General features: G+C 42.1%; 1 protein-coding gene and 2 long non-coding RNA genes across 4 annotated transcripts; all 3 read right to left on the reverse strand.

Moving 5' to 3' along the window:
• Positions 1-17,443: 17,443 nt before the first annotated feature.
• On the reverse strand, positions 17,444-23,069 carry LOC124283630 (ankyrin-3-like). Its single transcript, XM_046719623.1, has 4 exons — positions 22,310-23,069; positions 21,060-21,220; positions 20,207-20,444; positions 17,444-19,202 (listed from the first exon to the last, which is right to left on the reverse strand). Exons 1-4 carry the CDS (start codon positions 22,831-22,833, stop codon positions 17,444-17,446), a joined length of 2,682 nt encoding a protein of 893 aa, XP_046575579.1. The 5' UTR covers positions 22,834-23,069.
• Positions 23,070-23,583: 514 nt separating this feature from the next.
• On the reverse strand, positions 23,584-28,049 carry LOC124283672. The gene is made up of 3 exons (XR_006900379.1): positions 27,988-28,049; positions 27,106-27,157; positions 23,584-23,677 (listed from the first exon to the last, which is right to left on the reverse strand). It is a non-coding gene; the product is annotated as an uncharacterized LOC124283672 (long non-coding RNA).
• A 3,101-nt stretch (positions 28,050-31,150) lies between these two features.
• On the reverse strand, positions 31,151-60,398 carry LOC124283676. Of its 2 annotated transcripts, XR_006900382.1 has the most exons (4): positions 60,336-60,398; positions 60,071-60,146; positions 33,601-33,684; positions 31,151-31,680 (listed from the first exon to the last, which is right to left on the reverse strand). It is a non-coding gene; the product is annotated as an uncharacterized LOC124283676 (long non-coding RNA). The 2 variants fall into 2 exon arrangements; XR_006900381.1 differs by lacking the exon at positions 60,336-60,398 and having other exon boundaries at positions 60,071-60,309.
• Positions 60,399-62,411: the final 2,013 nt, after the last annotated feature.

Genomic DNA, 62,411 nt, shown 5'->3' on the forward strand with positions numbered 1-62,411 from the left:
TTATGGCCGTGGAAGCCACTTTTTAGATATTATTGTGTATTCACAGCTCCAGGGCATGAAAACTACTTTCTAAATAACATTGTGCATTCATACCTTCAGGCAATGGAAGCTACTTTTTAAATATTCAAAGCTTTAGGTCGTGGGAACCACTGTTTAAATATCATTGTATATTAGTATTCGTGTATTTGTATCTTGCTTAGTTTGTTTTGCAGTGTCATCTTAGGTACGCTGTGCCTCATGATCAATGCAGTGAATCAAATAACTATATTCTACCATACTCTTTCAAAAACCAAAACTAAACTACATCATGTAGAGACACGAAAAGCTTCTCGGTAAATGCGGGCGGTGGGGTAGCCTAGTGGTTAAAGCGTTGGCTCGTCGCGCCAAAGACCCGGGTTCAATTCCCCACATGGGCACAATGTGTTAAGCCCATTTCTGGTGTCCCCTGCCGTGATATTGCTGGAATATTGCTAAAAGCGGCGTAAAACTAAACTCAGTCAGTCAGTCTCGGTTAATGGATTGTGAACAACTTGCCTTTGACTTGGACTGTTACATGCTATATGTTGGGTTGTGTTAAACACCAAATCAACCAACCCATCAAAACATTTAAGAGAGAATTATGTCTGCTTGTTTGTTTTTCTTTGTTTGTTGTTTAAAGCCACATTCAGGAATATATCGGCGGTCTGTAAATAATCGAGACTGGACCAAGCAATCAAATGATGAACAGCAAAAGCATCGATCTATGCAATTAGGATACGATGACATGTGGACAGTATTTACAAATAGGGACAGCCTGCGGTTGCAACGGAGTTAGGTAACTGTCAGATGAATCTTTTCAGAAGTACTTGTCCATTGAGCATATTACAAAGTCTGAATATACACCAAAGAAAATTACGTCAAATGAACATTAAGATGGCATGTTTATTATGACACACAATAAAGTAACACAAATATGATAAAACACGTAACAGTTACTTGACAATGAGTACTAATGCATATTATGATCAAAACGCTAGTATTGGGGAATCAACGCGCCATAGGCAGAGGTACAACTATAGTCTGTTTGCAGTGAAAACGTACCGATGAATTTCACTTTAAACAAAAAAGTAAATCAAATAAAGTGAAATTAAGACTGCGAATCCTCATAATTTTGCCATGCCAACTGAACATTTAAATCTCAGAATTTTATTCATTGTAGGACAAAAGTTGTTTTACAAACTATCATACTTTCAAATCGTTGTTATTGGTTTGTATTACAAGGGGGCAAGAGCAGTAGTTGGAACAGTGATACAAATGCACGTGCGGTTCGTGATAAGCGTTAACTTAGACCAACTCTACATGTACTGGTGTTTCATTTAATGTGCATACACCCTTGTAATACAAACCAATAATAGCGATTTGAAACTATGATCGTTTGTTAAACAACTTTTATCCTAAGTTGAATAAAATTCTGAGATTTAAATGTTCAGTTGGCAAGGTAAAATTTTGAGGATTCGCAATCTTAATTTCATCTTATTCGATTTACTTTTTTGTTTAAATTGACATTCATCGGTACGTTTTCAATGCAAACAGACTATAGCAACCCACACAACAACACAAGACCTGTGTAAATATACGTGAGTTTATTAGTCAGCCACAGAGTGGTTCGTGACTGAATGTAGTTCGTATTTTATACCTATTCTAGCCGTCACAGATAATCACATTTACTGATGAAAGTATATTGATCTATCTAATCTACCTGTGAAAAAACGTACTGACATGGATGGTTACTTGAAGATATGTCCTGGTATCATTTTCTAGTGCCATATGTCCTGGTGACAGTTTCTAGTGCCATTTGTCCTTGTGTCATCTTCTAGTGTCATATGTCCAGGTGTCATTTACTAGTGTCATATGTCCTGTTGTCATTTTCTAGTGTCATATGTCCAGGTATCATCTTCTAGTTTCATATGTCCTGGTGTCATTTTCTAGTGTCATATGTCCAGGTATCAGTTTCTAGTGTCATCTATCCTGGTGTCATTTTCTAGTGTCATATGTCCAGGTGTCATTTTCTAGTGTCATATGTCCTGGTGTCATTTTCTAGTGTCATATGTCCTGGTGTCATTTTCTACTGTCATGTGTCCTGGTTTCATTTTCTACTGTCATATGTCCTGGTGTCATTTTCTAGTGCCACATATCCTGGTGTCATTTTCTAGTGTCATATGTCCTGGTGTCATTTTCTAGTGTCACGTGTCCTGGATTTTATTTTCAAGTGCCATATAGTCCTGGTGTCATTTTCTAGTGTCACGTGTCATAGTGTCATTTTCTAGTGTCATATGTCCTGGTGTCATTTTCTAGTGTCGTGTGTCCTGGTGTCATTTTCTTTTGTCATATGTCCTGGTATCATCTTCTAGTGTCATATGTCCTGGTGTCATTAACTAGTGCCATATGTCCTGGTATCATCTTCTAGTGTCATATGTCCTGGTATCATTTTCGAGTGTCATATATCCTGGTGTCTTCTTCTAGTGTCATATGTCCTGGTAACATCTTCTAGTTTCATATGTCCTGTTGTCACTTTCTAGTGTCATATGTCCAGGTATCAGATTCTAGTGTCATATATCCTGGTGTCATTTTCTAGTGTCATATGTCCTGTTGTCATTATTTAGTGTCATATGTCCTGGTGTCATTTTCTAGTGTCATATGTCCTGGTGTCATTTTCTACATTTTCTCCTGGTGTCATTTTCTAGTGTCATATGTCCTGGTGTCATTTTCTAGTGTCATATGTCCTGGTGTCATTTTCTAGTGTCATATGTCCAGGTGTCATTTTCTAGTGTCATATGTCCTGGTGTCATTTTCTAGTGTCATATGTCCAGGTGTCATTTTCTAGTGTCATATGTCCAGGTGTCATTTTCTAGTGTCATATGTCCTGGTCATTTCTAGTGTCATATGTCCTGGTATCATTTCTAGTGTCATATGTCCTGGTGTCATTTTCTAGTGTCATATGTCCTGGTGTCATTTTCTAGTGTCATATGTCCTGGTGTCATTTTCTAGTGTCATATGTCCTGGTGTCATTTTCTAGTGTCATATGTCCTGGTGTCATTTTCTAGTGTCATATGTCCTGGTGTCATTTTCTAGTGTCATATGTCCTGGTGTCATTTTCTAGTGTCATATGTCCTGGTGTCATTTTCTAGTGTCATATGTCCTGGTGTCATTTTCTGTGTCATATGTCCTGGTGTCATTTTCTAGTGTCATATGTCCTGGTGTCATTTTCTAGTGTCATATGTCCAGTCCAGGTGTCATTTTCTAGTGTCATATGTCCTGGTGTCATTTTCTAGTGTCATATGTCCTGGTGTCATTTTCTAGTGTCATATGTCCTGGTGTTATTATTATCTACTGTCATATGTCCTGGTGTCATTTTCTAGTGTCATATGTCCAGGTGTCATTTTCTAGTGTCATATGTCCTGGTGTCATTTTCTAGTGTCATATGTCCTGGTGTCATTTTCTAGTGTCATATGTCCAGGTGTCATTTTCTAGTGTCATATGTCCAAGTGTCATTTTCTAGTGTCATATGTCCTGGTGTCATTTTCTAGTGTCATATGTCCTGGTGTTATTATCTAGTGTCATATGTCCTGGTGTCATTTTCTAGCGTCATATGTACAGGTGTCATTTTCTAGTGTCATATGTCCTGGTGTCATTTTCTAGTGTCATATGTCCTGGTGTCATTTTCTAGTGTCATATGTCCAGGTGTCATTTTCTAGTGTCATATGTCCTGGTGTCATTTTCTAGTGTCATCATGTCTAGTGTCATGTCCTGACATTTTCTAGTGTCATATGTCCTGGTGTCATTTTCTAGTGTCATATGTCCTGGTGACATTTTCTAGTGTCATATGTCCTGGTGTCATTTTCTAGTGTCATATGTCCTGGTGTCATTTTCTAGTGTCATATGTCCTGGTGTCATTTTCTAGTGTCATATGTCCTGGTGTCATTTTCTAGTGTCATATGTCCTGGTGTCATTTTCTAGTGTCATATGTCCTGGTGTCATTTTCTAGTGTCATATGTCCTGGTGTCATTTTCAGTGTCATATGTTTTCTAGTGTTCATATGTCCTGGTGTCATTTTCTAGTGTCATATGTCCAGGTGTCATTTTCTAGTGTCATATGTCCAGGTGTCATTTTCTAGTGTCATATGTCCTGGTGTCATTTTCTACTGTCATATGTCCTGGTGTCATTTTCTAGCGTCATATGTCCAGGTGTCATTTTCTAGTGTCATATGTCCTGGTGTCATTTTCTAGTGTCATATGTCCTGGTGTCATTTTCTAGTGTCATATGTCCTGGTGTCATTTTCTAGTGTCATATGTCCTGGTGTCATTTTCTAGTGTCATATGTCCTGGTATCATCTTCTAGTGTCATATGTCCTGGTGTCATTTTCTAGTGTCATATGTCCTGGTGTCATCTTCTAGTGTCATATGTCCTGGTGTCATTTTCTAGTGTCATATGTCCTGGTGTCATTTTCTAGTGTCATATGTCCTGGTGTCATTTTCTAGTGTCATATGTCCTGGTGTCATTTTCTAGTGTCATATGTCCAGGTATCAGATTCTAGTGTCATATGTCCTGGTGTCATTTTCTAGTGTCATATGTCCTGGTGACATTATCTAGTGTCATATGTCCTGGTGTCATTTTCTAGTGTCATATGTCCTGGTGTCATTTTCTAGTGTCATATGTCCTGGTGTCATTTTCTAGTGTCATATGTCCTGGTGTCATTTTCTAGTGTCATATGTCCTTGTGTCATTTTCTAGTGTCATATGTCCAGGTGTCATTTTCTAGTGTCATATGTCCTGGTGTCATTTTCTAGTGTCATATGTCCTGGTGTCATTTTCTAGTGTCATATGTCCTGGTGTCATTTTCTAGTGTCATATGTCCAGGTGTCATTTTCTAGTGTCATATGTCCTGGTGTCATTTTCTAGTGTCATATGTCCAAGTGTCATTTTCTAGTGTCATATGTCCTGGTGTCATTTTCTAGTGTCATATGTCCTGGTGTCATTTTCTAGTGTCATATGTCCAGGTGTCATTTTCTAGTGTCATATGTCCTGGTGTCATTTTCTAGTGTCATATGTCCTGGTGTCATTTTCTAGTGTCATATGTCCTGGTGTCATTTTCTAGTGTCATATGTCCTGGTGTCATTTTCTAGTGTCATATGTCCAAGTGTCATTTTCTTGTGTCATATGTCCTGGTGTCATTTTCTAGTGTCATATGTCCTGGTGTCATTTTCTAGCGTCATATGTCCTGGTGTCATTTTCTAGTGTCATATGTCCTGGTGTCATTTTCTAGTGTCATATGTCCTGGTGTCATTTTCTAGTGTCATATGTCCTGGTGTCATTTTCTAGTGTCATATGTCCAAGTGTCATTTTCTAGTGTCATATGTCCTGGTGTCATTTTCTAGTGTCATATGTCCTGGTGTCATTTTCTAGTGTCATATGTCCTGGTGTCATTTTCTAGTGTCATATGTCCTGGTGTCATTTTCTAGTGTCATATGTCCTGGTGTCATTTTCTAGTGTCATATGTCCTGGTGTCATTTTCTAGTGTCATATGTCCTGGTGTCATTTTCTAGTGTCATATGTCCTGGTGTCATTTTCTAGTGTCATATGTCCTGGTGTCATTTTCTAGTGTCATATGTCCTGGTGTCATTTTCTAGTGTCATATGTCCTGGTGTCATTTTCTAGTGTCATATGTCCTGGTGTCATTTTCTAGTGTCATATGTCCTGGTGTCATTTTCTAGTGTCATATGTCCTGGTGTCATTTTCTAGTGTCATATGTCCAGGTGTTTTTCTAGTGTCATATGTCCTGGTGTCATTTTCTAGTGTCATATGTCCTGGTGTCATTTTCTACATTATCTGGTGTCATTTCTAGTGTCATATGTCCTGTGTCATTTTCTAGTGTCATATGTCCTGGTGTCATTTTCTAGTGTCATATGTCCTGGTGTCATTTTCTAGTGTCATATGTCCTGGTGTCATTTTCTAGTGTCATATGTCCTGGTGTCATTTTCTAGTGTCATATGTCCTGGTGTCATTTTCTAGTGTCATATGTCCTGGTGTCATTTTCTACTGTCATATGTCCTGGTGTCATTTTCTAGTGTCATATGTCCTGGTGTCATTTTCTAGTGTCATATGTCCTTGTGTCATTTTCTAGTGTCATATGTCCTGGTGTCATTTTCTAGTGTCATATGTCCAGGTGTCATTTTCTAGTGTCATATGTCCAGGTGTCATTTTCTAGTGTCATATGTCCTGGTGTCATTATCTAGTGTCATATGTCCTGGTGTCATTTTCTAGTGTCATATGTCCAGGTGTCATTTTCTAGTGTCATATGTCCTGGTGTCATTTTCTAGTGTCATATGTCCTGGTGTCATTTTCTAGTGTCATATGTCCTGGTGTCATTTTCTAGTGTCATATGTCCTGGTGTCATTTTCTAGTGTCATATGTCCTGGTGTCATTTTCTAGTGTCATATGTCCTGGTGTCATTTTCTAGTGTCATATGTCCTGGTGTCATTTTCTAGTGTCATATGTCCTGGTGTCATTTTCTAGCGTCATATGTCCTGGTGTCATTTTCTAGTGTCATATGTCCTGGTGTCATTTTCTAGTGTCATATGTCCAGGTGTCATTTTCTAGTGTCATATGTCCTGGTGTCATTTTCTAGTGTCATATGTCCTGGTGTCATTTTCTAGTGTCATATGTCCTGGTGTCATTTTCTAGTGTCATATGTCCTGGTGTCATTATCTACTGTCATATGTCCTGGTGTCATTTTCTAGCGTCATATGTCCAGGTGTCATTTTCTAGTGTCATATGTCCTGGTGTCATTTTCTAGTGTCATATGTCCTGGTGTCATTTTCTAGTGTCATATGTCCAGGTATCATTTTCTAGTGTCATATGTCCTGGTGTCATTTTCTAGTGTCATATGTCCTGGTGTCATTAGTGTCTAGTGTCATATGTCCTGGTGTCATTTTCTAGTGTCATATGTCCTGGTGTCATTTTCTAGTGTCATATGTCCTGGTGTCATTTTCTAGTGTCATATGTCCTGGTGTCATTTTCTAGTGTCATATGTCCAGGTGTCATTTTCTAGTGTCATATGTCCTGGTGTCATTTTCTAGTGTCATATGTCCTGGTGTCATTTTCTAGTGTCATATGTCCTGGTGTCATTTTCTAGTGTCATATGTCCAGGTATCAGATTCTAGTGTCATATGTCCTGGTGTCATTTTCTAGTGTCATATGTCCTGGTGTCATTATCTAGTGTCATATGTCCTGGTGTCATTTTCTAGTGTCATATGTCCTGGTGACATTTTCTAGTGTCATATGTCCTGGTGTCATTTTCTAGTGTCATATGTCCAGGTGTCATTTTCTAGTGTCATATGTCCTGGTGTCATTTTCTAGTGTCATATGTCCTGGTGTCATTTCTAGTGTCATATGTCCTGGTGTCATTTTCTAGTGTCATATGTCCAGGTGTCATTTTCTAGTGTCATATGTCCGAGTGTCATTTTCTAGTGTCATATGTCCTGGTGACATTATCTAGTGTCATATGTCCTGGTGTCATTTTCTACTGTCATATGTCCTGGTGTCATTTTCTAGTGTCATATGTCCTGGTGTCATTTTCTAGTGTCATATGTCCTGGTGTCATTTTCTAGTGTCATATGTCCAGGTGTCATTTTCTAGTGTCATATGTCCAGGTGTCATTTTCTAGTGTCATATGTCCTGGTGTCATTATCTAGTGTCATATGTCCTGGTGTCATTTTCTAGTGTCATATGTCCTGGTATCATTTTCTAGTGTCATATGTCCTGGTGTCATTTTCTAGTGTCATATGTCCTGGTGTCATTTCTAGTGTCATATGTCCTGGTGTCATTTTCTAGTGTCATATGTCCTGGTGTCATTTTCTAGTGTCATATGTCCTGGTGTCATTTTCTAGTGTGTCATATGTCCTGGTGTCATTTTCTAGTGTCATATGTCCTGGTGTCATTTTCTAGTGTCATATGTCCAGGTGTCATTTTCTAGTGTCATATGTCCTGGTGTCATTTTCTAGTGTCATATGTCCAGGTGTCATTTTCTAGTGTCATATGTCCTGGTGTCATTTTCTAGTGTCATATGTCCAAGTGTCATTTTCTAGTGTCATATGTCCTGGTGTCATTTTCTAGTGTCATATGTCCTTGTGTTATTATCTAGTGTCATATGTCCTGGTGTCATTTTCTAGTGTCATATGTCCAGGTGTCATTTTCTAGTGTCATATGTCCTGGTGTCATTTTCTAGTGTCATATGTCCTGGTGTCATTTTCTAGTGTCATATGTCCAGGTATCAGATTCTAGTGTCATATGTCCTGGTGTCATTTTCTAGTGTCATATGTCCTGGTGTCATTTCTAGTGTCATATGTCCTGGTGTCATTTTCTAGTGTCATATGTCCTGGTGTCATTTTCTAGTGTCATATGTCCTGGTGTCATTTTCTAGTGTCATATGTCCTGGTGTCATTTTCTAGTGTCATATGTCCTGGTGTCATTTTCTAGTGTCATATGTCCTGGTGTCATTTTCTAGTGTCATATGTCCTGGTGTCATTTTCTAGTGTCATATGTCCTGGTGTCATTTTCTAGTGTCATATGTCCAGGTATCAGATTCTAGTGTCATATATCCTGGTGTCATTTTCTAGTGTCATATGTCCTGGTGTCATTTTCTAGTGTCATATGTCCTGGTGTCATTTTCTAGTGTCATATGTCCTGGTGTCATTTTCTAGTGTCATATGTCCTGGTGTCATTTTCTACTGTCATATGTCCAGGTGTCATTTTCTAGTGTCATATGTCCTGGTGTCATTTTCTAGTGTCATATGTCCTGGTGTCATTTTCTAGTGTCATATGTCCTGGTGTCATTTTCTAGTGTCATATGTCCTGGTGTCATTTTCTAGTGTCATATGTCCTGGTGTCATTTTCTAGTGTCATATGTCCTGGTGTCATTTTCTAGTGTCATATGTCCTGGTGTCATTTTCTAGTGTCATATGTCCTGGTGTCATTTTCTAGTGTCATATGTCCTGGTGTCATTTTCTAGTGTCATATGTCCTGGTGTCATTTTCTAGTGTCATATGTCCTGGTGTCATTTTCTAGTGTCATATGTCCTGGTGTCATTTTCTAGTGTCATATGTCCTGGTGTCATTTTCTAGTGTCATATGTCCTGGTGTCATTTTCTAGTGTCATATGTCCTGGTGTCATTTTCTAGTGTCATATGTCCTGGTGTCATTTTCTAGTGTCATATGTCCTGGTGTCATTTTCTAGTGTCATATGTCCTGGTGTCATTTCTACTGTCATATGTCCTGGTGTCATTTTCTAGTGTCATATGTCCAGGTGTCATTTTCTAGTGTCATATGTCCTGGTGTCATTTTCTAGTGTCATATGTCCTGGTGTCATTTTCTAGTGTCATATGTGTCAGGTGTCATATTTCTGGTGTCATATGTCACAGGTATGGTGTCATTTTCTAGTGTCATATGTCCTGGTGTCATTTTCTAGTGTCATATGTCCTGGTGTCATTTTCTAGTGTCATATGTCCTGGTGTCATTTTCTAGTGTCATATGTCCTGGTGTCATTTTCTAGTGTCATATGTCCTGGTGTCATTTTCTAGTGTCATATGTCCAGGTGTCATTTTCTAGTGTCATATGTCCTGGTGTCATTTTCTAGTGTCATATGTCCTGGTGTCATTTTCTAGTGTCATATGTCCTGGTGACATTTTCTAGTGTCATATGTCCAGGTGTCATTTTCTAGTGTCATATGTCCTGGTGTCATTTTCTAGTGTCATATGTCCTGGTGTCATTTTCTAGTGTCATATGTCCTGGTGTCATTTTCTAGTGTCATATGTCCTGGTGTCATTTTTTTCTAGTGTCATATGTCCTGGTGTCATTTTCTAGTGTCATATGTCCTGGTGTCATTTTCTAGTGTCATATGTCCAGGTGTCATTTTCTAGTGTCATAATGTCCTGGTGTCATTTTCTAGTGTCATATGTCCTGGTGTCATTTTCTAGTGTCATATGTCCTGGTGTCATTTTCTAGTGTCATATGTCCTGGTATCATTTTCTAGTGTCATATGTCCTGGTGTCATTTTCTAGTGTCATATGTCCAAGTGTCATTTTCTAGTGTCATATGTCCTGGTGTCATTTTCTAGTGTCATATGTCCTGGTGTCATTTTCTAGTGTCATATGTCCAGGTGTCATTTTCTAGTGTCATATGTCCAGGTGTCATTTTCTAGTGTCATATGTCCTGGTGTCATTTTCTAGTGTCATATGTCCAGGTGTCATTTTCTAGTGTCATAAGTCCTGGTGTCATTTTCTAGTGTCATATGTCCTGGTGTTATTATCTACTGTCATATGTCCTGGTGTCATTTTCTAGTGTCATATGTCCAGGTGTCATTTTCTAGTGTCATATGTCCTGGTGTCATTTTCTACTGTCATATGTCCTGGTGTCATTTTCTAGTGTCATATGTCCTGGTGTCATTTTCTAGTGTCATATGTCCTGGTGTCATTTTCTAGTGTCATATGTCCTGGTGTCATTTTCTAGTGTCATATGTCCTGGTGTCATTATCTAGTGTCATATGTCCTGGTGTCATTTTCTAGTGTCATATGTCCTGGTGTCATTTTCTAGTGTCATATGTCCTGGTGTCATTTTCTAGTGTCATATGTCCTGGTGTCATTTTCTAGTGTCATATGTCCAGGTATCAGATTCTAGTGTCATATCCTGGTGTCATTTTCTAGTGTCATATGTCCTGGTGTCATTTTCTAGTGTCATATGTCCTGGTGTCATTTTCTAGTGTCATATGTCCTGGTGTCATTTTCTAGTGTCATATGTCCTGGTGTCATTTTCTAGTGTCATATGTCCTGGTGTCATTTTCTAGTGTCATATGTCCTGGTGTCATTTTCTAGTGTCATATGTCCAGGTGTCATTTTCTAGTGTCATATGTCCTGGTGTCATTTTCTAGTGTCATATGTCCTGGTGTCATTTTCTAGTGTCATATGTCCTGGTTTCATTTTCTAGTGTCATATGTCCTGGTGTCATTTTCTAGTGTCATATGTCCTGGTGTCATTTTCTAGTGTCATATGTCCTGGTGTCATTTTCTAGTGTCATATGTCCTGGTGTCATTTTCTAGTGTCATATGTCCTGGTGTCATTTTCTAGTGTCATATGTCCTGGTGTCATTTTCTAGTGTCATATGTCCTGGTCATGTCATTTTCTAGTGTCATATGTCCTGGTGTCATTTTCTAGTGTCATATGTCCTGGTGTCATTTTCTAGTGTCATATGTCCTGGTGTCATTTTCTAGTGTCATATGTCCAGGTGTCATTTTCTAGTGTCATATGTCCAGGTGTCAGATTCTAGTGTCATATGTCCTGGTGTCATTTTCTAGTGTCATATGTCCTGGTGACATTATCTAGTGTCATATATGTCCTAGTGTCATTTTCTGGTGTCATTTTCTATGTCATGTCCTGGTGTCATTTTCTAGTGTCATATGTCCTGGTGTCATTTTCTAGTGTCATATGTCCAGGTGTCATTTTCTAGTGTCATATGTCCAGGTGTCATTTTCTAGTGTCATATGTCCAGGTGTCATTTTCTAGTGTCATATGTCCTGGTGTCATTTTCTAGTGTCATATGTCCTGGTGTCATTTTCTAGTGTCATATGTCCTGGTGTGTCATATGTCCTGGTTCTATTGTCTATGTCATATGTCCTGGTGTCATTTTCTAGTGTCATATGTCCAGGTGTCATTTTCTAGTGTCATATGTCCTGGTGTCATTTTCTAGTGTCATATGTCCTGGTGTCATTTTCTAGTGTCATATGTCCTGGTGTCATTTTCTAGTGTCATATGTCCTGGTGTCATTTTCTAGTGTCATATGTCCTGGTGTCATTTTCTAGTGTCATATGTCCTGGTGTTCATTTTCTAGTGTCATATGTCCTGGTGTCATTTTCTAGTGTCATATGTCCTGGTGTCATTTTCTAGTGTCATTTTCTAGTGTCATATGTCCTGGTGTCATTTTCTAGTGTCATATGTCCTGGTGTCATTTTCTAGTGTCATATGTCCTGGTGTCATTTTCTAGTGTCATATGTCCTGGTGTCATTTTCTAGTGTCATATGTCCTGGTGTCATTTTCTAGTGTCATATGTCCTGGTGTCATTTTCTAGTGTCATATGTCCTGGTGTCATTTTCTAGTGTCATATGTCCTAGTGTCATGTGTCATTCTAGTGTCATATGTCCTGGTGTCATTTTCTAGTGTCATATGTCCAGGTGTCATTTTCTAGTGTCATATGTCCTGGTGTCATTTTCTAGTGTCATATGTCCTGGTGTCATTTTCTAGTGTCATATGTCCTGGTGTCATTTTCTAGTGTCATATGTCCAGGTGTCATTTTCTAGTGTCATATGTCCTGGTGTCATTTTTTAGTGTCATATGTCCTGGTGTCATTTTCTAGTGTCATATGTCCTGGTGTCATTTTCTAGTGTCATATGTCCAAGTGTCATTTTCTAGTGTCATATGTCCTGGTGTCATTTTCTAGTGTCATATGTCCTGGTGTCATTTCTAGTGTCATATGTCCTGGTGTCATTTTCTAGTGTCATATGTCCTGGTGTCATTTTCTAGTGTCATATGTCCTGGTGTCATTTTCTAGTGTCATATGTCCTGGTGTCATTTTCTAGTGTCATATGTCCAGGTATCAGATTCTAGTGTCATATATCCTGGTGTCATTTTCTAGTGTCATATGTCCTGGTGTCATTTTCTAGTGTCATATGTCCTGGTGTCATTTTCTAGTGTCATATGTCCTGGTGTCATTTTCTAGTGTCATATGTCCTGGTGTCATTTTCTAGTGTCATATGTCCTGGTGTCATTTTCTAGTGTCATATGTCCAGGTGTCATTTTCTAGTGTCATATGTCCTGGTGTCATTTTCTAGTGTCATATGTCCTGGTGTCATTTTCTAGTGTCATATGTCCTGGTGTCATTTTCTAGTGTCATATGTCCTGGTGTCATTTTCTAGTGTCATATGTCCTGGTGTCATTTTCTAGTGTCATATGTCCTGGTGTCATCTTCTAGTGTCATATGTCCTGGTGTCATTTTCTAGTGTCATATGTCCTGGTGTCATTTTCTAGTGTCATATGTCCAGGTGTTATTTTCTAGTGTCATATGTCCTGGTGTCATTTTCTAGTGTCATATGTCCTGGTGTCATTTTCTAGTGTCATATGTCCTGGTATCATTTTCTAGTGTCATATGTCCTGGTATCATTTTCTAGTGTCATATGTCCTGGTGTCATTTTCTAGTGTCATATGTCCAGGTATCATTTTCTAGTGTCATATGTCCTGGTGTCATTTTCTAGTGTCATATGTCCTGGTGTCATTTTCTAGTGTCATATGTCCTGGTGTCATTTTTCTAGTGTCATATGTCCTGGTGTCATTTTCTAGTGTCATATGTCCTGGTGTCATTTTCTAGTGTCATATGTCCAGGTGTCATTTTCTAGTGTCATATGTCCTGGTGTCATTTTCTAGTGTCATATGTCCTGGTGTCATTTTCTAGTGTCATATGTCCTGGTGTCATTTTCTAGTGTCATATGTCCTGGTGTCATTTTCTAGTGTCATATGTCCTGGTGTCATTTTCTAGTGTCATATGTCCTGGTGTCATTTTCTAGTGTCATATGTCCTGGTGTCATTTTCAGTGTCATTGTCTAGTGTCATATGTACTGGTGTCATTTTCTAGTGTCATATGTCCTGGTGTCATTTTCTAGTGTCATATGTCCTGGTGTCATTTTCTAGTGTCATATGTCCTGGTGTCATTTTCTACTGTCATATGTCCTGGTGTCATTTTCTACTGTCATATGTCCAGGTGTCATTTTCTAGTGTCATATGTCCTGGTGTCATTTTCTAGTGTCATATGTCCTGGTGTCATCTTCTAGTGTCATATGTCCAGGTGTCATTTTCTAGTGTCATATGTACAGGTGTCATTTTCTAGTGTCATATGTCCTAGTGTCATTTTCTTGTGTCATATGTCCTGGTGTCATTTTCTAGTGTCATATGTCCTGGTGTCATTTTCTAGTGTCATATGTCCTGGTGACATTTTCTAGTGTCATATGTCCTGGTGTCATTTTCTACTGTCATATGTCCTGGTGTCATTTTCTAGTGTCATATGTACTGGTGTCATTTTCTAGTGTCATATGTCCTGGTGTCATCTTCTAGTGTCATATGTCCTGGTGTCATTTTCTAGTGTCATATGTCCTGGTGTCATTTTCTAGTGTCATATGTCCAGGTGTCATTTTCTAGTGTCATATGTCCTGGTGTCATTTTCTAGTGTCATATGTCCTGGTGTCATTTTCTAGTGTCATATGTCCTGGTGTCATTTTCTAGTGTCATATGTCCTGGTGTCATATTTTCTAGTGTCATATGTCCTGGTGTCATTTTCTAGTGTCATATGTCCTGGTGTCATCTTCTAGTGTCATATGTCCTGGTGTCATTTTCTAGTGTCATATGTCCAGGTGTCATTTTCTAGTGTCATATGTCCAGGTGTCATTTTCTAGTGTCATATGTCCTGGTGTCATTTTCTAGTGTCATATGTCCAGGTGTCATTTTCTAGTGTCATATGTCCTGGTGTCATTTTCTAGTGTCATATGTCCTGGTGTCATTAGTGTCTATGTCCTGGTGTCATCTAGTGTCTGGTGGTCATTTTCTAGTGTCATATGTCCTGGTGTCATTTTCTAGTGTCATATGTCCTGGTGTCATTTTCTAGTGTCATATGTCCTGGTGTCATTTTCTAGTGTCATATGTCCAGGTGTCATTTTCTAGTGTCATATGTCCTGGTGTCATTTTCTAGTGTCATATGTCCTGGTGTCATTTTCTAGTGTCATATGTCCTGGTGTCATTTTCTAGTGTCATATGTCCTGGTGTCATTTTCTAGTGTCATATGTCCTGGTGTCATCTTCTAGTGTCATATGTCCAGGTGACATTTTCTAGTGTCATATGTACAGGTGTCATTTTCTAGTGTCATATGTCCTAGTGTCATTTTCTAGTGTCATATGTCCTGGTGTCATTTTCTAGTGTCATATGTCCTGGTGTCATTTTCTAGTGTCATATGTCCTGGTGTCATTTTCTAGTGTCATATGTCCTGGTGTCATTTTCTAGTGTCATATGTCCTGGTGTCATTTTCTAGTGTCATATGTCCTGGTGTCATTTTCTAGTGTCATATGTCCTGGTGTCATTTTCTAGTGTCATATGTCCTGGTGTCATTTTCTAGTGTCATATGTCCTGGTGTCATTTTCTAGTGTCATATGTCCTGGTGTCATTTTCTAGTGTCATATGTACTGGTGTCATTTTCTAGTGTCATATGTCCTGGTGTCATTTTCTAGTGTCATATGTCCTGGTGTCATTTTCTAGTGTCATATGTCCTAGTGTCATTTTCTAGTGTCATATTTTCTAGTGTCCAGTCCTGGTGTCATTTTCTAGTGTCATATGTCCTGGTGTCATTTTCTAGTGTCATATGTCCAGATTTCATTTTCTAATGTCATATGTCCAGGTGTCTTTTTCTAGTGTCATATGTCCTGGTGTCATTTTCTAGTGTCATATGTCCTGGTGTCATTTTCTAGTGTCATATGACCAGGTGTCATATTCTAGTGTCATTATCTAGTACCGGCATTACAAATCCAAACACACCTTGCATAGAAGAAGACTGTTAGCAATACGTACCAAACATTTCAGCAAAATATTCTGATATAAAGGAAAACCATTAAGATGAGTACAAATGTTGTTATACGAACATTAAACCACCTTTACAGTAATATACTTCATGTGATAAAATGACCAGTATAACGACATGGATAGTTACAGCCCCAAACCGTATGTGATTATGATTATGTACAGTGGTATTGTCATTTACACCCTAGAAATGACCGGTTGTGTCAGTGTAAAACAGGAACATTTGAAAGAGGAGTGTAGACTTGCAACCATGTGGAAACAAAGAGATGTGCATTTATTTACAGGATTCATTGCTATATCTATATCAAACAGTATTATTAAAAAAGTGTGAACGGACTATTTTGGGCACTTTGTAATGTCCTCTGAGATAACTGCTCTGTTCGTAGACGGATAATCTACTTCCGATTGACCCTACTATTGTCAACAAAACACCCCAGATGCATAGACATTCTGTCCAGGTATGTCAAATATGCTGAGTTACTAGTGTGTCAAGGCGATGTTTTGCAGTTGCCTGTCGTTTGCATATCGAGCAATAAGTTACAATTTTACCTCACCTCAGCAATATTGCAGCCATATCGTGACGAGAACAGTTTATATCAATATTCAAATCAATAAATGTATTACGTAAAAACCTGCCGTCGAAGGACAGTAAAAATACTAGATTATCACAGTTCTTAATTCAAAACTAGTACGCTATCATGAAAATATATCACGAGAGATTACAGTACAATATAAGAACGGGCTATAGATCACCAGCAACCAAAGGTTGATCACCATACTAAGGACCATGGGGACTTACAGTACCTTTATTACCTACATGGACCCTATTTGGATTTACATCATCCCTTCAGCAGCCAGCGATTGTAGTCCAATTTAGCCATAATAGAAATCACAAAAATTCTACGCTTAAAATCCTGGTAAGTTTGAAATTTACTTTGAGAGTTTGGGAACTTCCGTACCCGTTCAGGAGAACATTAATTTTACAATACTTTAACCCCCTTGAGGCTACAGCCACTAACAATCTAAGCTACTAATCTAAACTGCCAATCATTAAATTACATATATCGACAAATTGTATGAATCAAATCAATCAGTTCAATTCCTTTTAAAAACTCAATAAGTAAATGATAATTAACTTTGTTAAAAAGATCTTCCAGCGTTTTAACACTAAAATACTTATCCTTGTGATGGATAACAACACAGTCAAGCAGGACATGCTTTGTAGTATATGACATTATTAAGATTCAGAGGATCATTAATAAACAAAGTATTATGTCCCAGATGAACACAACATTCATTGCTCCCGCTTCTTACAACCTTGAAATGGCTGCTGAAATGAAAAGCTCCCCTGGACCAAATGGACAGTCGTAAAAAAGGTCCCTTTGTCAACCCATAGAATCATGCGGCGAACATCATAGGTTGTCTTGCAGGCCCCCCTCACGTCTCTCAAAGGCTGAACTGAGCACTGTATTGTCAGGTTACATATTGAGAAAGAACATGGCAGAGTCATTCAGACCAACCAACAACGTTTTTCTTCAAACGATAAATTGAGACAAAAAACTTAAAGTACATGAAGAAAAATTGAGACACTCGTCCCCATTAGGTACCTTTCATATCACAACTTCGAAAATTTGTTTTGCTTGTCAGATTTGTTTTGAATTGTAATCAATCCAACAAAAACAACTAACACGACTTCTTTGTACAGCTCTTGGCGCTTCTTGAACCTTTGTTCATTTATGGCAGAGCCAGTTTAGGACGATTCTAGTAGTCTCAAGATGCCACTGTGCTTCTTCTCCCTCGCAATATCTATTGCTGTTTCATTGTTCATGTTCCTGAGATTCGGATCAGCGCCCGATTTCAACAGAAGTCCCACCATGTCTGTGTAACCCATGTCAACAGCCATATGTAGTGCAGAACCACCATCATACCTTCTCAAATTGATATCCTTCCCGGGAGTGCTTTTGCACCATTGCTCCACATGACTTGCAATTTTAGATTTCTCCTCAGGTGATATCCCTTCAAACAGTTTCAGGTTTGGATCTGCTTCATTCTCAAGAAGACACTCGAGCACATCCATTGCCCCCATATATGCAGCTCCATGCAAAGCACTTACACCAACTGCACTGACATGATTCACTTTTGCGCCTCTCTGCAACAAATTGTTCACAGCTTCAGGGTGGCCCAAGAGAGCAGTACCTAGAAGTGGGTGGTATGACATACCTCTGGGATGCAAGTCAGCTCCATGATCTAACAATATATCTGCTATGTCCATATTGTTCAGGTATGAAGCAAATAGAAGAGGTGTTGAGAGATCTTCAGACAAAGCTTCCACGTCAGCATTGTTCTCCAGCAAAAGCCGAACAAGGTCGGGTTGATTGTGGATGCTTGCAACGTGTAGTGGGCTCCACTGATGATAACCTTTCAGATGGATATTTGCTTGATGTTGTATCAGAAACCTGGCTGTATTTGTGTTTCCATACATCGATGCAAAGTGAAGAGGACCAAAACCATTAGCAAGCTGGTCAACATCAGCTTCCCTTCTGATGAGACTTTCAACAACCGAAGAAGAGCCAGTAATAGATGCTCCGTGCAAAGCTGTGAATCCACCTTCAGAAGATTTGTTCACTTCAATCTTTCTTTGTAGGAGCTCATCCACAATATCTCCATGGTTTAAAGCTGCTGCTAGATGAAGAAGTGAGTATCCTTCGATATGTGAGCTTAAGCCTTCCTCAGACTCCTCAAGTAATTCCTTCACAGTTTCAAGATTTCCCTGCAAAGTTGCTTTTATAATGTCATTAGCTTTGGACCGTTTATGTAGGACAGCCTCTTTCAGCATTGCAGTACGACCATATTCATATGCTGCAGAGATAACGTCACTGAAAGCTACTCTGTCATCACTGAGAAACAGACGAAAGATGCACATATCATTTGCTTTTGCAGCAAAGGCTACCGGAGGTCCTAAATCAGCCTTCAAATTGGCATCAGCCCCTTCAGTTATCAATAGTTCTACTATGTCCAAATGTCCTTCATAGCTTGCCACATGAAGAGGTGTAAAACCTTCATCTGATACATTTAGTTGTTTAACCAATGCACGGCCTTCGTTTCTAGGATTTGTTAATGACACAATCCTGCTTTTTATCTTTTTATTGATAACTGCACCCTTTCGGAGGAGAAGTTTAAACACACCCAGGTGACCATTTTCTGCAGCCACAAATAAAGGCGTAACTCCCCCATTGCTTTCACGTTCAAGTGATATGTGTCTTGACAGCACCTCCACACCATCGTAGTGACCAGCTGCAGCAGCCCAATGAAGTGCATTTGCTCCCATACGTGGATCTGCGATGTATACTTCCACGTCGTGTTTGATTAGCACTTTACACACTTCAACGTTATTCTGATTGGCTGCTACAATTAGGCATGGCAACCCATCTTCAGTGATGTCATCAATATCCCGTGAAGTCAGTTTCAAACTGCTTATAATGTACTCCAATGCAGAATGATTGCCCCATCTGGTACAGCCCAAAACTGCATGATGGCACGTTTCCCTCGTAAGTGTGTACTTCTGCAACAATGCTTCATCATCGCATCTGAACCATTGCTGGATGCCCAATATAGTAGTCTGCCGATAGCTAAGTCATCTGTCGAAGTGGGGAGGTGACAGATTACTTGATCCACAAAGTTTTGATTTCTTAGCAATCGATGTGAGCAGCAGCTTTCAAATGCACCAAGTTTTATTTCATGTGAAAACCTTTCTGCTAGTTCGATGAAATGAATGTGTTCCGAAATTTTAATGCTGTATGTTTGGTCTCTCATAGTGCTTGCTTTTTCAAGCAGTTCAAGAGGTCCATATTGTATGATGAATGAAATATCACATTTGGCTATGATATTTGACGATACTTCAAGAAACGATGGATGAGAAAACTTCACAGAACCTTCTGTTGTAAACAAGAATGGCTCCTCTGCAGCAACGGAGGAAAAATCAGACATGGATGTTTCTCCAACATGTCTTATAACCTTCCGTCGTTTTTCTGCTGAATCTTCAGCAGGATCTTCCAAATCAAGTGTACCTCTGAATGCCGTTAAGAGATAGAGGAGGCACTTCATGACAGAATCCCTCAAAAGTTGTAGAATGCGTTTTTCAGCGAAATACAACGGATCGTCAAAGAATTGTCCGGCTTTTGTATTCTCCTTTCCAAGAGTGACGAACAAATGACACGAGTGAGCAAATCCATGCGTATTTTGTTTCAAAACTATGCTTTCCTTCTCCATGTCAGGAATACGCCTGTTACTTGCTTCTAAATATCTATCTAACATTTTCGCCTTCTCACTTGTCTGGGTTTTCTCTGTTAGATTCAATTCCCTTGAACCTTCAAAATGTGATTTCAGCTTCCCCAAACGCTGACGTGCATCGTCGTAAACATCACATCTGCTGGTGAACAGCATTTTAATGTTTGTCTTCGTTTGGAGCCGACTGAACATATTTTCCAAATCTGGTGTTAATGTAAATGTGCACCTGAATTTCCCAAACACGTCATCGCAAAAGATGAAAGTTTCTTCAGCGTTTTGAACAGCACTCATCATTTTCGCGGCACTTGTTGCATGTAGTACACGTATTCCCCTTGACCTGAAGTGCTCAAGAAGAAGAAGGCCCGTGACTGATTTTCCTTCACCAGCTGACCCAACAAGAAGCACATGCCGGTATGATCCAAACAAGTCAAGTATCTCATCCATAATTTGCGGCCTGATGAAGTCTGCAGCATATAGAAAATGAGCTTAAATACATCCATATGTGTTATTTTGTATGTTGTGAATTAGTTTTAAATTTGATTTTACTTATTTGATACATAGTTAAGAAATATTACCGTCCCTAGATACCATGAGGTAAAGTCTACTGTGCATTACAAATCCATGTGCTATTTCCTTCCTTAGACTTCAACACGCCGAAGGTACATTTTTTAAAACTTTGCAAACAAATGGAATCGGGTACAATTATGCCTGACTGACTGACTGAGTATGGTTTTACGCCGATTTTAGCAATATTCCAGCAATATCTCGGCGGGGGACACCAGAAATGGTCTTCAGAAATTGTACCATTGTGGGGAATCGTACCCGGGCCGTCGGCGTGAGGAGTGAACGCTCTAACCACTAGGCTACCCAGACGCCCCAATTATGCCTAAACGTATTTATATGATAACTATTAATCTTCTATAAAATGACATCTTCATTTCATGTTTGTATTTCGTATTTCTGAAGTACATTCATATGTATTGGTACATTGTCATGCGAAAATAGTAATTTGTTCAGTTAGTCTAACATAGATTATATTTCTGATTGTATTGTGATATGATTTTGTCCTTGAAATATACCCGAACAGAAGGTCCACGTAATTTTGATGGTTTGGTCATCATGCAAAGGTAGAATTGATTCTGTGACAGCGGCTCTCTCGGACTCGCAGTTGTTGTCCAAGACATGTGTAATGGCAGGACTTTCAGAAATCAATGTAGTTGAAACACTCTTACACGAACATCTGAAACAAATATACACTATGAAGATACCAAACGGTAATTGTTGTTGACAAAGTAGTAGGCCATGACTCAGGCTGTATAAAATATACAATATGAAAAAATATGTCATAGACATAACTATTCTGTGCCAGATCAGTTCATATACTTTGTTTTCAACGTTTACACCTTAACGTTTAATCAAACTTGGTTTTACTTGGGAATTAACCATGTCCGCTACTTCTTGATAATGAATACTGTTTCATTGTGACTTTGATGATCACGTATGCGTTAAGATGTCCCAAAAAACATCATAGATATGCAAGACAATAGAAAATCAGCAAAAGTACATATTAGTCTAATATCATATAGTAATTTGTTTTATGTTACCTTATAGTTGTGATCATGAATTCAACAAAGCTACAAAGAAAGTTGCAGCAAACATCTGACAACATTACGAAGTAAATAGGTTCTGACATAATGCCCAAAATGTATAAAAATGATCGATTTTGCAGAATAGAATTGCTGAATATCTACTCAGAAGATAAAATTTGTTAAGTTCATGTTGCAAAAGCTAAAAAGTAGCTATGTGTTTGGTAGATGTATAATTTAGACAGTATATATTTGCAAAAATCTTGTGATACGTTAATTGGATGAGTATTTCTGTGACAAAATCCAAGAATATGGTGTCCGGAGAGGATGAGTCTTGTATTTATTTTATCCGTGAGCCAGCTTTGCGGTTGCTGGGAAATGTGTTACCTTGCCACCATCCGTAAAGAGTTCTGAAGCAGTTTCTCTTCTAGTTGGACAGTAACTATTTGCAATTAATGATGTTAAAGGACATGTTGATTCACATGGGTGGTGCATTTTACCTGGTTAAACATTCATACATTCATTGTCACGCAGAAGGCCCGGGTTCGATTCCCTACATGGGTACAATATGTGAAGCCCATTTGTGGTGTCCCCCGCCGTGATATTGCTGGAATATTGCTAAAAGCGGCCTAAAACCATATTCATTCATTCATTCATTCATTCATTCATTCATTCATTCATTCATTCATTCATCATTCATTCATTCATTCATTCATTCCAGTAAAATAGTGAAATGATCTGACCTGTACTTGGACTTGTCTTCCACTGATTTGACTATGAGATAGGTTGGTAGAAAGTTTTGAAGTCTTCTAGCAACTTCCAACATCAGAGTAGTTCCACCACACTTTGGAAGCGTCAACACAAACACATATTTGGAATTCATATTTTCTAACAACACTGTGCATTGTTCTTTTGTTAGGAAATTAATCCTTTCTGCGTCGGGAAACTGATCGCCAGGCTCTACTTTGGCAACTGAAGCCCAAAAAGAAGTAATGAGTTTATCATATTTGCCTTCTGAAATGTAAAGGGAGTCAAAGGTAACAAATCTGCTACATGAATGCGCAAGCGTCTTCAACTTGGATTGAAATGTATCCCATGAGTCAAGATGAGACTTGCACACAACACCAAACACAGCTGAAAAGTCATCGTCAGTGAACCTATTGAGGGAGGTGATCAGCCCTCTAGCAACACTGACGTTGTATTTCCTTGCTTCTGTGGTGTCGTGATCGACTACAGTCAGCACAAATGCTGGTTGAGAAGGGAGCATCAAGACAATGTCGCAGTGGATATCAGATGGCAACTCACTGTACGGTATATTTAATGGAAAACACAATGTCTTAGCGATAAAGATGAAACCATCTGTTTCTTGAAGAAGTCTTGGTTTGGCTGTGTCTATCAGTCCACTGTTTTGGGACAAAGAAAATGTTTCTTCTTGAAGGAAAGTTACAAGTTTTTCAGTGATCCTCTTTAGACTGGCGGTAAGGCTTTTAGGCGCAATGCTAAGTTTACCTGCAAGTATAAATCATGAATATCAGTGATAATTATTTTATAATAACATTTGAATGCATTTTACTGTGACTTTATATATATATAAATCATCTGCATTTAATACAGTTAGGAAATATTTATTTGTATGTGTTGGGGGACGTGACACATTCCGACACGTTAACGTCCGGGTTAGAATTGAAATTTAGCAACTCATGCTTGTCCTAAGAGGCGACTAACGGGATCGGGTAGTCAGACTTGATTGGCACATGTCATCGTATCCCAGTTGCGTAGATCGATGCTTATGCTGTCGGTCCAGAATTAATTATTTACAGACCGCCGCCATATATCTGGAATATTGCTGAATGGGGCGACATACAAACATGTCACATTTCAATAAGGACATACCGATTAATTACTTCCTGGGATTGTTTCAATCTTAAATTTGTCAGTGTAGTGGAACATTGATGTAAAAACCTTTCTTGGATGGATAGAAAAAAGAACATACCACGAGGACAGTAGAATTCTCGAATGTCTTTGATACTGTTACCAATCTGTTGTAGTGATGGTAGAAAGAAGTCTTTCGTTTGAATGTTGAACTGCTGCGGTTCCACACAGACGTTAGTCTGAAAAATAACAACTTTTAATTAGTTTCCATCGATATGTCCGTGTATGAAACACAATTATGACATTTGTAGTGTGAGGGTTGATAACAGGACCATGTTCCTGGCAAATTGTACTCGTCACTGAGCTTCAAGGCGCCAGATATTGCTTTCACCATCAAAATAAGTAACGGTATAGATAGTACTATTACTACTAGTAGTATTACTAATAATATTACTACTACTATTATTATTGCTACTATTACTATTACTACTACTATTGTCAGTACTACTACTACTATTACAACTACTAATACTACTACTACTATTACCACTACTACTATTGACCGCCTCCGCGGTGTAGTGGTTAGAGCGTCCGCCCGGAGAGCGGAAGGTCGCGGGTTCGATCCCCAACCGCGTCATACCAAAAGACGTTAAAATATGGTACTTGTTGGTCCCTGCCTGGCGCTCGGCATTAATGGGTACAACAAGGACTGGTCGGGTCGGCTCGGAGTCAGTATAATGTGTCTGAGTGGGGTATTCATGCTTCACTGCGGCATGGTATCTCAGTGGGCTAGCACTATAAAACCAGCTTCAGTCTGGGCTAGTACAAGCAGGCGCACATACACATACACATACACGCATGCACGTCGTCATATGAGCGAAATTTTCTCAAGCACGACGTAAAACCCACTTTCACCTCACCTCACCTACTACTATTATAACTACTGCTATTACTAATACTACTACTACGATTACCACTACTACTATTATAACTACTGCTACTACTATTACCACTACGTACTATTATAACTACTGCTACTATTACTGCTACTATTACTACTACTACTACCACTGCTACTACTACCACTACTACTACTACTACTACTACTACTATTACCACTACTACTACTACTACTACTATTATTACCACTACTACTACTACTACTATTACCACTACTACTATTATAACTACTGCTACTATAACTACTACTACTATTACCACTACTACGATTATTCCTATTGCTATTACTACTACTACTATTACTACTACTACTATTACAACTGCTACTACTACTACTATTACCACTACTACTTTTATAACTACTGCTATTACTACTACTACTACTATAACTACTACTATTACCACAAAGTACTACTACTATAATACTATTAACTACTACTATTACTACTATCACCAGTATTACTATTATAACTACTGCTATTACTACTACTATTACTACTATTATAACTACTACTATTACCACTACTACTACTATTACCACTACAACTATTGTAACTACTGTTATTACTACCACTACTTCTGCTACTATTACTACTACTATTACCACTGCTACTACTACGCTACTATTACCACTACTACTACTACTACTACTACTATTACCACCACTACTACTACTACTACTATTATTACCACTACTACTACTACTACTATTACCACTACTACTATTATAACTACTGCTACTATTACTACTACTACTATTACCACTACTACGATTATTCCTATTGCAATTACTACTACTACTACTATTACCACTACTACTATTACCACTGCTACTACTACTACTATTACCACTACTACTATTATAACTACTGTTATTACTACTACTACTATTACTACTACTACTATTATAACTACTACTATTATTACCACTACTACTACTACTATTACTAATATTACCACTACTACTATTACTACTATCACCACTATTACTATTATAACTACTGCTATTACTACTACTACTATTACTACTATTATAACTACTACTATTACCACTACTACTACTATTACCACTACAACTATTGTAACTACTGTTATTACTACCACTACTTCTGCTATTACTACAACTACTATTACCACTATTATAAATACTGCTATTACTACTAATACCATTACTACTATTACCACTACTAATACTACTACTACTATTATAACTACTAATTTTATACTAACTACTACTACTACTACTACTACTACTACTACCACTCACTACCACTACCACTACTACTAGTACTACTACTACTACTATTACCACTACTACTATTATAACTCCTACTACTACTATTACCACTACTACTATTATAACTACTACTATTATAACTACTACTACTACTATTATTACTATTACTACTACCACTACTACTATTACTACTACTATTACTAACTACTACTATTACTACTACTACTACTATTACCACTACTACTATTATAACTACTACTATTACTACTACTACTACTACTACTACTACTACTACTACTACTACTATTACCTACTACTACTACTACTACTACTACTACTATTACTACTACTACTACTACTATTACTACTACACACTTACTACTACCACTACTACTACCACCACTACTACTACTACTACTATTACTACTACTACTACTACTACTACTATTACTACTACTACTACTACTATTATTACTACTACTCATTACTACTACTACTACTAACTACTACTACTACTACTACTATTACTACTACTACTATTACCACTACTACTATTTACTACTATTACTACTACTACTACCACTACTACTACTACTATTACCACTACTACTACCACTACTACTATTACTATTACCACTACTACTATTACTACTACTACTACTACTACTATTACCACTACTACTATTATAACTACTATTACTACTATTACCACTACTACTACTACTATTACACACTACTACTACTACTACTACTACTACTACTACTACTATTACTACTACTACTACTATACTACTACTACTACTACTACTACTACTACTACTACTACTACTACTACTACTATTACCACTACTACTATTATTACTACTACTACTATTACCACTACTACTATTACTACTACTACTACTACTACTACTATTACTACTACTACTACTACTACTACTATTACTTACTACTACTACTACTACTACTACTACTACCATACCACTACTACCATTACTACTACCACTACTACTACTACTTACCACTCACTACCATTATAACTACTACTACTACTACTACTACTACTACACTACTACTACTCTACTACTACTACTATTATACTGCTATTACTACTACTACTACTACTACTACTAACTATTATACTACTATTATATTACTACTACTATTACTACTACTACTACTAACTACTACCACTAATACTACACTACTATAGCTATTGCTATTACTACTACTACTACTTCTACTATTATAACTACTGCTATTACAACTACTACTACTTCTATTACCACTACTACTATTATTACTATTGCTATTACTACTATTACTACTACTGTTAATTCTACTTCTACTATCATAACTTTATAGGAACTACTACAACTACTCTTAATTTCGCAAACATGTGATATGACTGAGTACATTGTTATGATACTATGACTTTCTGATATAGGTATAGAAAGGAAAACAACTCACCTTAAGCTCAAATGGGGCTGCTACATAGTTTAGGGCGTCATACTTTCTTGTTCTGAAGAAGAGAAGTCGATTGTACAATTCCGGCTATAGCATAAGCATGTTTTGATGAATCACTTACAAACCAGGGATGAAAAAAACATAGAACCTAGTCAAAAGTTCACCTGAAAAATATATCGGAAACATATGATAAGAGTCGATATGTGGAATTGCAACGGACCCTTTTGTATCACTGACGAGTCAAAGTTTGAAATGCCCTTCACTACAATAAAACTTGATTGGAATGTTTGCTTCAGCCTTAAATGTTCTTAGCAAGAGCCGTGTGACGCTCTTTGAAATCGTGGTGAAAGGATCAGCATACTCTGTTGTACCCCTAAACGTGGTGAAAAATAAATGCACAAAGGATGCCATTTAGAAAGTGGTCAAATGTAACACATGTATTTGGGATTACACTTTCTTAGTACTGAGAAAGCGTAATCCCAAATATAGCATAGATTGCATTACTGCAGTTTGGCAAAATAAAGACAAGTTGGAAGTGGTTCAGCCTTCGTGGTTTGGTTCAAAAAATGGGCGCCACACTTCTTATGCGCTCGTTAAGATGCGGGATGAGTGAGTGAGTGAATGAGTGAGTGATTTAATATTTAACGTCACATCAGCAATATTTCAGCCATATCGTGACGAGAACAAATTTGATTATAAAGAATATGTATATATTATAAAACCCGTCGTCAAAGGACAGTAAAACAACTAGACTATCACAATTCGAATTTAAAACTAGCATATGAAGTTAAAACTAACAGCACAATTTGGACAATACATAATATAAAAATAGGCTAAAGATCGCCAACAACTGAAGATGAGGGATGAGAATACAATAGTCCATACTTGACTTGGCCAAATTGCTCTTCTTCATCTTTTCGTTTTTCACCAATGTGTTTAAGCTTTTTTGCCAGTAAAAAGTGCCATCTGAAAATAAAATAATCAAATTATAATTTAATTATATCGGTATTAGCATGACCATTCATCACCTGAAAAAGTTATGATATTGTTCGTGGAAAGTTATGGCACTGTCTGTTTTGGTTGGTATGTCGCGGTCCTTTGAAAGGAAACACGCTCTATTCTCTAGTTACATTGAATGTCCTTCGTGAAGACAATTTCGGATTATGGTGCTTGGTTTACTTGAAATGGGAAACGTTTATGTCGGAAAAGGTTTGTCAATTGTCATTTTTTTAATGCTAAGACGGATGCTTATTTGTTGGGGTCCATTGTTCCGATGTCATTTACAAGCAGATTGTATGCCAGGAAACACTATTGTCTCGAAAACCCTCACGAGGATGTCTGTGCATCAATATTTCAGTGTGGTCGTTACACAATATAGATCCTATATATCAGGGACGAATATAAAACATTCATATTCACACAGTGAAGGGTATTCATTACCGGAATCGAGTTACATGTTCTGTTTGCTTTTCTGATCAATCACCGTCTTGTTTGTTTGCAATCTTCCCGCTACATGTCTGGAGCAGGCCATCCCCTGCTCCAAGGCGTCAGCATCGATCTACGACAATGCGATACTGTGACATGTGTCAACCAAGTCAGGAGCCTGACCACCCGATCCCGTCAGGTGCTCTTACGACAGTCATGGGTTGATGGATTCCAATTCTAACCCGGACTAAAGACATAATTTTTTCGTAAGGCCCTCAATACAAAATACAGGTCTGACCGAGAATAGATGATATTCGTCCACGATTTCTACGATATTCCACAAGCAGTAGCACTGACTTATTACCTGGACATATTCACGTCAATAATAACGCTGATGCGAAATTCCTGTGGAATGTCCATATATCATTGGGCTATTTGTAAACGAAGTAATGCCTATCTAAAGTAGAGAAGACAATTACTGCAGTCTAACTAGTCTCGTTCCCGATGGTATTACATAACGTGTAATAAAGGTCTTAAATAAGGTATTTATGGATGATCCTGGCACGGGTAAAACACAGTATACGATTGTGACAGTGCAAATTAAAACCAACACATCGTTGCCAGTTCAATTTCTTTTATTACAATGCGAAGCTTAAAGCACTAACTATTTAATGCACAGATCATTCCACAACAGAGAAACACGAATCATGTGCAAATATTTGAACAAAGATGAGATATACCTAACAATAACTACTAAGGGGCATGATGGTTCTCGGCATCTAACTGTCCACAATTAGCAGTACCATGAACCCATGTCCATCGTTGTGCATATCACACTGAGCAAGCACCCTACGATGCATGTAACTGTCCACAATTAGCAGTACCATGAACCCACGTCCATCGTTGTGAATGTCACACTGAGCAAGCACACTACGATACATGTAATTTTCAAGTTTTATGTCATTCATAGCTTTCCTCCACATGAAGCGGAGCGGTGATGCTAAAGCGTCAAATCATCACACTGAAGTCGATTCCCCGCAGTGATACTACAGGAATATTGCTAAAAGCGGTGTATAATCATCCTGACTCACTCCACATAAAGTTGACAAGACTTAATACATGTACAAATGAAACAGTGTTGCCAAAGCTGTGTGAAGCCAAACTCACTAGCTACAAATAGTGTAAATAACCAGTAGGATAATAACCCTAGCAAATCGAACAGCAAGGTTGTGTTAACAATGACTGTAGGTATCCGTGGCCTTTGCGTAATAGTGGTGAAATGCTGAATACTGACATTCATAACATCCATGACGGAAAATATAACATCGGTGTAAGAATGCACGTTTAAACTAATTAGACAAAGATTGCCAAAGCATTGTTTGTTGTTTTACGCCGCATTCAAAATAGACAAGCCATATGGCAGCGGTCTGTAAATAATCGAGCCTGGACCAGACAATCCAGTGATCAACAGCATGAGCATCGATCTACGCAATTGGAATACGATGACATGTGTCAACCAAGTCAGCGAGTCTGACCACCCAACCCCGTTAGGCGCCTCTTACAACAAGCATGGGTTGCTGAAGATCAATTGTATTCCGGATCTTCACATTTAAGAATATATAGCATAGGTATACGACTACATATTGAGTTATAGGCGAGGATTGCCAAGGCCAGATATTCAAATATACTGAATCCGGACATAAATTTGAACATCAAATGATTTTTTAATTATTGTTACATGACATTTTGACATGGTAATACACGGTAAAACCTACTAAATCCAAGGACGAGACACATAAAACGAACATTTGATAACGGAAAGAAAGCCGCGGTATTGACATTTTTGTTCGGAGGCACTTATACTATACACAAGTAGCTACTATTCTCAAGATGAATATTTAAAACATGTATGTACATCACGAAGATGTCTGTCTGTCAATCTGTATTGATCTCTATATGTCTTCTGTTCTTAGTGACACCTGACAGTGTGAAAATCATCAGAACGAAGTTTTATTGGTCAATGCAATCTTTTCGAACCATGTTTTTACACCAACAGGGGTACATGTGTTGTTGACGATTCGGCATGATAGAGGGCCTCTTTTGTCATAAAATGCAATTCCATTGATTGGGTAAACCAGTATTTCGACAACGTAGTACTTCATACTGTGCTGAGCTCTTGTGGCACGTGCTTGCATCTTTTCGGGAGGGACAAGAGTGCATCTCACCTTCATCATGTCCCAGTTAGCAGTGTCACCTTCAAAATCACACACCATGCTCTCGTCACGCGCTACTTCTTTTAGGTAGCCTCTGAACGCATTTTCATCCTCAAGAGGCACTCCTTGGACAAGCAGATCTTTTGATTTGTATTTACCTGTGCTTTTTTCCTTTTCCCCTATTCCAAGCAAGAAGGATCCACCTCGCGAGTTTTTGGTAAAAGCACTGACATACTCCTTCAGTCGAAAGTCATCCCATATCGTTCTTGCTTTATTATAGTCCGATAATACCTTCCAGGTAACTTTGAGCTTGTTTTCAATGAAGCCTTTTAGCTGTAAATCACGTTTCTCTTGCAACTGAGGAATGGTTTCAAAATCACAATTGAACCTGAAATCAAGTTCTTCAGGAGGAATGTGACTGGAACCGTTTCGTTCGACAACAAACCGTTTCACCGTGGTTGGTAAAGGGTTTACAATTCCCCAGTCTAGACATATTTTGGTGTTGAAATCCGCTGTTGAAAATTCTGTGCCTTTTACGACATAAATACTGATGAAATCATGGAACTTAACGCATCCAGTGGCTTCGCTTAGCCTTTCTTTTTTATACACGCTTTCAAACATTCTCCCGTCTTCTATCATTCTGTACAGGGTATCATCTGCAAACTCGTCGAAAGCACCAACATAATTTTCATTTGGGATTAAACCTACAATTTGAACAAGTAAGTAACCACCATTAGAATTTCTTAGAGCTGAGACATATTTTGTGAGTTCTGTTAGTTTCAAATTCCGTTTCTCCCGTTTCTCAATTTTCTCTTTGTCACTTAATTTCTTGTCGATGCCATACAGATAGTGAACATGAATTCCCATGAACTGGATGTTCGGGCTGGTAGCCATTGTACCTCTGAATGACTCAACAGCTTCATTGCATCTGCCAATGTGCCTAGAACAGACAGAAAAGCAGTGACCAGATCTCTCACAACAAATTTCACTCATTATATTCATGGGTACTTTCCACTTGAATTTCCGTTGATTCACTTGCTTACACCATTCCAGATGCCAGACACCATTTCTGTCGGCGCTTGTCACATCAATGGGTTTGCTGACAGTCAAATAACTATGACGGAGTGGGTGAGTTTAGTTGCACGCAGTTTTAAAAATATTCCAGCAATACCATGGCCGAGGACACCAGAAATTGGTTTTACACATTGTAACCATGTGAGGAATCAAACCCGGGTCTTCGGTGCCTCAAGAGAACGCTTTAACCACTAGGCTACCTACCGCTCCCGCGACGAAGGAAAAGATTCACTTGGTACAAAACTGTGAACATGCATATATGTTCTGCTTTGACTGTTGGATAGATTACGTCCATATCGAATCAACTCGCACAACAGTAATACTCTTTCATAATATAACACTGCGTAAATATTGGCATGATGAGTCAGGTTTTACATTTGTAAGTAGTGGGAACATTGAAAACACCATTGCTGCATCAACCGAACGTTAATGTAATCATGATGAGTATGATGGTAACAGTTTATTGTTTGGAGTTTCTAACGAGTTGATCAGCAAGTTACAAAAGTTTCAGAACATTGTTGGCCGTATTGTAACAAGAAGCAAACCATCTTGTGACACATCACCCATTCTCCAATCTCTCCACTGGCTTCATATTCCTGAACGTATTAAATTCAAAATACTGACACTCACTAATCAGGCAATTCTGTACCTTATATGTCATCCGTATTGTATTCATAAGAGGCGTCACCACTTTACCGTCACCACGTCCATATCAGCTCAAGTGTATAAACACTTCCTCGTACTTGTATATATGCCTCTGTGCGTAACACTTCGATGTTAGAGCGAACACCTAAACGTCGCTTCCAATTTCAATTTAGATGGCGTTCATCCATCTTACCCTTATTTATAGGCTGTTTGGGTCAAAATGATACCGGTAAATCCTATTCTAACTCTAATTCGGTTTATGATCAAACATTCATTTCAACGCCGAATCTAATGAAAACGTCAGACCAACTCTGGAAACAAGTTTCATAACGTTTGTCCCCCAAACACAAGTGTTACAGTCCACACCTCAACGCCACTTCTAATTTCGACAGAGACAGCCTTCATCCATCGTACACTCATCTGCCCGTTGAATGTCTGATGCTTATAAGTGATGACTGTTGCATCTTAACCATTAATTATTGTGTGAGGTTTCCATACGTTGATTGTCTGGGGGCGGTGGGGTAGCCTAGTGGTTAAGGCGTTCGCTCGTCACGCCGAAGACCCGGTTTCGATTCCCCACATGGGTACAATGTGTTAAGCCCATTTCTGGTGTCCCCCGCCGTGATATTGCTGGAATATTGCTAAAAGCGGCGTAAAACCAAACTCACTCACTCACGTTGATTGTCTGATGCTTATAAGTGATGACTGTTGCATCTTAACCATTAATTATTGTGTGAGGTTTCTATACAATAGTCTACAACATTTGCAAAATCATTTGAGGCCCTGGATCTTATGACAATCACTGAGATATCGTCAACCCATCCTAGCTCGAATACCCGTGAAGATCCGGATTAGAATTGGTCTTCAGCAACCCACGCTTGTCGCCAGAGACTACTAACGGGATCGGGTGGTCAAGCTCGCTGACTTGTTTGACACATGTCATTGTAACCCAATTGCGTGGACCAGTGCTGATCCTGTTGATCACTGGATTGTCTGGCCCAGACATGATTATTTACATTGGATCATTGGTGGGTGCGGAGGTAGACAACAAACAATCAAACAAGATAAAACCCAACCCGAAACTACCCACGAATCAGTCATCTTGGAATGTTTCGTTGTACGTAAATCAACACATACTTACAGTTTACAAGCTGAATGGATGTCCTTTTCAGTCCTTTCAAGTTTCTCTCCACAATGTGTACACACGACCAAAGAATTCATTCCTCTGCAAGTAAGATTTGGATACCAATTACCATATGCATTGTAGATCCGTATGTGTCTTTAACGATCACAATTGCTTAAATACATAGGGACCATACTAATAATGCTGACATGTGATGCGGTGTCTTATTTCAGAAGATCGCTCGCTGTTACTCTTATTGAACATGGTTGCATTAAAGCGTGTTACCTGATAAACAAGACCACATCGATACTATTGGTCGCACAAAACGTTTTAATACGATAAGGAATAAAGTACATGCACACGCTCACATGTCATCCATGTCAACATGTAAGCTTTTCAATTGATCCCCAGTTATCTTATGAAACTGTTGAGCAATGATGGCGTGTTACATACTCCTCCTAAATCTGAACACCTCAGCGTTGGTCAAATGTGCTTTGCTAAGTGTATAGTCTTGAATATTTGTTTCTCTGTATAATTTTATCTTGAGGTCCCAGGAGAGACCAGCCCCTCAGTAGGAGATGAGTTAATTTCAAACTACGAGTAATATGGTACTAAAGTGTAATTTCAAACCGAGTTGTATTCGTCTCCAAGAAAGACATTGTACATGCGAATGTGATTCATTCCTCAAGTACGTACTAACAACATGTATAATCCCTATAATTTATGCGTTAAATATATCACTCACTGTGAATTGTATTGGTGCACGTACATCCTGTTAAAGGACATCGATACGTTCAGCCACGCAATAGGTCTCAAGACAGCTTCATTACCCGCCACTTACATACACATACAAGCATATTGCTTACACTGATAACACGCGATTCGTTTGTTTGTTTGTTTGCTTGCTTTTGTTGTTATAGCGCGGCACTCAGCAAAATTCCAGCAATACCCGGTTTGTAAATAATCGAGTCTTGACCAGACGATCCGGTGTAAAACAACATGAGCGTCGATGTACGAAAATTTATGGGTTATGGTGACATGTGCCAACCAAGTCAGCGAGCTTGACAACCCGATCCCGTTAGTCGCCTCTTACGACAAGCATGGGTTGCTGAAGTCCATTTCTGCACGACTGTTTTTTTTTGTAAGACACAAAGACTCAAAGCTGTGTCTATAAATTTAACTCGCTCATTTATTGGTTTAGTCAAACATTGCTGATATGGACGACTACAGACGCTAACCCATACGTCGATATCAATCGAGTTGTAATTTCAACTCCTGGGGTTTGCAATATAGAACAAACTTTATGGATATTGGGTTTGACAAACACAACAAGCCATACAACCGCTGACGCATGAGAACAATCAATCAGCAACATAAACACTGGCTAAGAAGAAACCCAATACACTTTGCCTTTTATGTATATCAAGTAGCGTAAATGGGTATAGGTAGACGGCATTGTGCAATCTCGATTGGCAGTGTGCCAAGGCATATTTCAATAGCGATTATATTACCGTGATAGGACCCTATTGTCCTATCAAAACCTGCAGCCAAGACATGCTCTAGTCGTGTATTGTTAATATGAGTTAAATCTTACACCGCTCACGAAAGTGTTTGTGTTTAAAAACTTCCTTGTTGAATGTTTCTGAATTACACTTCCCTGTTTCACCTTCTTTTGTAAATGTTCCTTGTATAAAGTTTGTCTATTATCCTTGTTAACCATTGATTTGGTCTGGTTATGTAAATAAATAGTAGTTTTCTTATTTATTACAGCGATAAAGAAACATTTCCTCAAATTCATACTTGGTTGACACATGTCATCGGTTCCCAATTGTGCAGATCGATGCTCATGCTGTTGATCACTGGATTGTCTGGTCCAGATTCGATTATTTACAGACCGCCGCCATATAGCTGGAATATTGCTGAGTGCGGCGTAAAACTAAACTCACTCACTCACTCGAATTCATATACACTAAGGATGACGGATGAAGTAGTTCAAACCATATATCAACACTGATGCCAATATACCGCGCCCTGCTGATCTATTCTCCATTTCGTTCACAACGCGTCGAAACACCAAAATGAAACGATTATAACACAGATATATACCTTTCAGGTCGAGTTCCCACACCCCTTCCTCAATCGACCCAGCACAAAACTGCACCTATCACATACGCACTGATACTTGATACACACAACATAACGAATATACAATACATCACATTCATACGTATACTTGATACACCCTTCACCAGGACACAGAAATGTTATTTCAATACTAAACCACGTTACGTTTGCCACACCCATAGTGTGCATACTTCAACCAGACAGTAGTGTAGGCCCACATCAGACAGCAAATTCGATATAGCTTATTCTCATCCATACTTGTTTTAGAGAGTACACGTGACCTATCACAGACAGGGATTAGCCTGAAACATCACAAACATGATCGATCGCATACAGGAACTACCACATGCTCACCCATACATGCAACACACAATGTAGTCAACTAATCACATGCTACTAATACACGCAATCATCTGACGTACTCCACACCAGCCACCCTCATCAGACCAATCACATGCTAGAACATACACGCTATCATCTGACGTACTCCACACCAGCCCCCCTTATCAGACCAATCACAAGCTAGTACATACACGCTATCATCTGACGTACTCCACACCAGCCCCCCTCCCCCCCCCTTATCAGACCAATCACATGTTAGTACATTCACGCTATCATCCGACGTTCTCCACCCCAGCCTCCCCTCCTCCCCTCATCAGACCAACACATGTTAGTACATACACGCTATCATCTGACGTACTCCACACCAGCCCCCCCATCAGACTAATCACATGCTTGTAAATACACGTTATCATCTGACGTATTCCACACCAGCCCCTCCCCCTCATCAGACCAATCACATGCTAGTACATACACGCCATCATCTGACGTACTCCACACCAGCCCCTCATCAGACCAATGACATGCTAGTACATACCGCTATCATCTGACGTACTCCACACCAACCCTCATCAGACCAATCACATGTTAGTACATTCACGCTATCATCTGACGTTCTTCACCCCAGCCCCCATCAGACCAATCACTTGCTAGTACATTCACGCTATCATCTGACGTTCTCCACACCAGTCCCCTCATCAGACCAATCACATGCTAGTACATACACGCTATCATCTGACGTATTCCCACACCAGCACCCCCTCCCCCATCATCAGACCAATCACATGCTAGTACATACACGCTATCATCTGACGTACTCCCCACCAGCCCCCCTCATCAGACCAATCACATGCTAGTACATACAAGCTATCATCTGACGTGCTCCACACGAAACCCCCCCCCCCATCAGACCAATCACATGCTAGTACATACACGCTATCATCTGACGTACTCCACACCAGCTCCCCTCATCATACCAATCTGATGCTAGTAAATACACACTATCATCTGACGTACTCCACACCAGCCCCTCTCACCAGACCAATCACATGCTAGTAAATACACGCTATCATCTGACGTACTCCACACCAGCCCTCCTCCTCCCATCATCAGACCAATCACATGCTAGTACATACACGCTATCATCTGACGTACTCCACACCAGCCTCACCCCCCCCCTCATCAGACCAATCACATGCTAGTACATACACGCTATCATCTGACGTACACCACACCAGCCCCAATCATCAGACCAATCACATGCTAGTACATACACGCTATCATCTGACGTACTCCACACCAGCCCCCTCATCAGACCAATCACATGCTAGTACATACACGCTATCATCTGACGTACTCCACACCAGCCCCTCATCAGACCAATCACATGCTAGTACATACACGCTATCATTTGACGTACTCCACACCAGCCCCCAGCCCCCCCCTCATCAGACCAATCACATGCTAGTAAATACACACTATCATCTGACGTACTCCACACCAGCCCCTCTCACCAGACCAATCACATGCTAGTACATACACGCCATCGTCTGACGTACTCCATACCAGCCCCCCTCATCAGATCAATCACATGCTAGTACATACACGCTATCCTCTGACGTACTCCACACCAGCCCCCTCATCAGACCAATCACATGCTAGTACATACACGCTATCCTCTGACGTACTCCACACCAGCCCCCCTCATCAGACCAATCACATGCTAGTAAATACACGCTATCATCTGACGTACTCCACACCAGCCCCCTCATCAGACCAATCACATGCTAGTACATACACGCTATCATCTGACGTACTCCACACCAGTCCCCTCATGAGACCAATCACATGCTAGTACATACACGCTATCATCTGACGTACTCCACACCAGCCCCCCCTCATCAGACCAATCACATGCTAGTAAATACACGCTATCATCTGACGTACTCCACACCAGCCCCCCTCATCAGACCAATCACATGCTAGTACATACACGCTATCGTCTGACGTACTCCATACCAGCCCCCCTCATCAGATCAATCACATGCTAGTACATACACGCTATCCTCTGACGTACTCCACACCAGCCCCTCATCAGACCAATCACATGCTAGTACATACACGCTATCATCTGACGTATTCCACACCAGCCCCCCTCATCAGACCAATCACATGCTAGTACAAACACGCTATCATCTGACGTACTCCACACCAGCCCCCTCATCAGACCAATCACATGCTAGTACATACACGCTATCATCTGACGTACTCCACACCAGCCCCAATCATCAGACCAATCACATGCTAGTACATACACGCTATCATCTGACGTACTCCACACCAGCCACCCTCATCAGACCAATCACATGCTAGTACATACACGCTATCATCTGACGTACTCCACACCCCCCTCATCAGACCAATCACATGCTAGTACATACACGCTATCATCTGACGTACTCCACACCAGCCCCCCTCATCAGACCAATCACATGTTAGTACATACACGCTTATCATCTGACGTACTCCACACCCTCCCCTCATCAGACCAATCACATGCTAGTACATACACGCTATCATCTGACGTACTCCACACCAGCCCCTCATCAGACCAATCACATGCTAGTACATACACGCTATCATCTGACGTACTCCACACCAGCTAGTCCCCTCATCAGACCAATCACATGCTAGTAAATACACGCTATCATCTGACGTACTCCACACCAGCCCCCCTCATCAGACCAATCACATGCTAGTACATACACGCTATCATCTGACGTACTCCACACCAGTCCCTCATCAGACCAATCACATGCTAGTACATACACGCTATCATCTGACGTACTACACACCAGCCCCCCTCATCAGACCAATCACATGCTAGTACATACACGCTATCATCTGACGTACTCCACACCAGCCCCCTCATCAGACCAATCACATGCTAGTACATACACGCTATCATCTGACGTACCCACACCAGCCCCTCATCAGACCAATCACATGCTAGTACATACACGCTATCATCTGACGTACTCCACACCAGCCCCCTCATCAGACCAATCACATGCTAGTACATACACGCTATCATCTGACGTACTCCACACCAGCCTCCCTCATCAGACCAATCACATGCTAGTACATACACGCTATCATCTGACGTACTCACACCAGCCCCTCCTCATCAGACCAATCACATGCTAGTACATACACGCTATCATCTGACGTACTCCACACCAGCCCCTCAGCCCTCATCAGACCAATCACATGCTAGTAAATACACGCTACTATCATCTGACGTACTCCACACCAGCCCCCTCTCATCAGACCAATCACATGCTAGTACATACACGCTATCATCTGACGTACTCTACACCAGCCCCCTCATCAGATCAATCACATGCTAGTACATACACGCTATCATCTGACGTACTCCACACCAGCCCCCCTCATCAGACCAATCACATGCTAGTACATACACGCTATCATCTGACGTATTCCACACCAGCCTCCCCTCCCCTCATCAGACCAATCACATGCTAGTACAAACACGCTATCATCTGACGTACTCCACACCAGCCCCCTCATCAGACCAATCACATGCTAGTACATACACGCTATCATCTGACGTACTCCACACCAGCCCCTCATCAGACCAATCACATGCTAGTAAATACACGCTATCATCTGACGTACTCCACACCAGCCCCCCTCCCCTCATCAGACCAATCACATGCTAGTACATACACGCTATCATCTGACGTACTCCACACCCTAACTCCCTTCATGAGACCAATCACATGCTAGTACATACACCGTATCATCTGACGTACCACACACCAGCCAGCCCCTCATCAGACCAATCACATGCTAGTAAATACACGCTATCATCTGACGTACTCCACACCAGCCCCTCATCAGACCAATCACATGCTAGTACATACACGCTATCATCTGACGTACTCCACACCAGCCCCTCATCAGACCAATCACATGCTAGTACATACACGCTATCATCTGACGTACTCCACACCAGTCCCCTCATCAGACCAATCACATGCTAGTAAATACACGCTATCATCTGACGTACTCCACACCAGCCCCCTCTCATCAGACCAATCACATGCTAGTACATACACGCTATCATCTGACGTACTCCACACCAGCCCCTCCTCATCAGACCAATCACATGCTAGTACATACACGCTATCATCTGACGTACTCCACACCAGCCCCCTCTCATCAGACCAATCACATGCTAGTACATACACGCTATCATCTGACGTACTCCACACCAGCCCCCTCATCAGACCAATCACATGCTAGTAAATACACGCTATCATCTGACGTATTCCACACCAGCCCCTCCCCCTCATCAGACCAATCACATGCTAGTACATACACGCTATCATCTGACGTACTCCACACCAGCCCCCTCATCAGACCAATCACATGCTAGTACATACACGCTATCATCTGACGTACTCCACACCAGCCCCCTCATCAGACCAATCACATGCTAGTACATACACGCTATCATCTGACGTACTCCACACCAGCCCCCCCCTCATCAGACCAATCACATGCTAGTACATACACGCTATCATCTGACGTACTCCACACCAGCCCCCTCATCAGACCAATCACATGCAGTACATACACGCTATACATCTGACGTACTCCACACCAGCCCTCTCATCAGACCAATCACATGTAGTATACACGCTATCATCTGACGTACTCCACACCAGCCCCTCATCAGACCAATCACATGCTAGTACATACACGCTATCATCTGACGTAGGCCCCACACCAGCCCCCCTCATCAGACCAATCACATGCTAGTACATACACGCTATCATCTGACGTACTCCACACCAGCCCCCTCATCAGACCAATCACATGCTAGTAAATACACGCTATCATCTGACGTACTCCACACCAGCCCCTCATCAGACCAATCACATGCTAGTACATACACGCTATCATCTGACGTACTCCACACCAGCCCCTCATCAGACCAATCACATGCTAGTACATACACCGTATCATCTGACGTACTCCACACCAGCCCCCTCATCAGACAATCACATGCTAGTACATACACGCTATCATCTGACGTACTCCACACCAGCCCCCTCATCAGACCAATCACATGCTAGTACATACACGCTATCATCTGACGTACTCCACACCAGCCCCCCCTCATCAGACCAATCACATGCTAGTACATACACGCTATCATCTGACGTACTCCACACCAGCCCCCTCATCAGACCAATCACATGCTAGTACATACACGCTATCATCTGACGTACTCCACACCAGTCCCCCTCATCAGACCAATCACATGCTAGTACATACACGCTATCATCTGACGTACCCACCAGCCCCAGCCCTCTCATCAGACCAATCACATGCTAGTACATACACGCTATCATCTGACGTACTCCACACCAGCACCCCTCATCAGACCAATCACATGCTAGTACATACACGCTATCATCTGACGTACTCCACACCACACCACCCCTCATCAGACCAATCACATGCTAGTACATACACGCTATCATCTGACGTATTCCACACCAGCCCCCTCCCCTCATCAGACCAATCACATGCTAGTACATACACGCTATCATCTGACGTACTCCACACCAGCCCCTCATCAGACCAATCACATGCTAGTACATACACGCTATCATCTGACGTACTCCACACCAGTCCCCCTCATCAGACCAATCACATGCTAGTACATACACGCTATCATCTGACGTACTACACACCAGCCCCCTCATCAGACCAATCACATGCTAGTAAATACACGCTATCATCTGACGTACTCCACACCAGCCCCCCTCATCAGACCAATCACATGCTAGTACATACACGCTATCATCTGACGTACTCCACACCAGCCCCCTCATCAGACCAATCACATGCTAGTACATACACGCGTTATCATCTGACGTACTCACACACCAGCCCCTCATCAGACCAATCACATGCTAGTACATACACGCTATCATCTGACGTACTCCACACCAGCGCCCCCTCCCCTCATCATCAGACCAATCACATGCTAGTACATACACGCTATCATCTGACGTACTCCACACCAGCCCCCTCATCAGACCAATCACATGCTAGTACATACACGCTATCATCTGACGTACTCCACACCAGCCCCCTCCCCTTCATCAGACCAATCACATGCTAGTACATACACACTATCATCTGACGTACTTCCACACCAGCACCCCTCTCATCAGACCAATCACATGCTAGTACATACACGCTATCATCTGACGTACTCTCACACAGCCCCCTCATCAGACCAATCACATGCTAGTACATACACGCTATCCTCTGACGTACTCCTCACACCAGCCCCTCATCAGACCAATCACATGCTAGTAAATACACGCTATCATCTGACGTACTCCACACCAGCCCCCTCATCAGACCAATCACATGCTAGTACATACACGCTATCATCTGACGTACTCCACACCAGCCCCCTCATCAGACCAATCACATGCTAGTACATACACGCTATCATCTGACGTACTCCACACCAGCCCCCCCCTCATCAGACCAATCACATGCTAGTACATACACGCTATCATCTGACGTACTCCACACCAGCCCCCCTCACCCCTCATCAGACCAATCACATGCTAGTACATACACGCTATCATCTGACGTACTCCACACCAGCCCCCCCCTCATCAGACCAATCACATGCTAGTACATACACGCTATCATCTGACGTACCCACACCAGCCCCTCATCAGACCAATCACATGCTAGTACATACACGCTATCATCTGACGTACTCCACACCAGCCCCTCATCAGACCAATCACATGCTAGTACATACACGCTATCATCTGACGTACTCCACACCAGCCCCCTCATCAGACCAATCACATGCTAGTACACGCTATCATTCTGACGTACTATCATCTGACGTACTCCACACCTGACGTACTCCACACCAGCCCTCATCAGACCAATCACATGCTAGTACATACACGCTATCATCTGACGTACTCCACACCAGTCCCCCTCATCAGACCAATCACATGCTAGTACATACACGCTATCATCTGACGTACTACACACCAGCCCCCCTCATCAGACCAATCACATGCTAGTACATACACGCTATCATCTGACGTACTCCACACCAGCCCCCTCATCAGACCAATCACATGCTAGTACATACACGCTATCATCTGACGTACTCCACACCAGCCCCCTCATCAGACCAATCACATGCTAGTACATACACGCTATCATCTGACGTACTCCACACCAGCCCCCTCATCAGACCAATCACATGCTAGTACATACACGCTATCATCTGACGTACTCCACACCAGCCCCTCATCAGACCAATCACATGCTAGTAAATACACGCTATCATCTGACGTACTCCACACCAGCCCCCCTCATCAGACCAATCACATGCTAGTACATACACGCTATCATCTGACGTACTCCACACCAAACCCCCTCATCAGACCAATCACATGCTAGTACATACACGCTATCATCTGACGTACCCACACCAGCCCCCTCATCAGACCAATCACATGCTAGTACATACACGCTATCATCTGACGTACTCCACACCAGCCCCCCTCATCAGACCAATCACATGCTAGTACATACACGCTATCATCTGACGTACTCCACACCAGTCCCCCTCATGAGACCAATCACATGCTAGTACATACACCGTATTACCTGACGTACTACACACCAGCCCCTCTCTTCAGACCACTCACATGCTAGTACATACACGCTATCATCTGACGTACTCCACACCAGCCCCCCTCATCAGACCAATCACATGCTAGTACATACACGCTATCATCTGACGTACTCCACACCAGCCCCCTCATCAGACCAATCACATGCTAGTACATACACGCCATCGTCTGACGTACTCCACACCAGCCCCCCTCATCAGATCAATCACATGCTAGTACATACACGCTATCATCTGACGTACTCCACACACCAGCCCCTCATCAGACCAATCACATGCTAGTACATACACGCTATCATCTGACGTACCTCCCACACCCCTCCCCTCATCAGACCAATCACATGCTAGTACATACACGCTATCATCTGACGTACCCACACACAGCCCCCTCATCAGACCAATCACATGCTAGTACATACACGCTATCATCTGACGTACCCACACCAGCCCCTCATCAGACCAATCACATGCTAGTACATACACGCTATCATCTGACGTACTCCACACCAGCCCCCTCATCAGACCAATCACATGCTAGTACATACACGCTATCATCTGACGTACTCCACACCAGCCCCTCATCAGACCAATCACATGCTAGTACATACACGCTATCATCTGACGTACTCCACACCAGCCCCCCCTCATCAGACCAATCACATGCTAGTACATACACGCTATCATCTGACGTACTCCACACCAGCCCCTCTCATCAGACCAATCACATGCTAGTACATACACGCTATCATCTGACGTACTCCACACCAGCCCCCCTCATCAGACCAATCACATGCTAGTACATACACGCTATCATCTGACGTACTCCACACCAGCCCCCTCATCAGACCAATCACATGCTAGTAAATACACGCTATCATCTGACGTACTCCACACCAGTCCCCCTCATCAGACCAATCACATGCTAGTACATACACGTTATCATCTGACGTACTCCACACCAGTCCCCTCATCAGACCAATCACATGCTAGTACATACACGCTATCATCTGACGTACTCCACACCAGCCCCTCTCATCAGACCAATCACATGCTAGTACATACACGCTATCATCTGACGTACTCCACACCAGCCCCCTCATCAGACCAATCACATGCTAGTACATACACGCTATCATCTGACGTACTCTCCACACCAGCCCCCCCTCATCAGACCAATCACATGCTAGTACATACACGCTATCATCTGACGTACTCCACACCAGCCCCCTCATCAGACCAATCACATGCTAGTAAATACACGCTATCATCTGACGTACTCCACACCAGCCCCTCATCAGACCAATCACATGCTAGTACATACACGCTATCATCTGACGTACTCCACACCAGCCCCCTCATCAGACCAATCACATGCTAGTACATACACGCTATCATCTGACGTACTCCACACCAGCCCCCCTCATCAGACCAATCACATGCTAGTACATACACGCTATCATCTGACGTACTCCACACCAGTCCCCTCATCAGACCAATCACATGCTAGTACATACACGCTATCATCTGACGTACTCCACACCAGCCCCCCCTCATCAGACCAATCACATGCTAGTACATACACGCTATCATCTGACGTACTCCACACCAGCCCCCTCATCAGACCAATCACATGCTAGTACATACACGCTATCATCTGACGTACCCACACCAGCCCCCTCATCAGACCAATCACATGCTAGTACATACACGCTATCATCTGACGTACTCCACACCAGACGTGTTCCACACCCCCTCATCAGACCAATCACATGCTAGTACATACACGCTATCATCTGACGTACTCCACACCAGCCCCAGCCCCTCCCCCTCATCAGACCAATCACATGCTAGTAAATACACGCTATCATCTGACGTACTCACACCACCAGCCCCCTCATCAGACCAATCACATGCTAGTACATACACGCTATCATCTGACGTACTCCACACCAGTCCCCTCATCAGATCAATCACATGCTAGTACATACACGCTATCATCTGACGTACTCCACACCAGCCCCCTCATCAGACCAATCACATGCTAGTAAATACACGCTATCATCTGACGTATTCCACACCAGCCCCTCCCCTCATCAGACCAATCACATGCTAGTACATACACGCTATCATCTGACGTACTCCACACCAGCCCCTCATCAGACCAATCACATGCTAGTACATACACGCTATCATCTGACGTACTCCACACCAGCCCCCCCTCATCAGACCAATCACATGCTAGTAAATACACGCTATCATCTGACGTACTCCACACCAGCCCCCTCATCAGACCAATCACATGCTAGTACATACACGCTATCATCTGACGTACTCCACACCAGCCCCCTCATCAGACCAATCACATGCTAGTACATACACGCTATCATCTGACGTACTCCACACCAGCCTCCTCCCCCTCATCAGACCAATCACATGCTAGTACATACACGCTATCATCTGACGTACTCCACACCAGCCCCCCCCTCATCAGACCAATCACATGCTAGTACATACACGCTATCATCTGACGTACTCCCACACCAGCCCCCCCCCTCATCAGACCAATCACATGCTAGTACATACACGCTATCATCTGACGTACTCCACACCAGCCCCCCCTCATCAGACCAATCACATGCTAGTACATACACGCTATCATCTGACGTACTCCACACCAGCCCCTCATCAGACCAATCACATGCTAGTACATACACGCTATCATCTGACGTACTCCACACCAGCCCCCTCATCAGACCAATCACATGCTAGTACATACACGCTATCATCTGACGTACTCCACACCAGCCCCCCCTCATCAGACCAATCACATGCTAGTACATACACGCTATCATCTGACGTACTCCACACCAGCCCCCTCATCAGACCAATCACATGCTAGTACATACACGCTATATCATCTGACGTACTCCACACCAGCCCCCTCATCAGACCAATCACATGCTAGTACATACACGCTATCATCTGACGTACTCCACACCAGCCCCCCTCATCAGACCAATCACATGCTAGTACATACACGCTATCATCTGACGTACTCCACACCAGCCCCCAGCCCCCTCATCAGACCAATCACATGCTAGTACATACACGCTATCATCTGACGTACTCCACACCAGCCCCCTCATCAGACCAATCACATGCTAGTACATACACGCTATCATCTGACGTACTCCACACCAGCCCCCTCATCAGACCAATCACATGCTAGTACATACACGCTATCATCTGACGTACTCCACACCAGCCCCCCTCATCAGACCAATCACATGCTAGTACATACACGCTATCATCTGACGTACTCCACACCAGCCCCCTCATCAGACCAATCACATGCTAGTACATACACGCTATCATCTGACGTACTCCACACCAGTCCCCTCATCAGACCAATCACATGCTAGTACATACACGCTATCATCTGACGTACTCCACACCAGCCCCTCATCAGACCAATCACATGCTAGTACATACACGCTATCATCTGACGTACTCTACACCAGCCCCCCCCCTCATCAGACCAATCACATGCTAGTACATACACGCTATCATCTGACGTACTCCACACCAGCCCCCCTCATCAGACCAATCACATGCTAGTACATACACGCTATCATCTGACGTACTCCACACCAGCCCCCTCATCAGACCAATCACATGCTAGTACATACACGCTATCATCTGACGTACTCCACACCAGCCCCCTCATCAGACCAATCACATGCTAGTACATACACGCTATCATCTGACGTACTCCACACCAGCCCCCCTCTCATCAGACCAATCACATGCTAGTACATACACGCTATCATCTGACGTACTCCACACCAGCCCCCCTCATCAGACCAATCACATGCTAGTACATACACGCTATCATCTGACGTACTCCACACCAGCCCCCTCATCAGACCAATCACATGCTAGTACATACACGCTATCATCTGACGTACTCCACACCAGCCCCCTCATCAGACCAATCACATGCTAGTACATACACGCTATCATCTGACGTACTCCTCCCCCATCACATGCTAGTACATACACGCCCTGACGTACCCACATCAGTCCCTCATCAGACCAATCACATGCTAGTACATACACGCTATCATCTGACGTACTCCACACCAGCCCCCTCATCAGACCAATCACATGCTAGTACATACACGCTATCATCTGACGTACTCCACACCAGCCCCTCATCAGACCAATCACATGCTAGTACATACACGCTATCATCTGACGTACTCCACACCAGCCCCTCATCAGACCAATCACATGCTAGTACATACACGCTATCATCTGACGTACTCCACACCAGGCCTGCAGCTCCCCTCATCAGACCAATCACATGCTAGTACATACACGCTATCATCTGACGTACTCCACACCAGCCCCCCTCATCAGACCAATCACATGCTAGTACATACACGCTATCATCTGACGTACTCCACACCCCAGCCCCCCCTCATCAGACCAATCACATGCTAGTACATACACGCTATCATCTGACGTACTCCACACCAGCCCCTCATCAGACCAATCACATGCTAGTACATACACGCTATCATCTGACGTACTCCTACACCAGCCCCTCATCAGACCAATCACATGCTAGTACATACACGCTATCATCTGACGTACTCACACCAGCCCCTCATCAGACCAATCACATGCTAGTACATACACGCTATCATCTGACGTACTCCACACCATCCCCCTCATCAGACCAATCACATGCTAGTACATACACGCTATCATCTGACGTACTCCACACCAGTCCCCCTCATCAGACCAATCACATGCTAGTACATACACGCTATACAAATGTCATCTGACGTACTCCACACCAGCTTCCCCCCCCCTCATCAGACCAATCACATGCTAGTACATACACGCTATCATCTGACGTACTCCACACCAGCCCCAGCCCTCCCCCTCATCAGACCAATCACATGCTAGTACATACACGCTATCATCTGACGTACTCCACACCAGCCCCTCATCAGACCAATCACATGCTAGTACATACACGCTATCATCTGACGTACTCCACACCACCCCCCCTCATCAGACCAATCACATGCTAGTACATACACGCTATCATCTGACGTACTCCACACACCAGCCCCCTCATCAGACCAATCACATGCTAGTACATACACGCTATCATCTGACGTACTCCACACCAGCCCCCTCATCAGACCAATCACATGCTAGTACATACACGCTATCATCTGACGTACTCCACACCAGCCCCCTCATCAGACCAATCACATGCTAGTACATACACGCTATCATCTGACGTACTCCACACCAGCCCCCTCATCAGACCAATCACATGCTAGTACATACACGCTATCATCTGACGTACTCCACACCAGCCCCCTCATCAGACCAATCACATGCTAGTACATACACGCTATCATCTGACGTACTCCACACCAGCCCCCCCTCATCAGACCAATCACATGCTAGTACATACACGCTATCATCTGACGTACTCCACACCAGCCCCTCATCAGACCAATCACATGCTAGTACATACACGCTATCATCTGACGTACTCCACACCAGCCCCCCCTCATCAGACCAATCACATGCTAGTACATACACGCTATCATCTGACGTACTCCACACCAGTCCCTCTCATCAGACCAATCACATGCTAGTACATACACGCTATCATCTGACGTACTCCACACCAGCCCCCCTCATCAGACCAATCACATCAGACCAATCACAGTACATACACGCTATCATCTGACGTACTCCACACCAGCCCCCTCATCAGACCAATCACATGCTAGTACATACACGCTATCATCTGACGTACTCCACACCAGCCCCCTCATCAGACCAATCACATGCTAGTACATACACGCTATCATCTGACGTACTCACACCAGCCCCCTCATCAGACCAATCACATGCTAGTACATACACGCTATCATCTGACGTACTCCACACCAGCCCCTCATCAGACCAATCACATGCTAGTACATACACGCTATCATCTGACGTACTCCACACCAGCCCCCTCATCAGACCAATCACATGCTAGTACATACACGCTATCATCTGACGTACTCCACACCAGCCCCCTCATCAGACCAATCACATGCTAGTACATACACGCTATCATCTGACGTACTCCACACCAGCCCCCTCATCAGACCAATCACATGCTAGTACATACACGCTATCATCTGACGTACTCCACACCAGCCCCCTCATCAGACCAATCACATGCTAGTACATACACGCTATCATCTGACGTACTCCACACCAGCCCCCCTCATATCAGACCAATCACATGCTAGTACATACACGCTATCATCTGACGTACTCCACACCAGCCCCCCCCTCATGAGACCAATCACATGCTAGTACATACACGCTATCATCTGACGTACTCCACACCAGTCCCCCTCATCAGACCAATCACATGCTAGTACATACACGCTATCATCTGACGTACTCCACACCAGCCCCTCATCAGACCAATCACATGCTAGTACATACACGCTATCATCTGACGTACTCCACACCACCCCAGCCCCCCTCATCAGACCAATCACATGCTAGTACATACACGCTATCATCTGACGTACTACCACACCAGCCCCCTCATCAGACCAATCACATGCTAGTACATACACGCTATCATCTGACGTACTCCACACCAGCCCCCCTCATCAGACCAATCACATGCTAGTACATACACGCTATCATCTGACGTACTCCACACCAGCCCCCTCATCAGACCAATCACATGCTAGTACATACACGCTATCATCTGACGTACTCCACACCAGCCCCCTCATCAGACCAATCACATGCTAGTACATACACGCTATCATCTGACGTACTCCACACCAGCCCCCCCCCCTCATCAGACCAATCACATGCTAGTACATACACGCTATCATCTGACGTACACACACCACGCCCCCCTCATCAGACCAATCACATGCTAGTACATACACGCTATCATCTGACGTACTCCACACCAGCCCCCTCTCCCCTCATCAGACCAATCACATGCTAGTACATACACGCTATCATCTGACGTACTCCACACCAGCCCTCCCCCTCATCAGACCAATCACATGCTAGTACATACACGCTATCATCTGACGTACTCCACACCAGCCCCCCTCATCAGACCAATCACATGCTAGTACATACACGCTATCATCTGACGTACTCCACACCAGCCCCTCATCAGACCAATCACATGCTAGTACATACACGCCATCATCTGACGTACTCCACACCAGCGCCCCCACCCCTCATCAGACCAATCACATGCTAGTACATACACGCTATCATCTGACGTACTCCACACCAGCACCCCCTCATCAGACCAATCACATGCTAGTACATACACGCTATCATCTGACGTACTCCACACCCCTCCCCCCTCATCAGACCAATCACATGCTAGTACATACACGCTATCATCTGACGTACTCCACACCAGTCCCCCCCTCATCAGACCAATCACATGCTAGTACATACACGCTATCATCTGACGTACTCCACACCAGCCCCCTCATCAGACCAATCACATGCTAGTACATACACGCTATCATCTGACGTAGCTCCACACCAGCCCCCTCATCAGACCAATCACATGCTAGTACATACACGCTATCATCTGACGTACTCCACACCAGCCCCCTCATCAGACCAATCACATGCTAGTACATACACGCTATCATCTGACGTACTTCCACACCAGCCCCCCCTCCCCCCTCATCAGACCAATCACATGCTAGTACATACACGCTATCATCTGACGTACTCCACACCAGCCCCCTCATCAGACCAATCACATGCTAGTACATACACGCTATCATCTGACGTACTCCACACCAGCCCCCTCATCAGACCAATCACATGCTAGTACATACACGCTATCATCTGACGTACTCCACACCAGCCCCCTCATCAGACCAATCACATGCTAGTACATACACGCTATCATCTGACGTACTCCACACCAGCCCCCTCATCAGACCAATCACATGCTAGTACATACACGCTATCATCTGACGTACTCCACACCAGCCCCCTCATCAGACCAATCACATGCTAGTACATACACGCTATCATCTGACGTACTCCACACCAGTCCCCCTCATGAGACCAATCACATGCTAGTACATACACGCTATCATCTGACGTACTCCACACCAGCCCCCCTCATCAGACCAATCACATGCTAGTAAATACACGCTATCATCTGACGTACTCCACACCAGCCCCCCTCATGAGACCAATCACATGCTAGTACATACACGCTATCATCTGACGTACTCCACACCAGTCCCCTCATCAGACCAATCACATGCTAGTACATACACGCTATCATCTGACGTACTCCACACCAGCCCCCCTCATCAGACCAATCACATGCTAGTACATACACTCTATCATCTGACGTACTCCCCACCAGCCCCGTAGGCCCCCCCGCCCACCTCATCAGACCAATCACATGCTGGTACATTGACGCTATCATCTGACGTACTCCACACCAGCCCCCCCTCATCAGACCAATCACAAGCTAGTACATACACGCTATCATCTGACGTACTCCACACCAGCCCCTCATCAGACCAATCACATGCTAGTACATACACGCTATCATCTGACGTACTCCACACCAGCCCCCTCATCAGACCAATCACATGCTAGTACATACACGCTATCATCTGACGTACTCCACACCAGCCCCCCTCATGAGACCAATCACATGCTAGTACATACACGCTATCATCTGACGTACTCCACACCAGCCCCCTCATCAGACCAATCACATGCTAGTGCATACACGCTATCATCTGACGTACTCCACACCAGCTCCCCAGCCCCCTCATCAGACCAATCACATGCTAGTAAATACACGCTATCATCTGACGTACTCCATACCAGCCCCCCTCCCCTCATCAGACCAATCACATGCTGGTACATTGACGCTATCATCTGACGTACTGCACACCAGCACCAGCCGCCCCCTCATCAGACCAATCACATGCTAGTAAATACACGCTATCATCTGACGTACTCCACACCAGCACCCCCTCATCAGACCAATCACATGCTAGTACATACACGCTATCATCTGACGTACTCCACACCAGCCCCCTCATCAGACCAATCACATGCTAGTACATACACGCTATCATCTGACGTACTCCACACCAGCCCCCATCATCAGACCAATCACATGCTAGTACATACACGCTATCATCTGACGTACTCCACACCAGTCCCCCTCATCAGACCAATCACATGCTAGTACATACTCGCTATCATCTGACGTACTACACACCAGTGGCCCCTCATCAGACCAATCACATGCTAGTGCATACACGCTATCATCTGACGTACTACACACCAGCCCCCTCATCAGACCAATCACATGCTAGTACATACACGCTATCATCTGACGTACTCCACACCAGCTCCCCTCATCAGACCAATCACATGTTAGTACATACACGCTATCATCTGACGTACTCCACACCAGCCCCTCATCAGACCAATCACATGCTAGTACATACACGCTTACATCTGACGTACTACACACACCAGCCCCTCTTCAGACCAATCACATGCTAGTACATACACTCTATCATCTGACGTACTCCACACCAGCCCCCTCATCAGACCAATCACATGCTAGTACATACACGCTATCATCTGACGTACTCCACACCAGCCCCCTCATCAGACCAATCACATGCTAGTACATACACGCTATCATCTGACGTACTCCACACCAGCCCCCATCATCAGACCAATCACATGCTAGTACATACACGCTATCATCTGACGTACTCCACACCAGCCCCCTCATCAGACCAATCACATGCTAGTACATACACGCTATCATCTGACGTACTCCACACCAGCCCCCATCATCAGACCAATCACATGCTAGTAAATAAACGCTCTCATCTGACGTACTCCACACCAGCCCCCTTCATCAGACCAATCACATGCTAGTAAATACACGCTATCATCTGACGTACTCCACACCAGCCCCCCTCATCAGACCAATCACATGCTAGTAAATACACACTATCATCTGACGTACTCCACACCAGACCTCCTCATCAGACGAATCCTCAGAAACCTTACCTCATACCAGACACAGTAAACATGATTTTACGCAGAGATGCCTCTGTAAACCCTTCCCTAGCCTTGCTCCAATGCTTTACTGAATGCTAAACCCATGGATGTATACTTTTGTTTATAATTCTATCCTTCGAAGAGGCAAGTCAAGATAAGCGATATTAATATTATTTAAACTATTAATTTTATACCTTAGAGACATGTGCAAGTCTATTCCTTCCCATTCTCTCTCTCTGTCTGTCTGTCTCTCTCTCTCATTCTCTCTCTCTCTCTCACACACACACACGCAAACAAACAAACAAACATCACAGGTGATCCTGCCATATACATACCCAGGTGACCAAACTTCACAGCAGACACCCCTTCCAGTTCGTTCTCTCTCTGTCTCTCTCTCTCTCTCTCTCTCTCTCTCTCTCTCTCTCTCTCTCTCTCTCTCTCTCTCTCTCTCTCTCTCACACACACACACAAACAACACATGTGACCCTGCCATATACTTACCTCAGATGACCAAACTTTACAGCAGACACCACACTTGATTTTACATATACATGCCTCGGTTGCCCAACCCCTCACAAGGAAGCACAAATGATCCAACCCTTAGTATCCACTTCCCGGATCTCAAACACGACATTGTGCAAGCATACTCTGAATTGTTCAACACAATTCTGGTTGACAGTTTAGTGGCGCAATCCTGTGTTTCACTAATTTCATTGACACAATTCTCATTCTAAAACACATATCTCCCACGAGACGAGATAACACCATGACCATGTTAGAAACCAATACACGCACACAAGCACATGTTATTTATACATCAAGACAGCAGGTTCCATCAATGAGAGATCCCGTCTCATACCTGAACTGCGAAAGCGTTTCAACATTCACATGCGATCCCAATTAAATGCAATATTTTGTATCATAAGGTGAATATTCCCTGTCTCAATGTGTTCAATATCGATGTTGTGTTCATGCTAAAAACGTCCTTGTTCAGTGCTTTTCATTTCCCTTTCCTTCTTTGTTTTATATTCCTTGTTAAATGGGCCGTGTTTGTTTTTAATCGTTGTTCACATCCGATGAGCTCTGGTTTTAAGTAATTAGCTTATTCAAGCGCTAATGAAACGGTTCTTTTCCAAATCCATACACCGGATGAGTGAGTGAGTGGGAGAGTATGGTATTACGTCGCTTTTATCAATATTCCAGCAATATCACACCAGAAATCGGCTTCACACACTGAACCCATGTAGGGAATCGAACCCGGGTCTTCGTCATGACGAGCTAACGCTTTAACCAAACCCATATACACTGGATGCTGCCGCTAAGGAAGGATGACTTCTACACATATACCAACTTTGATAGCAGTATAGTCCACATGTTTACCTATTCTTTATGCTTTTAAAGAATATTTCTTATGAGTATATTAAGGTTTTGTTTGTTACATTTATATGTAGGTTTTAATTTCCCGACGCTATTTTTCAAAACGGTATTGTGTGGATATTATTTCACTGCTTTTGACAATATTCCAGAAATACAAGAACGGACAACATCTGTGATGGGCTACAGATATTCAATCCCATTCGGGTACTTGAATGCGATAACACTTTATCACTCTATACTCCTTTCCACTAAGAGAAAAGCTGACCTGTATTCACACTTGTGGAGTTGGGAATGTATATATTCTTTCGCCGTGATAATACATTACAGCTAATGCCTTATGTTAGGGTTATCTATACTAGGCAAGTACACATTGTTTAGTACGCTGATAAGCAAAGCAAACCTTTATACTCTACCTTCCCAACTCATCAAAATGCACATATGCAGATGTAGTAATTTCAGTTCAAGTTTAATCCTTTATTCCTCGATACGTCTCACTAAAACGTGACACCACCCCATACCTACCAGAAGATACGATTTATCACATACAAACGAGATATCATACACATACATAGTTTACAAATCCCAAACAGAGACAACAGGTTAGATTTTTCACGTACACACCTCACTTCACAAACCCCATACCAGACAACTACGAATTAACACATACATACCTGTTTCCCCAACCCCATACCAGACAACAACTACGAATTAACACATACATACCTCAGTTCCCTTACCCCATACCAGACAACAACTACGAATTAACACATACATACCTCAGTTCCCTTACCCCATACCAGACAACAACTATGAATTAACACATACATACCTCAGTTCCCTCACCCCATACCAGACAACAACTAGGAATTAACACATACATACCTCAGTTCCCTTATCCATGCCAGACAACAACTATGAATTAACACACACATACCTCAGTTCCCTTACCCCATACCAGACAACAACTACGAATTAACACATACATACTCCAGTTCCCTCACCCCATACCAGACAACAACTATGAATTAACACATACATACCTCAGTTCCCTCACCCCATACCAGACAACAAATATGAATTAACACATACATACCTCAGTTCCCTCACGCCATACCAGACAACAACTACGAATTAACACATACATACCTCAGTTCCCTCACCCCATACCAGACAACAACTATGAATTAACACATACATACCTCAGTCCCCTTATACCATACCAGACAACAACTATGAATTAACACATACATACCTCAGTTCCCTCACTCCATACCAGACAACAACTACGAATTAACACATACATACCTCAGTTCCCTTACTCCATACCAGACAACAACTACGAATTAACACATAGATACCTCAGTTCCCTTACTCCATACCAGACAACAACTACGAATAAACACACACATACCTCACTTCCCTCACCCCATACCAAAAAACAACTATGATTTAACACATACATACCTCAGTTCCCTTACCCATACCAGACAACAACTATGAATTAACACATACATACCTCAGTTCCCTTATCCATGCCAGACAACAACTAATAATTAACACATACATACCTCAGTTCCCTTACTCCATACCAGACAACAAATATGAATTAACACATACATACCTCAGTTTCCTTACCCCATACCAGACAACAACTACGAATAAACACATACATACCTCAGTTCCCTCACCCCATACCAGACAACAACTATGAATTAACACATACATACCTCAGTTCCCTCACCCCATACCAGAACACAACTATGAATTAACACATACATACCTCAGTTCCCTTATACCATACCAGACAACAACTACGAATTAACACATACATACCTCAGTTCCCTCACCCCATACCAGACAACAACTATGAATTAACACATACATACCTCAGTTCCCTTATACCATACCAGACAACAACTATGAATTAACACATACATACCCCAGTTCCCTCACTCCATACCAGACAACAACTATGAATTAACACATACATACCTCATTTCCCTTATCCATGCCAGACAACAACTACGAATTAACACATACATACCTCAGTTCCCTTACTCCATACCAGACAACAACTATGAATTAACACATAGATACCTCAGTTCCCTTACTCCATACCAGACAACAACTACGAATAAACACACACATACCTCAGTTCCCTCACCCCATACCAGACAACAACTATGAATTAACACATACATACCTCAGTTCCCTCACCCCATACCAGACAACAACTATGAATTAACACATACATACCTCAGTTCCCTCACCCCATACCAGACAACAACTACGAATTAACACATACATACCCCAGTTCCCTCACCCCTTACCAGACAAAAACTATGAATTAACACATACATACCTCATTTCCCTTATCCATGCCAGACAACAACTACGAATTAACACATACATACCTCAGTTCCCTTACTCCATACCAGACAACAACTATGAATTAACACATAGATACCTCAGTTCCCTTACTCCATACCAGACAACAACTACGAATAAACACACACATACCTCAGTTCCCTCACCCCATACCAGACAACAACTATGAATTAACACATACATACCTCAGTTCCCTCACCCCATACCAGACAACAACTATGAATTAACACATACATACCTCAGTTCCCTCACCCCATACCAGACAACAACTACGAATTAACACATACATACCCCAGTTCCTCACCCCATACCAGACAAAACTATGAATTAACACATACATACCTCAGTTCCCTTACTCCATACCAGACAACAACTACGCATAAACACATACATACCTCAGTTCCCTCACCCCATACCAGACAACAACTATGAATTAACACATACATACCTCAGTTCCCTTATACCATACCAGACAACAACTACGAATTAACACTTACATACCTCAGTTCCCTCACCCCATACCAGACAACAACTATGAATTAACACATACATACCTCAGTTCCCTTATACCATACCAGACAACAACTATGAATTAACACATACATACCTCAGTTCCCTCACTCCATACCAGACAACAACTATGAATTAACACATACATACCTCAGTTCCTTAATCCATACCAGGCAACAACTACGAATTAACACATACATACCTCAGTTCCCTTACTCCATACCAGACAACAACTATGAATTAACACATACATACCTCAGTTCCCTTACTCCATACCAGACAACAACTACGAATAAACACACACATACCTCAGTTCCCTCACCCCATACCAGACAACAACTATGAATTAACACATACATACCTCAGTTCCCTCACCCCATAGCAGACAACAACTATGAAATAACACATACATACCTCAGTTCCCTCACCCCATACCAGACAACAACTATGAATTAACACATACATACCCCAGTTCCCTCACCTCTTACCAGACAACAAATATGAATTAACACATACATACCTCAGTTCCCTTACACCATACCAGACAACAATTACGAATTAACACATACATACCTCAGTTCCCTCACCCCATACCAGACAACAACTATGAATTAACACATACATACCTCAGCTTCCTCACCCCATACAAGACAACAACTATGAATTAACACATACATACCTCAGTTCCCTCACCCCATACCAGACAACAACTTTGAATTAACACATGCATACCTCAGTTCCCTCACCCCATACCAGACAACAACTATGAATTAACACATACATACCTCAGTTTCCTTATACCATACCAGACAACAACTATGAATTAACACATACATACCTCAGTTCCCTTATCCATGCCAGACAACAACTACGAATTAACACATACATACCTCAGTTCCCTTACTCCATACCAGACAACAACTATGAATTAACACATACATACCTCAGTTCCCTAACTCCATACCAGACAACAACTATGAATTAACACATACATACCTCAGTTCCCTCACCCCATACCAGACAACAACTATGAATTAACACATACATACCTCAGTTCCCTTATCCATGCCAGACAACAACTACGAATTAACACATACATACCTCAGTTCCCTTACTCCATACCAGACAACAACTACGAATTAACACACACATACCTCAGTTCCCTTACCCCATACCAGACAACAACTATGAATTAACACATACATACCTCAGTTCCCTTACCCCATACCAGACAACAACTACGAATTAACAGATACATACCTCAGTTCCCTTACCCCATACCAGACAACAACTATGAATTAACACATACATACCTCAGTTCCCTTACTCCATACCAGACAACAACTACGAATTAACAGATACATACCTCAGTTCCCTTACCCCATACCAGACAACAACTACGAATTAACACATACATACCTCAGTTTACCCAACCCCATACCGGTCAACAACTACGAATTAACACATACATACCTCGGTTCCCTTACCCCATACCAGACAGCTGGTACGAGCTGTGACATAATACGTTATTTGCCGTACACCACCCCAGAGGGCAGATTGACCTGTCACACATATATATTATCTGTCACTCGTGATTACATGTACGTCAAATACATGTACAGTTATAAGAAGTCAAACACACACTATGCATCGAGAAAACCTTGAAGACTTAAAGATGAATATACTAAGGCTATGATATATACACCTATATGTTCTGAAAACACATACATTGAACGAATTTAGACGATATTTACGATAGCAAATCAAAAGAAACATTACATATATGCTTATGACGTTCTTAGTACTCACATTCTGAATGTTATCGATGGCGGTGGAGTTTAGTCCCGTGCCCAAACTACGCTTGTAAATCAAGTTTGCCAGGTCACTGCAATAGACAGTAACAGCTGCAGTTAAAGGCGTGTGTATTCATGTAAATCAAGCCTTTTGAAACATGCACTTGGTGGACCCACTATCGACTGTGAGTTAGTGTACAGGTACTACACTGCACAAACATTTGTACTACACTCGGTAATCTGACAGTACATTGCTTGGGTCTTGATAATGACACTGTTACCTGTGTCTTGGGGTGAGTCGAGAGACAAACAACACACCTGTCTTTACTGGAGAATGTCGTCACTGCTGAATGCCGACTCAGATCCTGCTGGAAACTATTACACATTGATTTTAACTCTACACACGGTAATATCTGTATTCTCAGTTCTATGAAATAGTTGGCGACAGCAGAGACCACATATCGGTATATGGTCTCTGGCGACAGTTTACCCACGCCTGTGAGTTAATTGTTGAAACATAGGAGGTGAAGGAACATCTGTCAGTTTGATGTGGAGCAATGTCTAGGTGAATAATCCACCTTCGTCAATTTCAGTTCATCAATGAAAACCATACATTTTATTTCACACACACAAACACACACATACACACGCAAACACACACGTGTGTAGTGTGTCTATGCACATGCAAACAAAGGACTATACGTGTTGTGGTTTATTCTGTCTTGACCAAAGCGGAAATGAATAATATTCCTGTATTACAAATAACCAACATGAACATGTATTATTACGCACACTCCCTTGCGGCAGACATGTCACTAACTATTTGAACTGAATTCCGAAGAGCCTTGATCACCGGTGCTCAGAGACATGTATTACATGGCCCACAACTGCGACACCACACTATATAATTACTCGCTCCAAGATTTACCGGTATCATGAATTTAACTGAAAAGGGCCTTTCAGTACATTCAATCATTTGAGAATGTCAATACCACGTGAATTCTCAAAACGAGAAGATTAACATGTACACAGTCCTTTCAGACGTTTCCCTAGATAGCTTACTGAAAATTTGTTCTTTTTTTGTTCATGACAACTTCTGAGAATGCTTTCTCGATATTAATTTAACTTTAAGAGAAGTCAGTAGACATTTATACTTAGTACGCTATTCGTTACATCAGATATATACAGGAACCAACGTTGTAAATGACATCTGCTACTAAAGGCCCCTTAATGTGAGATATTCGAAGGACTTATTGCAACAGAGATATAAATAATGATAAAGTTCATATTTGTAGTGCGCCTAAATCCAAAATTTGCTCAAAGGCGCAGGTCATAGGCTCGTTTGAACAAGAGGGTCTTCAGCTCACTTTGAAATATCTCACAGTCATTGGTTTGCTGGATAAGTGGCGGGAGTTCATTCCAGGGTGCAGGGCCTGCTTTGGCAAAACTCCTATCACCGTAGAGTGTTGTTCCTGTTATTGGAACATTTAGTTGTTAAAGAGAAGCTCATCGCAGCGTCCTCTTTGGTTGGTATCAGCTTAAAAGCTGTTCCAGATACAGAGGGGCTAGACCGTAAAGAGCTTTAAACACAAACATCATAAAACAATCCGATGGTGAATTGGAAGCCAGTGTAGTTTTTATAAGATTGGCGTAATATGCTTGTGTATGCGTGTTCCACTTATCCATCTTGCCGCTGAGGTCTGTACCTTCTGAAGTTTGCTCAGGCAAAGCTGGTTCGATCTATACAGCAGCCGTAATGTTCCGTAAAACATCGGCATCCAGACTCGGTTTCTTCAGTAGAGGTGTGACTATTGCTTCTTTGAGAGATTTGGGAAATATGCCAGTTGCCTTTTCATGAAGAGCAAGGTGTTAGAAACACTGAAAATATCCTTTTGACTGGTGGCATTTGTAATTGCTGTTTTAAAATGGCTAACTGTACCTTCTTCAAGAAGTCGGTTGACACCACCACGCTGAACTGCATGAATCTCTTTGAGGACTATCAGTTAAGTGCGTCTCATTTGCCTTTCTAACTAGCTTAGTAGTTGCTTGGCTCTCCTTATTCCATCCGTGTACCATGACGTCTAAAATCGGAGGGAAACATGAGAATTCTTGGATGGCGCATGTTTGTCAAGAAGTGCACCAAGTTTATCTTTGTACCGGTTGTCGGAACAAGCAACGCCATCCAACACAATGTCTGACCTTACGCTTTGAATGTCTTCAGCAAATGATGTCACATCAATGTCTTTCAACTTCCTACAGAACACTTTCTTCTTGGGCTTTGGGCTTTTTGGAACACTTGTAGTTGCCATGATGTAAGAGTGATTAGACTTGACGGAATGGCCATATTTACAGTTCAA

This window comes from Haliotis rubra, unplaced genomic scaffold, assembly GCF_003918875.1.
Source record: "Haliotis rubra isolate DU_JTF1 unplaced genomic scaffold, ASM391887v1 Scf1094, whole genome shotgun sequence".
Classification (NCBI taxonomy): domain Eukaryota; kingdom Metazoa; phylum Mollusca; class Gastropoda; order Lepetellida; family Haliotidae; genus Haliotis; species Haliotis rubra.

Bases quoted from the DNA above. Each gene is read 5' to 3' on its own strand.
- LOC124283630 (XM_046719623.1), bottom strand. From the start codon at position 22,833: ATGCTCCCTTCTCAACCAGCATTTGTGCTGACTGTAGTCGATCACGAC. The intron at 21,221-22,309 runs GTCAGATCATTT...TATTTGTTTCAG, and splicing joins GAAGACAAGTCCAAGTACAG to ATGTTCGTGTAAGAGTGTTT. The intron at 19,203-20,206 runs GTGCACATTTAC...GGGCTGTACCAG, and splicing joins GACGTGTTTGGGAAATTCAG to ATGGGGCAATCATTCTGCAT.